This window comes from Neofelis nebulosa, chromosome 6 (assembly GCF_028018385.1).
Source record: "Neofelis nebulosa isolate mNeoNeb1 chromosome 6, mNeoNeb1.pri, whole genome shotgun sequence".
NCBI classification, from domain to species: domain Eukaryota; kingdom Metazoa; phylum Chordata; class Mammalia; order Carnivora; family Felidae; genus Neofelis; species Neofelis nebulosa.
The window spans coordinates 122,842,491-122,914,579 of NC_080787.1; the positions used below are offsets into that span (position 1 = coordinate 122,842,491).

Genomic DNA, 72,089 nt, shown 5'->3' on the forward strand with positions numbered 1-72,089 from the left:
ATATAAAAAGAATTACTCAATATTAGCTCATTTACTTTATCAAGTCTAAAGCCTGTAGAGGTTACAGGCAGTGATAACTAAATAGATACCTGCAGTGGTCCATTAACCGTCTTGTAAACGTGGATGTTCCTGGTCTTCCTGTAGCTGCCTCTGCCACTGTGGGGACTGGATCCTGGAAGAGGGCTCATTTTAAAGTGAGGTCCAGAACCTTCTGCTGGAGCCTTGATCTCCCAGCTATAGGAGCATGGAAAGGCATCATGACCTTGCAATGGGAGCAGTGTCATCACTGACTATGAAAGCTCTGGGCTTGTTTCCATATCCTGAAAAGGGAGTTCCATTTTTGCAATTGGTTTCCTTACAGGTGTTACAGCTCATAGCCTCGTTATGTTTGACTACATGCAGATTATTCTAAAATGTTGATCGCAGTGATCATTAGTACAAGTTCTGGTCTGGCTATCCTCACCCATATGGTGGGTGACCTAACAGATATAGAAATTAGTTAACCTAATATGTTGATGCTAAGATGTGATTGGACTTAGGTGGCCCTTTTCTATTAGTGTTGTGTTTAGAACTGAGACTTAGGTCATGATTCATACATTCAATAGGTTTATCAAAAAGAAAAAAAGAAAAAGAAAAAAACGAAGGGGCTGGGTTTGGGTCTCTGTTATCTACAGAAAAAATGAATTTTTAATATGATCTCTAAATTTTCTCCTGGGCCAAATGAATATTGAAAATATTCCTAATATTTATAATCCAGCAATCTTATTAGATAACAGTATGTTCCTTACTTGAATGAAGGGTAACAGAAGAGTCCCCTTAGTTCCAAATATAATTGCCTGAAAGTTTATTTTTATAAATAATAATGCAGGGCATAATGATGAGGCATGCAAGTCAAACTATCTTTTCTACATTTCTATCTCTAACTATGGTAATCATGAGTATCAGCATAGAATGAAGCCTTTTAAACAATTGACTTTTTGAGTGTGAGTTGACTTAGAGAAATCTGAGAGGATTTCCCCCAAATGTACATAAAAATTAAAAATCACATAAACAAATATGGAATGCTTGACTTCAAAGCTAAATTTTATCCCAATTGCTAAAATGGGTCATTCCCAATCAGAAATGGCTGAATATTAGAAATAGCTGCAGTCCTATTTACATGCTCTTTAAATACCACTGATTAATAATAATAAAAACTATTAGCATGTTCCTGCAAGTTTCCTCAATTAGTTTCTATTATGTTCATTGGCCCAATTAAAAATGAACATTAAAAAAGAGAAAGTGTTCTAGATTCCATTCCATATACAGAACAATTTCTCTAGCTTTAGAGAATTCATCAGTAATAAAGTCATATTAGGTAGGATGTGATAAAATACATTTTAATATTTCTCCTTGTATTTCTTTTTTTTTTAACGTTTATTTATTTTTGAGACAGGGAGAGACAGCATGAATGGGGGAGGGTCAGAGAGAGAGGGAGACACATAACCTGAAGTAGGCTCCAGGCTCTGAGCTGTCAGCACAGAGCCCGACACGGGGCTCCAACTCACGGACCGCGAGATCATGACCTGAGCCAAAGCCGGACGCTTAACCGACTGAGCCACCCAGGCGCCCCTCTCCTTGTATTTCTGCTTTACTTAGGATCAGGTACTGGAACAAGTACACTGACATCAAATAATAGGTATTTATAAGAAATGGATTGTGTTTGAGATTTCATGCTGATGGTAAATTTTCTCAATAGACTCTCAGTAATTCCATTCTGAGTGTGGACTGACAAACAGAAGCTTATATTTCTCCATTGCCAGCAATGGCACCAATTTCCATCTCTACTTTGACACTCACATCCTCGGACATTCTTTTCTTCTCTCATTTTCTTTGTATAGGCATTGGCCTATAATTCTTTCAACTTCAATATTTTTCTGTTCCACTTAAAATTAAGGTGTAAGAACTACCAAATTTTGGCCAAGAGATTCTTTATTTATTCATATAGATTTAAGGCCTCCTTTCGAGGTCTATATGACCTAAAGGGTATGAAAGCTGGATGCTTTTATATGACACCATTCTGCTTATGGCCTCTGTAAAAGTGAAGAAACCATTTCCAAATCATCATCAGCAGCAGCAGCATCATCATTTTTAAATTTTAAAAAAGAGACTTGTGGGGCGCCTGGGTGGCTCAGTCGGTTAAGCCTCCGACTTCAGCTCAGGTCACGATCTCGCGGTCTGTGAGTTTGAGCCCAGTGTCGGGCTCTGGGCTGATGGCTCAGAGCCTGGAGCCTGCTTCCGATTCTGTGTCTCCCTCTCTCTCTGCCCCTCCCCTGTTCATGCTCTGTCTCTCTCTGTCTCAAAAATAAATAAATGTTAAAAAAAAAAAAATTAAAAAAAAAAAAAGAGACTTGTATCCATTATGTCAGTGTTAATCAATTGCCAGTACTAAAATAGCACTTACGGCCATTATTTCAAATTAATACTTTAGGTATAAGTAGACACTTTCATAATAAAAAAATAGATTAATTTATGTTGATTAGCAAAATTGTTTTGGAAATTCCTGAAAAAATTGGAGCTTATGTTTGTCTTTAGTTTTCAGGAAAATCCAAGCCTGTATCCATTTCATTCCATTTCATTTGAGAGATTATCTGATTGGAAATAGTTCCCTATTTGCTAAGGTCGTATCTACCATGAGACCAGTAATTTTACATGTAGAAAAAACACATAGGTTTTAATATTAGCATATTTCCAAAGTCCACAGTTTTGCAGGTGTTTCATCCCTCAAGGAAGCACTCCGGATAAAAATGTATGAACTGTTGCCCCCAAAAAGAATTGTGGAAGACTATAGCAAACTCTGGCCGTCCCAAGGAAGTAAAGACTTCCAAACGGAGGAAAAGGATTTGGACAACGAGGTTGCTGAAGCCCTACCCTCTGTTCTATAAAGCAGGTTCTAACATGTGAGGAGCCATTTTATCTTTGGTTAAATGTAAAACATCAGCTAGTCTCTTGACAATTAAAATAATTTATTGTTGAAGAGCACTTAGAAAAACCTGTTAGGGAGTAAGTTATGTTCACCAATAACATACTCTGAGAGGCTGTGTCTACATGATGATGAAAACAGAAACGTTCCCAAACAGTTAAAATGTGTGCCTTATCCCCTTGGTTTTTATCATCACATTATCAATCATTTAATTTTTTTTATGTGGGAAAATACACATAATTATAAAATTTGCCATTTTAAAGTATATAGTTCAGTAGCATCACACATATTCATATTATTGTGTAGCCATTCCCTTGTTCATCTCCAGGACTTTTTAAACATCTCCTACTGAAACTCTGTACCCATTGAACCATAACTCCCCCTTGCCTCCTACCCAAGCCCCTGGCAACCACTGTTCTAATTTCTGTCTCAGTATTTGACTCTTCTAGGTCCCTCATATAAATGGAATCATATAATAATTGTCCTTTTGTGACTGGCTTATTTCACTTAGCATACTGTCTTCAAGTTTATCCATGTTGTAATAAACATCGAAAGCCATAATAAAATTCTCTGAACTCTGAAAGTAAAAGATCTTCATACTAAGAAAGATCTTATAAAAGAGATGAATGATAATGGTAATGGTTTATGTGTCCTGTTTTTTAAGAAAAGCAAGGACTCTAAAATTGTGTTTCAAGAATGATGTCCCATTCCTCCACTTCAGTAAGAAGAACAAGGAAATTCACAAACTGAAATCTAATGCTATGCAAAATAGTGTGCTGTGTTCTCTATGCTTCCTTGGCTTTTGCTTTATTCAGTAGGCATTGCCAGTATACCATTGTCATAGCAGCTTGTCCTCTTTATTTAAAGCTGCTTTAAAAAATATTTTTATGATTTCATTTAAACCAATATAGGGGCACAGGGGTGGTTCAGTTGTTTGAGGGTCTGACTTCAGCTCAGGTCATGATCTCGTGGTCTGTGGGTTCAAGCCCTGTGTTGGGCTCTGTGCTGACAGCTCAGAACCTGGAGCCTCCTTTGTATTCTGTGTCTCCCTCTATCTTTCTACCCTCCCCTCTCTCATACTCTGTCCCTCTCTCTCTCTCAAGAACAAATAAACATTAAGAGAACAATTTTTAATATGAAATTTATTGTCAAATTGGTTTCCATACAACACCCAGTGCTCATCCCAACAGGTGCCCTCCTCAATGCCCATCACCCACTTTCCCCTCCCTCCCACCCCTTTCAATCCTCAGTTGATTCTGTCTTTAAGAGTCTCCTTATGGTTTGCCTCCCTCCCTCTCTAACTTTTTTTTTTTTTGCCCTTCCCCTCCCCCGTGGTCTTCTGTCAAGTTTCTCAAGATACACATAAGAGTGAAAACATAACACATTAAGAAAATTAAACCAATATATATTTGTTAGTATCAACCAGGAGCTCAAGGCTATGCTACATTGAGGCTATGGTCCTTACTCTTGAAGAGATGAACAATTTTGAGGAGAAACAAAATGCAAGGTCTTTCCTTAGCATTCTGTTTAGTTTTATTCTTTGGTATCAGATTAAGAAGAACCAATTCACATTAGCTGGGTCATTCTCATGGGGATTATGACTGGATTGAGAAATATTTTAGGACACTTCCAGACTGGTTTAGAACTTCGGGAAGTTCAGGTAAGTATCCTAATTTTTAATATTTATTTCAATTGCTTTTCAAGTATGAATCACCTGATGTTTACTCATCTACTCCAAAAAATTAATTTTGTCCTTTTAAGGACATTTCAGGTCTTGGTCTAATATTATTTATCTCTGTAGTATTTTTCAGTTATTTTTAGATATATCTCAATATAATTTACTAACTATTACAATTTTGGACAAGTGCAGTATATAATTATAAATCCTGACTTATAAAATCTTTTAAATGAAATGGAATAGTATTACTTTTAAACTCACAACCATAACAGACAAATAGCAGAACTGTTTGAATGAGGAGAAATCAAAATCCTGTAATTCACATGTTAATTAGTAGGAAATGTACGTTTTAAAAGTACTTCATGGCGACTCAAGATAATCTGTTTTCCTAATCCCACACATTCAGTGAACATTCATCTGGCTCTTGCTATGTCAGGTTCGGGACTAGAATGTTGTCTGTGTTCTCTGTACCATCAAGAGAAGCGAGGACATTTAAGTTGCTTTGATTGGAGCTCTGTGATGTGAGCCAATCTGTAATTTTGCTGAGGTGCAGTATGAATGGGAGGCTAATGTGGGGGGAGCCACTTGGAAACTATTTCAGCCTGTGTTGTAGAATTTTATAGACAGTACATCTTGAAAACTTGGGGTGAAAATTTAAGTGACATTGGGGAAAGGTCATCTGTGATGACCAATAGAAATGGTATTTCAGAGGAAGTCAGAAGCTGTAGAAAATGTGAAGTTGGGGATTTGTGAGTTTTGTTTATGTGGGTTATACTTATATTTATGATATTAGAAATCTTATTTGAAGAATATTTAAATTTGTATGTGTTCATTGTTATATTATTAGTTTTAAATTTAATTGTTTATTGTTTCAGGAACTCATTGCATGTAAACATAACACTTTATGAAAATAACTCTATTCTAAAACAAAATTAGTCAGAAAATTGGCATCATTTCACATTCTAAAAATATCTTTAAAATACTTGGTTTAAAAGCAGACAGCAGAAATTCTTACATCATTTCTGCAAATGCTGTGTGTGTATGTGATACTTCACACCACAGAGGCAGATAAAGTCTTAGTAGTATCAAAATAGTTTTGATCTTGGGGTGCCTGGGTGGCTCGTTTGGTTAAGCATCAGGCTCTTGATTTTGGCTCAGGTCATGATCTCGCAGTTCATGGGATCAAGCCCTACGTCAGGCTCTGTGCTGACAGCATGGAGCTTGGTTAGGATTCTCTCTCTCCCTCTCTATCCCTACCCCACTTGCACACACTCTCTCTCTCCCTTGCTCTCTCTTTCTCTCTCAAACATAAGTAAATAAATATTAAAAAAAAAAAAAGAAAATAGTTTTGATCTCAAAGAACATCTAAAAGGCTGTCAGGGACCCTAGAGGTGCCAGGACCTCACTTAGAGACTGACACCCCTCCTTACACTCAAGGACCCACTGAGAAAGTAGCTGTCATATGAGGCAGGTCATGATAATGGCCTGAAATATATACAGAGAATGAACAGAGGAAAAGAAGAATTAAATGAATATAACCTAAAACAAAACAAAACACAGCCAACTCTTGTGCAGATTGGATCTTAAAAGTAACATTTTCAACTTTTGGGTGCTTTGTTTTTCTCATTTTTGATAGGAGCAATAATGATAAGAGCAACAATACAGGATTGTTGCAAGGCTCACATGGGATAATAGGTGTTAAGCATTTATTTTATTTTAGTTAGAGAGAGATGGAACGAGAGCTAGGGAGAGGGACAGAGGGAGAGAGAATCTTAAGCAGGCTCCATGCTTAGTGCGGAGCCTGATATGGGGCTTGATCCAATGACCCTGGATTGAAATCAAGAGTTAGATTTTCAGCTGACTAGCCACCCAGGCACCCCAGATGTTAAGCATTTAGAACACTGCCTAGCACAAAGTAAGGCTTCAACTAATGATCACCGTTATTTTTGTTAAATTCAGCCATTAGGGGTAACAGGAAGGATGCACCTGGGAGAAGGGTACTATGATCAAAGGCTCAGGGGCAAGACGGATGGGATGCATTCTGGGAATTGTGTATGTTCCACTAGGGTAGGTAGACTGATGTAGGAAAGAAGCAAAAGGTCAGATTGTGGAGGTTCTTTCAGGGTAGATCAGGTAGTTTGGATTTTATTCCCAATGGAATAGGGAAACCATTGACATTTGGGAGGAGGAAATGTCCGGATGAGATCTGTGCTCACAGCAAGCCTGGAATCAAATTCTACTTGTGTCATATTTCCCGAATTCATTTACCCAGCTACTTCTTCCTTTTTAGGTGTGAGTGGAGAGAAACTTCAAGTCGCTGTCTATATTTCCAATCAAGTGTGAGGTTAAAATTAGCACTGTTATTTCTGTTTTGCTACTGGGCAAAGTGAAGGCTGTGAGGGTTCAGTTATTGAAACTCATACCCTTCATACCCTCCGTTGGTGGTACAGCCACATCTGGGACCCCAGATACCCACTTCTGTGTTTAGCTGGTTGATGGATTAAAAGCTCTTGTCCAGTCATCCGGGGACTGGAGGGTGCTTTTAAGGGAAGTGGGGTTTGACAAGGTCAAGGACAAAAAGAGCTCCTGGAAAAAATAAACAAATAATTTGCATTCAGGATATATTTTAAAAATCCCCCCAGCAGTCTGAGAAAATCATGCTAGCATTGCCAGTGTTCTACTGCAGATCTTTTAGCCAGACCCCAAATAGCAATCTGCCTTAACCATAATTCCTGCATTCATTTACTTTTGCATTGCTTTTTATTACTCGTGGTCAGCTTTTAGCCTTTGAAACTGTGGTACATGAATAGCTTCAATACTTCAGGGTTGTTGTTTTTGTTTTTTATAAGTAAGTCATAATTGAACTTCATTTTGAAAGCTGCCCAAAGGCCTAAGGATTTTGCATCTTTATTACCTCAAAGGGATGTTGTGAGATAAAGTGAGATAACATAAGTAAAAGTGTTTTCAATGGGTCTGTATGGGTTTACAGATAGGGAGGTAGTTTAGAGGTGTATGTGGGTGTTTCTTTTGTCTTTAGTAGTTTGGGCTTCAAAGGAAAGCAGGTTCAATGCAGTAAGATTTTTCAGTTAATTTGGAAACCCAGGCTGTATCAAAATTCCATGGAACGAAATCAAGAGGCTTTTTTTTTGACATGCTAATAGGTTATGTTTGAAAGAAGTCTAGCAATGGCTATAGATGGGAATGTTTTAATGTCTTTACAAAAAAACAAAACAACAAAAACAAAAACAAAATCTACAAAAATAAAAGAAACAAATCATTTTCTCTTCATGTATTTTTTTCTTAGTCTCAGCTAGTGGACTTGGAAGTTTTAAAACTGGAGTTTTTTTGTTTGTTTTTGTTTTTAGCAATAGCAGTATGGTGCCCTTGAGGGATGTCTTCAACATTACATGGAAGAATGTGCTAAAGACAACATTTCAGATTCTCACAGAAATGGGGAAAGAATTCTACAACCGTGGCAGCTTTCAAGACATAGCTATAGTTCTCACATTGCTGTATGTGTAGTTAAGGCCATTTAGTGCTAGGTTGAAAATGCAATTAGTTTAGGCAAGAAGGTGTCAATTATTCTTGTGATGTACCAATATATTTTTTATTCTCTTTTAAAAGAGAATATGTATTCTTCCGATTATAAAAATAATACATGTCTTTGTTAGAACTTTATAAACACACACAAGTATAAAGCAAAAATGAAAATTACTTACCACTTTCTTACCAGGTGGGAATAATTACTTTGACCTTTCCATATATTTTCTTCTAACTTTTTCTATCTATATGTATTTGACTGGTTAGCAAAATTGGGATAATGCCACATATAAATTTTTGTGTAATGATTTCCCCCCTAATATAATGTAAGCATATTCCACATTATTAAGTAGTGTTTGAAAACATTTTAATGACCGTCTCAGGTCCCATTTTATGGATAGATATGGGAGGTAATATGTGTAGGAATTAAGACCATGGATTCTAGAATCAGACTGCCTGGGTTTGAATCCCAGCTCTGCTCCTCACCAGCTGGGTGCCTTTGGGCATGTTACTTAACTTCTCAGTATCTCAGTTTCCACACCTCTAAACTGAGATAAAAATAATGGTACAGAGTTTATAGGGCTGTTGTAAGGATTAAATGGGTTAATCTGTATTTATCAAAGGATTTAGAATAATTCCTGGTGCAAAGTAAGCTTATTATCACTATAAAAATAAAATAAGACATTATAAATTATTATTAATAATTTTAATAGTCACTAGTAATTAACCATTATTATTATGTAATAATAAAATAATCCATTGTCTTTTTAAGCATGGTTAATATAATGTTAGGTAGGCTATGTCTCTCTTTTTTTTTTAAGTGTATTCATTTTGAGAGAGAGAGAGTGTGTGTGTGAGCGAGTGGGGGAGGATCAGAGAGAGGGAGAGAGAATCCCAAGCAGGCCCCATATTGACAGCAAAGAGCCCGATGCAGGACTCAAACCCACGAACCAAACCATGAGATCGTGACCTGTGCCGAAACCAAGAGTCGGACACTTAACCAACTGAGCCATCCAGGAGCCCCTAACATTTAACTCTTAAGCCCATTTGGAATGTATATTGATTATGATTTGAGGTAAGAATTAATGGTACATGGGGCACCTGGGTGTCTCAGTCGGTTAAGTGTCCGACTTCGGCTCAGGTCATGATCTCACGGTCCATGAGTTCGAGCCCCGCGTCGGGTTCTGTGCTGACAGCTCAGAGCCTGGAGCCTGCTTCGGATTCTGTGTCTCCCTCTCTCTCTGACCCTCCCCCGTTCATGCTCTGTCTCTCTCTGTCTCAAAAATAAATAAAAAAACATTAAAAAAATTAAAAAAAAAAGAATTAATGGTATGTATTCTCTAAATAGCTAACCATTTTTCATAGAATTATTTACCGAGTAAACCTTCCTTTTTTATAGACTTACAAAGTCAACTCTTTAATATGCTAAGCATATTATACTATGCTGACTGTAATTACTGAGCAAGCCTGTTTCTAGCATGTTTCTTTGCTTCTGTACCATTGAAACTTTATATGGTACACTTTGGTAGCTATTGGTGCAAGTCAGTTACTTCTCCTATGTTGTCACACACTAAGTACCATTCTGTAAAGTCCCCAGACCATTCTAATCTCCTTTTCCTATATCTTCCTCTACATGAATGCTGGGGAAGTCTACATCTCACTCTTCCAGCTTCCCTTGCACATGTATCTGGTCATGTGCCCAAGGTCAAGCCAAAGAGCCAAGAGCAGAAGCCTGTAGGGGATTTTCTACCGGGGGAAAACTAGGGGACATTCTAGTTTTGTTTTGTTATGGTCTTCCAGAGATGGAAGGCTAACAATCCTATTGTCATTCTTTTTCTCCCAATAGAGCTATAACAAGTATGAAACCTTGTTAAGCACCATTTCCTGTGGCAATGTTTCTCCCACATAGTGTTCTTTAGATGTTAATAGATACTTCCTACCAAAAGGAGTCCATGGTCAGTTGGCAGTGGAATCCTATACCCTTGGAAATATATCTTGTATCTTAGCTTATCAAAGCATCTGAATATAAACATTTTAACATTATTAAACCAGGAATTTCAAAACCAGTGTGAGCATGCAGAGTCACTCCCTCCTTTCTTTTTTTTGAGAGAAACACTTTAAAGGGGGGGGGGGTACATTTTAAGGTGTTTGTTGTTTGTAACAGTGTAAATTATTTTATTCACTAGATAAATGACTAAAAATATAGACTGTGCCCACTTGATTCAAATTACATCTATCTTAGTAATTAGAAAAAAAAAAGTCTTCTTGAGTACAGTTGTTTTTTTTTTTTTTAGGTAATCTCTACACCCAACGTAGGGCTCAAACTCATAACCCCAAGATTAAGAGTCACATGCTCTACCAACTGAGCCAGTCAGGCACCCCTCTCTAGTACAGTTTTTATCTAAGAATGAACTAACTGTGTAGTGAGTTCTCTAACAGTTTATCATACCATAGTAGTTATACACATATATCGTGACTACAGACATTATATGAGTAAAGCTATAGGTGGTTTCCTATTTGGGGGAAACTAAAAGAGACACTGCCCAAGTATCCATTTCCTCATGTTTCTGGACATCTTCTCTTTTATTCTGGTTTGCATTCTGTTTCTGTGTTCCTTGCCAGTCCCTATTGGATTAGTCACTATTGCCAAATTATCAGTCTCTGTTGTCACTCTTTGGCAGTCACTGTTGCCAAATTCTCAGTCTGTATGTCTACAGCAGCCAATCTTCAGTTGGATAATTGGTATTTTTTGTGAACCAAATTTTGTGAATAATGTTCTTTGTTCTTAAATTTTCTCTGTTAATTATATAGAGATGGGGGTGGGGTTGGGGAAGAGGAATTTGCCTCATGTGAACCTAGTACTTACGTGCTGTAAAATGCCTGGACATGGTTTACACAAGAACTTTATGACTTTAGTCTCAGTTCGACTAGGTGAGGGTTCCCTGGACACTCTTCCTTTTACTCAGAAAGATCTGCTTCCATAATGTAGCTTTCAGTCTCTCTTGTATACCATTCTTTTGTACTGTAGTAACTAGAGGGACAGCAGTCTACTTACTGTGATGTGGATACTTAAGATGCTAAAATTATAGGTCTTAAGGAATCAGGTTTTATGGTATATATCTTCACAGTTACATAATGAGGAACTTAATCAGTGATTCCTGGTAATGTCAAGATAGGGGCCTGAGAGAAGGCAGATCAAATGGTTGTCCGCTGTGGGAGATAGTCATTGGCAGCCTTGCCATAGGAAGTAACTGTCAAGGTTTGGAACATGGATGCTATTGCCTTCAATTTCAAAGAGTTGAGTGAGGATTATGATTTGTTCAATTTCAGAGGAAGTATCGTTTAATACAGTAGGCCATAAGTGGGAAAAAGCACAAGGATTTATTGTAAGGAACCCACAACAATACATGTGTAGTATTTGTATTGTTTGTAGGCTGAATATAGTAGATGTTTTACAAATTAGATGCTTCAAGAATACAGTGGTTAACAGGGTAGATAGGTGCCCTGCTTATATTTTCGGGTGGGGGGAAGACAGGCAATAAATGAATAAAGAATAGCAATAGTAGTAGATACAGATAATATTGCTCTGCAGAGGATTCCAAGGAGGAAATGTGATAGAGAATGACTGGATGGCTATTTAAATAGGGTGGCCAGAGAAGGACTTTCTGAAGTGTTGTCCTTTAAACTGAGATAAGATAACTAAAGAGGAGGCAGCCATGCGCAGATCTAGAGGAAGCACATGCCGGATGGAAGATTAGCAAGGGCAACCATCCTGTGGAGGCTAGAAGCTTAGTCTGAGGATCAGAAGGAAAACTAGAGGGTTAGGCAGGGGCCAGATCATGAAGGGCATTGTAGGCTTAGGCAAGAAGTTGGTATGTTATTCTTGGCTTGGTAGGAAATCTTACATAAATTTGTGTTTTATGACCTGATCGGATTCAGGTTTAAAGGTGACCACTCCTTATGCTGTGTGCTTTGAAGAGGGACAAAATTGGAAGCAGGGGGATCGTGTAGTAGTCTGCTTGCGAGTTACTATATTTGGAGTAAGAATTGCGTCAACAATACTCATAGCTAATGTTTATTCTGTACTATGATGTACAGGCATCCTGCTAGGCATAACATGCATTATCTAATTTAGTCAAATATGGACTATTTTTCAAAGATATGAGAGGCTCTTGTGATCCCCCAAAATGATTCCCATAAATTAAAAATACTCCTAATGGTACTTTTTATTACCTAATAAAAATATTAAAATCATAATTACACATGGAGAAATCTGTGTAATTTCTTCACCTTAAAGTGGCCCTTATATTTGAAAATACTGGGAATGAATATGTGAGGTGGAAAGAATATCAAGTCCTACTCAGTGACTGTCAGGAATGGCTCCCAAGAGGGTCACACTGCAGTGTGGAAACCAGGAGGATCCTGAAGGGACTAAGCTTAGCAGAAGGAAGTAATGGAGGCAGGGTAAGCTATAGATCCTTCCACCTCAACAAAGGGACTGCAACCCACAAAACCCAAAATTCAGGAAGTGTGGTGAAAATGCCATCCCAACATAGATAGGTATTGACCTCTGTGGGGAAAGGGCCTTATTGGAAGAGAAGAGCTGGAGACAGAGTATGGGGGGCTTTTTGTAATAGCCAAATACTAAGACGTGTAGTTTGAGTTGTTAACTAGGGAAGGTGGTCTGATTTAGGGTTAAGCGAATTGGAGATACATTTTAACTCTAGGAGGCAAGAGTATAGTAGACATGAAGAAAAATAGTAGGCCCCTTGTCAGCCATCTTGGCCAGACACTGTAGAGTGTCAATTAGATGCAGAGTCAGGGCCCAGAAGGAGGTCTACAGTGGGAGAAATAGGAATAGAATAGAATAGAAATAGGAATAGACTAGAATAATAGAATAGTTAACCAGGAAGGTCAACTGGACTCTCCAAAGTACAGACAAGAGTTTACCTACCCAAAGTTAATCTCAGTGCTCCGGCTTCATAATTCCTTGGCTTGTTGGTCACTAGATGTAGATAACGAAGGTGTCCAGAACCAATTACACTCAGGAGGGAAGGATAACCCTTTCTGACACATTTGGTTGGTTTTGGAATGGAGACAGGGTGGCAGAATCTGGTTTATACCTCTGTTCAATGACATCATCCAGTTGGTTTAACTGTACATCAGTCGCTGGCATAATTCACAGGTGACGGGATATGATATATCAACGGTACCTAATTCTGGGAGATATAATTTTAGGTGAAAATTTACCCCAGGGGTTTTGTAACAGCAATCTTAATGATTATTGCAGATTGCTGACATAGCAAGGACTGTGCAGTAGGACTGATAATCCACTCTAGTTTACCTTGAAAATATATCAGAAATCTTTTATATCACCTTCCTTAAAATAAACCCTGGTGAAAATATGCTACAGGGATAAGAATCAGTGATGTAGTCTTAGCTGGAACAACATGGTGTCAACCATAGGGTGCATGTGCAGTCACACAGTATTTTTAGGTGAATAGAAAGTCTGACTTTCTTTTTAAATTCAGAAGTACAGGCTGATGTTATTACATTTCTTACAAACTTTGAAAGCTGGTTTAACAAAAGATCTAAGGAACTATATTACTACACAGTTGAATATTTCCACAATAATTTAAAAGTGATTTGCTGCCTTGCCTTTATCTATTTCAAGCTAAAGTTCAAGGCAAACCAGTTACCTGAACATTAAAGCATTGTAAAGTTCATAGTGACAAGTATAATTTCCCTGGATAGTGTTCCACTTAGAATGTTAGCCTGATATGAAATTAAAATTGAAACATAACTTCAGGAGGTAATGTTGAAATACTCAAGTTCAGGTGTTTGCTATTTTCTCCACCTTTTTTGAAATATCCAAAACAAACTGCTCAATTATAAAACCCTTCCTATGACGGGATTTCCATAGAGCGTGGTCAACTTTCTGGGAAAATTAGATTGAGATCAAGAATTTTGAAATCTGAACATCAAGCCTGCTGGATTTCCTGTTGGTTTCAGATTTTCTTTCAGATGTTTTATTGCACATTGACTCAGCATTCTCAAGAAATCAAAATATAATAATAAGGGTTACAGGTATTCTATGTAAAGTACACCCATCTGGAACTCATTTTTATTCTAAAAGAGCATATCTTCAATGTTAAACCAAATTTTGGAAAATTCTTTTGCTTGAATTATACTTATGAATTATTTGGGTCTTTCCATTTTCTTCTGCAAAATATTTTAAAATTCCTCTTGATAACCAGGACTGTTTCTTTGAAATTTAATAGGAATCAGGTGTCTCCAGCAACTCGTCTTAATACTCAGAAAATTCCTTTCCCCCTTCCTCTCTATACCCTTCCTTGTACTCTTTTTGAATGCATGCTACTGAATGCACACATTCAAAAAGCCAAGGCAAGCTTCTGTTCCACACCCTCCTGCCCTTGATATCGACACCACATCAAGCTTTCCTCCACCCAGATTCCTTTTTAGCCACAGTAACCATGAGCATTTAACATTCGTCTTTACCTTTCTCTCTTTGGTCTTCAAGCCAGGTATGAGCTATAAATTGAGGTAGAATGTACAGCTGAGTCAATAAAGGGTGGGGACAAAAATTAAATAGGTTTCCTATCGTTTTTCACAAAGTTTGAGAAACAAGGTTGGCAAAGAGGAAAAAAATAAAACAGGAAGCAGGATTACACATATAAATTAAATATTTTCACCCCAACCCTTTTTAGATAGCCCAGGGGTATTAGGAGTGTATGTTTTGGATGGGCTCAGCAAGCATTCCAACAGTAAATGGCTTCCTGTTCAGCGTGTTCGAAGTCAGGCTGTCTTTTGGGGTTGGTTAAAAATATGTGTGAACTATGTGCTTTTATTTCAAGCCAAGTCAAATGTTTTCAATCATCCCCCCCTTACTTGCTTCTCCTCTCTTCCTATCCTGTCATTTCTTGCCCCCTTGACAGTAAAATATACCCCAAAATGTGTTTTTTCCCCAAAAGGAAGTTTAGTGATTAATTATGAGTTACATGTAAACATATATTATTGACCTCGAAGGTATTCACCAAGAACCTGGCCACTGTCACTCCTGGCTGGCATTTTTAAGTGTTAGATCCTGGTGAATAGAAGTTAGAGAAGCATGCAAAGAAACCAGGTATTTGGCTCAAGCACAACAGGCAACCAATGGATAATTGAGGGTGAGAAATGGTCTATAACTTTTCACCCCAGTGGTGATGAACCTATAATTCTCAAATTGTTTGTGTAATTTTCTATTTCTACCACATCAGTGGCAAATATTATTTTGTACTGCATGTTCCTTGTGGATTTTTTTTTTTTCATCAGTAAGGTCCAATTAGGATGCCTGAAAGGAAAATAGCATACCTGGGCCCATCATACCTAGTAAGAAATGCCACAGATGTACCCAGGAGGAAAAATATAGACTTCTGGTGGAAGCCACAGAGTCCCTTCTGCAAAATGCTGCTCCAGTGTTGATAGACTTTAAAAATATATGTCATATGATCTAATTAGAGGAAACTCTCAGATATTCAAATTTGACACCAAGCTGTCGAGGAACCTTTTATGTTTGGCATAGGCTACTGAGGCTGCAAATACTCTCTACAAAAGGCTAGTACTGGCTTTGTTTGCCCACTCCTCCATTAGACTGAGCCTATTTAAATTCCAGAGTGTTCTTAGAGAACTATGTTTCCTTATGGTATTAGGTATCAGAGTTCACCCTTTCCGTATTTTAAATTTTATTTAGTGTAAGAGGTGATTTTTTAGAAATCCTATGTGAGTTACATGGCTTGTGTGTGTGGTGGGAGGTGGGGAAGTCAGCCTTTCCAAATGAATCTCTAAGGATAATTTGTTCAAGGAATGTTTCTTGACATGTGATTCCAGGATTTTGGTGTTTGCTGTTTTCAAATTGGTTTAACTTAGCAAACATTTATTAAATTGTTGACTGTGCAGAGCTCAATGATGTTTAAAGAATGTTAGTGACTTGGAAATAATTCAACTTGACAAAGTCTAACACTTTTTAATTATAAGAACTGTCAGAAATCAGTTCCCTTTTAGGGAACTTCTGCTATATGATGAAAGACATTTATAAAAAAACGAACTAATAAACAAAAAACAACCCACAGCTAACGTCATACTCAATGGTGAAAGACTGAAAGCTTCCCTCATAAGGTTAGGAACAGAACAAGGATCTCCACTTTTACCATTGCTATTCAATATAGTTCTGGAAGTACTAGCTAGAGCAATTAGGCAAGAAAAAAAAAATTAAAAGATCCAAATTGGGAAGGAAGAAGTAAAAGTATTTCTGTTCACAGATGACATGATGTTATATATAGAAAATCCTAAAGAATCCACAAGAAAACTACAAGGGGTAATAAACAAATTCAACAAAGTTGCAATTGCCCCATGTTTTAGCACTTAGTGTCCTCACTAAATAAGTCTAATGGCTTATCCTCAGACCAACATTTAATGTTTTAAAAAGTGAATATAGAAAAAAAATTATGAATATGGAAGTTCTCTTATTATATAGTGAAAAGTAATTCTGTTTGCTGCCCTCATATTCAGCTTAGTGTGTAAAATTCTCATGAGATTACTTTGGCAGTAGGTCAGATTTTGGTTAGGTTCAAATACTTATGGAACTAATAGCCCAGAAAGTCTCATTATGCCTTGAAAAAGACTCATTACTGGGTTATTTCCTGAAAGCAGGCAATACTGGGTTAAAAATTGAGGGAGAAGAGTGAAGATTACCTTTGAAGTCAAGTCTGGAGAGAGGGACAGAGACATGAGAGAAACTTTAAAGGAAGGTGAGGAAAGTAGGGACAGAGGAATCAATAAACAAAAGATACCATAGACCTTTGTTGTTCATTATGGTAGCCATGAGCCATATGTGACTACTTAAATTTAAATTAATTAAAATGAAATAAAATGAGAAATTAAGTGCCTTAGTGTCATCATCCACATTTCTAATGTGTGGTTATTATATGTGGCTAGTGACTATCATCTTGGACTGCGTGGATATAGAATATATCACCACGGAAAGTGTCTTGAAGAGTTCTGGTGTGGGGGGTATTTTGTCCTTATTTAACTCAATAATATATAGCAAATATGTTTTTTGTCACAAATATGTTCATTTGTCACAAATGATCTTAAATTCAATTTTTAATGATTGGATAGTATTTGATTATATGAATACATCATGACTTTTAAAAATAAAATCAGCTATTACAAAAGGAGCTTTTGTGTAACTTTCTGTTATAATAAATATGAATATGATTTTTAAGAAAGTTCTGGTAGTAGAATTTTTTCATTCATCTTTATTTATTTAGAATAAATTCATAGACATAAAATGCCTAGATCAAATATCGTGAAGATATTTTTTAAAGCGTTTGACATGTGTGGCCAATTTCCTGTCCAGAAAGTTTGTCTGTTTACATACCTTAAGCATAAGTGACAGGAGACTCATTTAATTCCGAAAGAAAAAGAATTATACCTTAAAAAGCAATAACAAAACAAAACAGACTGGTTGCATAGCTGCCTCTGTGAAGAATAGAATTTCAAATTTGGGTAGGAAAGAACTGTGAAGAGGTAAGCTGTGAAAAACAACAACAACAACATAATAAATAAGTAACCCCTTTTTGCAGTATTCCTACCTGGTGGGCACCATGTAGGCATTTTATATGGCAGTCCAATCCTCAGATAACCTTGTGAGTTAGGCATTACTGTTACTACCTTCATGTAGATAGAACAAACGAAAAATAAGCAAACAAGCAACAAGAGCAACAGCAAACTGAGGCACTGGGAGTTAAGTTACTTGTGTAAGATCACACACGAGGCAGCAAAGCTAGGATATGAATTTACCTGAGTTCATTCAGACTGGTAAGTGTTCAAGAGTCCATGCCTTTAACAACTATGCTCCATTACCATTCAACCATTGTATTCAAATCCCAATGGAATTAAGTATTATGGATTGGATTGTGGGCCCCCCCCCCCCCCCCCCGCCGCAAAAGATATGTTGAAAGTCTTAACGTCTAGTACTTCAGAACGTGACCTGATTTGGGAATAAGGTCACTATAGATGTAATTAGTTCAGAGGAGGTCATAATCAAGTACAGTGGACTCCTAATCCAATATGACCAGTGTCCTTATAAGAAGACAGCCCTGTGACAACACAGGCTTATAAGGAGAACACCGTGTGACGTTGGAGTTATGCAGATGTAATCAAAGAATGCCAAAGATTGCCAGCAATCTGTCAGAAGTTAGGAATAGACAAGGAAAGATTCCCCTACAGGTTTTAGAGGGAACATGGCCTTGCTGAAACCCTAATTTCGGACCTCCAATCTCCAGAAGTCTGAGATGATACATTTCTGTTATTTTAAGACACTAAGTTGTGGTACTTTGTTACGGCAATCATAGGAAACTAATATACCAAGTAACTTAGAAAGACATTCCAGGGTCTGACCAGATGCTTCTTAGCCCATGAACACATCTCACCTACTTTTTGCCCCAGGATCACATTTCTCAGATAACTACTTGGTGTCTGATCACATGGGCTGAAGGCCAAAGACAATATATTTGCAATTGAGACTGCATGTCTTGGAAATATCAAAGAGCACTCTGACTCACAAAGAATATTTTATTGAATTTGCCAACATTTTATTCACTTTCTGGGAAGCTAATAATTGTATATTTTTGTTTGGAAGGACAGTGATTCACTAAGACATATGAACTATGCTGGTACCATATAGTAGTATTTAGATGTATCCACTTTGTAGGAAAAACTGAGGTTTAAATAGCTCTAGATTATACATGGATTTGTCATTTTGTGCTGATTTCCACTGCCAGATTCAGTTATATTGTAGTTTATTCAATTTTGGAAAATCAGTATGCTTCTTGGCTGAAAAAAGTTAACCAATAGTTTATTCTGTACTCTGATAAAAATAAATCTTTACAATGAAAGTAACTGGAAGTTATCTTATACTGAATGAGCATCTGAAATATGATTTTCAAATGTTAAATATATGATTTTCTAATTTCTATTTATAATATCAGAAAGGGAGAAGAGTCCAGAAGTGTCAGGAATCTCACAGGATACCTTGCTCTCAAACATACTTCCCCCCCACCCCCAACCATCAGTTCATACTCCTAATTTATTCTCCTCCTCTGAAGGGATACCCTCTCCAGCCTATGAGGGTGCCTGAAATTCTAAAAGCAATCATTTTTTTTTTAATTAGGCATTACCTTCTCCTGGCAAACCTTATTTAAAAGAAAAATTAATAATAGCTTCTTTACAATGCCTTTACTATGCCAAGCATTGTGCTAAATGTATTTACATAGATCATTACACTTGAACTTCATAAAAACTCCATGAAGAATAATGAGATAGGTATTGATGAGGAATCCAAAGCTCAAATTAAGTTCTGTTACAAGGTCTGGCAAGTGGCCCTTCAGGTTTCAAATCCCAGGATGTTTGAATCACAATGTACTTCCATGCCCTATGCAAGAGTCCGGGCAATAAAACACTGGGACCCTGAAAGAGGAAGCAGGAGAGAAAGTGGAGAAAAGAGAGAAGACGAGCATTAAAGACAAACTTCTGGCATCTTCTAATTTTGCCTGGGACTTCCCTTGAAGTTTTTAGATTTATTCTGTCTAGTATGGCAGCCACTAGATGTATGGGACTACTGAGCACTTGAAATGAGGCTAATACAGATTGAGATGTGCTAGAAGTTTAAAATGCATACTAGATTTTGAAGACTTCAGATAAAAAAAGGATGCAAAATATCTCAATATCTTTATATTGATTACATGGTGAATGATAATATTTAGATATATTGGCTTAAATAAGATATATTATTAAAATATATTTTACCTGTTTCTTTTTACTTTTTTAAAACTGTGGCTCCTGTCGGGGTGCTTGGGTGGCTCAGTTGGTTAAGCATCCGACTCTTGGTTTTGGCTCAGGTCATGATCTCACAGTTTCTTGAGTTCGAGCCCCCTGTTGGGCTCTGTGCTGGCAGAGCAGAGCCTGCTTGGGATTCTCTCTCTCCCTCTCTCTGCCCCTCTCCCCCTCGCCCTGTCTCCATCTCTCTCAAAATAAGTAAATAAACTTTAAAAACATGTGACTTCTATTACAAATGTGAAATTATGTATGTGACTCTCATTATGTAGCTATCCAACAACACCTCTTCGACGTCCAGATAACATGGACACCCTGAATAATGTTCACCTAATTTAAATGAAAAAAAAATAGGTTTTAACGTTTTGAGAAAGGTAAATAGTACTGGAATTCAAAACTAACTTTTAAAGCACACAACATGCTGTTTTTATCTTCAAGGTAATACCGTTGTTCAGTTTTTAAACCTAAAAAGATTATAACAGTGAGATGTGAAGCTTTTAGTCTTTGTGGTAGATTGCTTGCAACCCTGGACTCAGCTCCTCCTTCCTTTGACTTGAGCTAGTTGGCAGGTGCTCTCAGGAGGGGTGGGTCTATTTTCCTACTCTGTAAATCTTCAACCACAAGGGTTGGTCTTGTGAGTTGGTTGGCCAACAGAATATGGCAGAATGATGGTGTGCCAGTTTGAGGCTTAGATGTATCGACAGACTTTGCACTCTGTCCACCCACTGCTTTGGTATCTGGCCCACTTTTTATCTGAGTGGACCCTGAGAGAGCCTGCTGGAGGGTGAGAAACCACGTGGAACAGAGACAGATGCTCCCAGACAAGACCACCTGTATTCGTTTTCTATGGTTCCTACAGCAAATTACCACAAATTTAGTGGCTTAAAACAACACCAGTTTATTGTCTACAGTCCTGTAGGTTAGAAGTAGCATGGGTCTCACTGTATTAAAATCAAGATATCAACAGAAATGTGTTCTTTTCTGGAAGAAGATGAGTCTTCTCATCTCACTTCACTTTGACCTCCTTTGACTCTCTCTTACACCTTTAAGGACGCTTGTTATTTTTTGGGCTGACCCAAATAATCCAGGATAATCTTATTTTCAAATGACCTGATTAACCTTGATTCCATCTGCAATCATAATCTCCCTTTGTCACATATTCAACCTCTCAAGCTGTTTAATAATACTTTTAGCTCTTTTTTAACAAGAAGAAACGTTAAATGTTAATGTTGGATTCAACATGCAGTGACTTACTTTTGGTTTGCACTCTGTGGTATAGATTACACATCAACTTTTGGAAGAATCCGCATTTTGTTTATCATTAGGGGAAAGCCTGGATATGCCTCCCAGTGTAAATTCTCTGCTTCAACTGTGAAACAGAAAAGAAAAATAAGTCAAGGAGTTTTCTGTTAGGCCTGACATTTTAGCCTCCTGAGTACAGCCTCAGAGAAACTGGGGCTAAAAAAAAAAAAGTTTCAAATGGAAAATATGAACCAAGCAGAATAACTTCTAATTGAGCTACATGAAGTTTTTACCGTGTAATGTTTTTACCTTGTAATGTTTGATCTATGATCCCAAGATTTCCATTTCGCGTATTTACTAGCGTAATATGAAGGAGCACTGGGTCCACATCATCAGTTTCGTGGCAGAGTCTTGTAAAATGGTACCCATTTGCCTACTGTAGCCTCATACCGTAAAAGTGCCACTAGATGTGTGTGTCAGTGGTATGGGGTTTTTCGTTACCTGCAAAATTTATTAGTAAAGATCCCGAACCTGGAAAGGAATAAACAAAGTAATTATTTGGCACCTAAACAAAATTCACACATTCAAAACTCTTGGAAATTTAAGACACCTGCCAATGATTCCCAGTATAACAAGTAAATCAAGGAAATGTATTTAAGGATAAATAAATAACTTGCATCATTGAAATTTCTTGGTTTTTTGCTTTTCCTTCTTAAGAGTGTTTTGAACTTTGTCACCAAGAAATCTTCTGAGAGGGATATAAAAGAATTTGCATTGTTTTCTACTTTTTCCCATAGAAGGCAGGATGGATTTGGAGTGGCCTGTGAAATTCTGAGTGTTTTCTACATTGGGCTACATACTGAGATTGATCGGTTTCTTAATATCATTATTATTATGTTTCTATTGGGAGTCATGGAACCAGAGGTTGGCCTCAGGAGGATGTCACAATGTCTTTTGAACTGTGAATTAGATAAAGGCTTCTTTCTTCTATGTGGCTAAACACATTCCTATTTGAAAACAGCTTTGCTGCTCACCAACAATTAAGCACAAAATAGTTCACTTAGCGACTTGGGGTACTGGGGATCTCTAAACAAAACTGTGTTGTAGTGATACTGCATGACTCTGTGTTTGTTTACTAAGTGGGACTGGACAGAGCAACTCGCATGTCAGCACATATGTGTGATGTGTGTACCCATGTGCAAATATGCACTCATGCCTATTGGAAAATGAGGTGAGGAAACATGGGTTTTCCTGCTTCCAGGAAAAGGTCAATGCGCTTAGCAGGGCTTTGAAGGGTTTTTACTTTATGTATTAAAACAGCATTAATTTGGGGCACCTGGGTGGCTCAGTCTGTTCAGCGTCCAACTTCAGCTCAGGTCAAGGTCTCCTGGTTCGTGGGTTCGAGCCCCGCATCGGGCTCTGTACTGAGAGCTCAGAGCCTAGAGCCTGCTTTGGATTCTGGGTCCCCCTCTCTCTCTGCGCCCCTCCACTGCTCGTGCTCTGTCTCTCTCTCAAAAATAAATAAACATAAAAAAATTAATTCAATTTAATTAATCTAATAAGTTCAAATGCTAGGTAAATGAAGATGAAAGGGAGACAGAAGGAGAAAAGACGTTTGTCGAGCACCTATAGTTGGGGCACTGCCATTACCATTGCTATATTAATGTTGGCACCGATAGGTATTACATTTTCGGTGTATGAATAAGGAAACAGTTCAGGGAGATCAAACCACTTTCTATGTCAGAGCTAGGATTCAAACTCAATTGATTACAAATCCTATGTTGTGGTCACTATTCTATGATGCCTCTTCACCTAATAGGAGTTAATAGTTTAGTCTAGTGTAATGTTCATCGACATTTACAGACACTTTCTTGATTATGACGTAGGAAGATTTTACACACACTGTCAGAAATGATGGAAGAAAACAAATGAAGTTATAAAAATACCTTTATGAAATTCATAGTCACCAACATATTAACATAAAAGGAGTCTCCTAATTATGTTTTAAAAGCTCTACACCTACTTTTTTCTTGTGTTTAATGAGAACTGGACTGAATGTAGCAGAGATAAAGATATTACTTAAGTCCTTTAAAGAGATCTTATTAACATTCATATGTATCTGATATTGTTTACCTTTTAAAATATATTTCTTAATGGGGCACCTGGGTGGCTCAGTTGGTTAAGCCTCCAACTTTGGCTCAGGTCATGATCTCACAGTTCGTGGGTTCGAGGCCTGCATTGGGCCCTGTGCTGACAGCTCAGAGCTTGGAGCCTGCTTCGGATTCTGTGTGTTCCTCTCTCTATGCCCCTCCCCCACTTGTGCTCTGTCTCTGTCTCTCTCTCTCTCAAAAATAAACATTTAAAAAAAATTAAATATATTCTAAAAATGTTTTAAAACAGCTTTTAAGGATAAGACCATAATTGTTGTCCTTTCTGAAGTATCTACCCCTTATTTTGAAAATGCAAAATATTTGGCTTACGTATATCTTATGTTTAGTCCTTTTAACTACTCTGAATAGTAGGTATTAATATCCAGTTTTAAAAAAATGAAAGTCTTGGGGTGCTTGGGAGGCTTAATCGGTTAAGCGTCTCTCGATTTCAGTTCATGACCTTGAGATCCAGCCCACCCTTGGGCTCCACGCTGAGCATGGAACCTGCTTAAGATTTTCTCTCTGTGTCCCTCTATCCCTCCCGTACTCATGCTCTCACTCTCTCTCTGTCTAAAAAAAAAAAAAAAAAAAAAAGGGAAGGAAAAAAAATAAATGAGAATCTCAAGGCTGTAGAGATTAAGTAACTTATAAACATTAGCACTAAGTGTAAGCCAGTCTTACAGAAGACCCATACTGTTCCTCACATACCTCACATTGCCTTCTCGTATACAGACTTGAATATCATGAATAAGGTTCAAGATAGCCTTATGACTGAGGCTATAAGAATGATTGCTGCATTGATTTGACCTAGAAAGTTCAGAGAATGGACAACAGAATGAGAAACACAAAAGAATAGTTGGTTTTTTGTTTGTTTTTTTTTTTTTTTTACAAATCATTGGACTAGAATAGCAGAAAAAAGAATTCAGAAGACAAAAAGTGGTAATTAGCTAGCTGTATCAAAAGTAGCTATGGGAATGACATCGCCAGGAAAGAGAAGAGTAAATATTTCACAAGACAATTAATCTAACTCAAGGCTAATAGATCTAAAGCAAAAGGTTTATTGATAACCCTCCATTTTCTCTTCCTGGCGAAAGTGGTGGAGAGAGCTACAAGAACATAAGACTGAATTGTTCTTCAAGGCCAGGTGACAGGCAGCTGGTTCATGGTTAATTGCTGGAGCCCCGTTGGAGTTGTAAATACTGTTAGTCTTTGCAGTTTCATGACAGATACCTGAAGAACACAGATGTTTATGTAGTGAGTCAGAAGTTTATTTCTTGGAACCTTTTTTACGTATTCACTAGATAAACACTGAGCAACAGTGATTTGCATGGAAAATCTGTTTAACAGAGAAATAGACGTGTAGTGGTTCTTGAGCTCTCGATTCTCTGTCACACACACAAAAATTCTATCGCTCTGTCCCACTTACTAGCTGTGTCTGTGTTTTCCTGTCAGTACAAGGCATGTAAGGTTCTTGGGACAAGCTTATTGTATAAGTTCAATAAGTGGATGTTCAGTTGACTCTTGAACAACATGGGTTTGGACTGCATGGGTCTGCTTATACGTGGAATTTTTTTTATAAATATAGTACAATATTATAAATATATATTCTCTTATGGCTTTCTTAATAAACATTTTCCCTCGCTTATGTTCTTAAATTGTAAGAATATAGTATGTAATACCTGTACAAAATATGTGTTAATTGTTTATATTATCAAGGCTTCCCATCAATAGTAGGCTATTAGTAGTTAATTCTGGAGGGAGTCAAAAGCTATACATGGATTTCCAACTGTAGGTGAGGTCAGCACTCCTAATCCCCACGTTGTTCAAAGGTCAACTGTATATAAAACACTTGGCATGGTGCCTAGAACAGAATAAGAAACCAAACAATAGTTGCTATTCATACATATATTATAAGATGTAATGTTTTGCTGACTCTTCTCAAAAGGAAACCAATATCCAAATTTGTCTCGAGTATTGGTCTCTCGATGCCCTCAGGATGATTGATCCCTGAAGGCCACTAAGCAGAGTCCAATGGGAGAAAAACCAGTGTCTGACTTGTAGCCGTGGAAGGCTGGTATTTAGGTGTGAGCTCTTGTCTTTGGTCCCTTTTAATCTGGCCAAACTCGTGCTTCAGCAGCGTAAAACTGTTTCTTCCAAAGGTTTTCATTTGCAGAAACAAGAAGACCCTTGAGGCCAATAACTTGATATTTATTTTTAAATGTTTCAAAATAAAAATAATAGTGTGAGGCTTTGCTTCAGCTTTCTTTCTGAAATGACCCTTGACAGGAACTGGAAATAGTTCTTGTCAATGCAGCCATTATCTCTTGTGACCAAACGGGATGTGGGAGGTAGGGTGGAATTTCTGAGTGCTTTGTACATAGGAATAAAATGTCTGTCACTTAGTTAAAATAAATTATTGATTTTTAAATCAAATCAAAATATTGAGTCAAACAAGCAGGTACTGTACTTGGATTTTCCCTTATTTGTAAGAACTATTTTTCACCATTTTATGAATAGTGGGAAAAAAATAAGGAGTTATAAATAGCAAAAAACATGTTTTGGGCTCCATGAAATCCATACAGGCAAATAATTATAGGGCAGTCTGAAAAAAAAAAAAGTTTAAATTACCATTGTTTCCTAGGAAAATGATTCTCATTCTTGCCTTATCAGGTAAGCAAGCTGACAGAATGTTCAGAGTACTTAGGTCCCATTCCCACTGGATGCTGGTACATGAAGCTTAAACCATTCCTTCCCCACACCAGCCTTCTCCTCTTCTTGGAAACAAGGGTGTTAAGTGTCCTCAGCATCCCTCAGGGCTTGGGCTTGGGCAACTGGAGAGCAAAGCAAATGACTGGGTGAGCTGGAAGGGAAATAGAGGAAGCTGGACATGTATTAAAGTGGAATAATGACAGATGCTTTAACAGGACAATTGTTGATTTCTTCCAGTTATTGAGATGACACAGTCTGGGGTGACCATGTTGTTGCTTCAGGACGTGCCAAATTTAAGTATCCATGGCCTGGGAGTAAAGAAAGTAAAAGATTGAGCAATGAATGATCACATTTGCTTCTTGCTTAAATTTCCTCCAAAGCTCTAATTTTTTTAAGAAATAATTTCCAAACCCTCAGCCTGAGATTCTGGCGTTTTCTTGCTCTCGCTTCTACCCACTTATCCAGTTCCTGTGGTTGTCTTTTTTTCTTTGAACTTCACATGCTCTACTCATAAAAAAAAAAAAAAAGAAAGAAAGAAAGAAAGAAAGCAGTATCACTGGACTATATCAGAAATGTGTTTCTTTGCCTTGAATATCATACTCCTTTTATCCAGAGTGCTCCTACTTCCTTTATTTCCTAGGCTAACTGATAAATCATCATTTAAAACACTCTACTCATACATGAATCTGGGTTGTGTGTACTTTCTATGTTCTTTACTTTTGTCAGTCATTTCATTTGTCATATTATAATCCTGTTTTATTGTCTACATCAATCACCAAGCCAGTGTCTTTGATTTGAGTGGTTTGATTTAATATGTGGGGCCTCATCTGTGGTCTGTTTTAAAAGCTCCCTGGTGATTCTGGGTTACAACAAGGATTAAAACCCACTGAACCAGACTGAGAGCTCCATGAAGACAGGATGGTTGACTGTCTAGTTCAACATCACACCCCATTTTCTAGCTCAGTGCCAGAAACATAGTAAATGCTCAGGAAATATCTATGGATCAAATGTCATTATAGTCCCAATGCTTGATGTGGTATTAAGCATAATTGTTGAATGAATGAATGAATGAATAGCTTAAATTCTACAAGGATTACACAAACTAGTAAATCACAGATCCTATTTTTAAAAAATTACAGTTGGGAGCAAGTGAGGGGAACTGGAGAAGCACACATTCTGATATAATCACTTACACAACCAATGATAGAAATGTTTGCAGTGGTTGTGATGATTTGTTATGGAGAATCTCTCTCACGGTGAGGATTCTTCTTTCTGAATGCAGAAATTTTCCAAGTGGTTTGGCGGATGTCCAGTTAATTGAAGCTTTGAGCAAACTCCCTTTAAGTTTTTTAGAAAACTGCTAAATCTTCTGAGGTCATTCCAGACCATTTGCCTTTCTCTGTTATGCACTAAAGCAGGAAATGTTTTCCTCCGTTTTGAAATGAGCAATTCAAGGGGCCAGTAAAGAATGCATGTGGTGGGGGGCTATCAGCCCCCTCCAGCTGTTTACCAGGGTCCTTTTCATTCTTAACAGGGACATCAAGTTCTTTTGGATACTAGTTAGGTTTTCTACATAAGACAAAATAAACATTTCCTGGAGGGCTTCAGAGGGTAACTACTCTTCCGTCTTATCTTGCATTTGCCTTCAATCAGAAAAGGAAAAAATAAGATTTAATGTGAGAGAGGCCTACCATTTATCAGGTTAGGCTGTAGTCAGTTGATACATTAAAACATTTTCTTGAGCCTGAAAGCAGTAAAACTTCTCCATTTTCTCCATCTTGCTTGCTTAATTTTTTATGCTTGTGAATTGTCCGGGCCCCAGCCCAAGGTCATCTGAGAACAATAGTACCTGAGTCATTAACGTTCTTAAGGTCTTGTTTAGGAGGGGTTGTTTGGGGCTGCTGTAGTCTGACCTGAGTCATCCCACACTGGGCCAGGGAGGCTAAAAAACTGGACTCTTCCCAAAGGAACGGTTGTTATTATAGTGAATCTCCAGAAGGAAACGTCATTAGTGCTAACTGAACATGTATTTTGCCTCAGATTTACTGTTGGGCAGGGACAGATCATGACCTTTTAATCAGAATAGGCTTAGATTGAGTTTTTTTGGTACAAAATAAATTCGCTTCTGGTAGGATTTGCCAGAGACCACCCTGGGGGAAGGTTCGATGGTTCATTTGGAGATCTTGGGATTTGGAGTCAGGTAAGACTGAAGTTTAAATCCTGTCTCTTGCCAATGTACTATGTGAGTTAGGTAAGATACCTGTTTGGGGCTCAGGGTTCTCATGTATAAAAGAAAATAACTAACAAAGAAATGCAATATCACTAATTTGTCAGATGCTCCCTTGCCTAAAAAATATTAGTTAAAACTATGTTATGTGCTTTCCAAAAGTGTCCTCCTCCCACCCAGGTGTTGTAATCTATGTTATTATAGAGAAGCATGTAGAGAATGACAAACACTTGAATAAGGTAGAACAAAAGAATATGATGGAAAAAGCATTGAATTTGGAATTGAAAGACCTCATTCTTAAACTCAACCCTAGCTGTGTGTCTTGAGGCTCGCTTATAAAATAGAAGTAATATCTCCCTTCATATTATTATTTAGAAAGTCAGATGGTATAATGTTTATAGATCTACTTTGAAAGAGTGAAGAGCACAGTGCCCATATTAATTATTATGAAGGTTGTATTTCTTCTCCTACTAACCAAAACCAGGTTTAAGAGTGGGGAACGGTACACAATTGGGAAAGGGGTATTTTTTCAAGCCAGAAAGGAAGGTGGTGATTCAGGATGCGATCTGAAAGCAGTGTTTACATTTTCGCAGCTGCCCCTTGGAGCGGAGCTAAACCTCATGTAGACAGCCCAATGTTGGCTTTAGTGGGGCAGTTAGGGGGGACTGAGATATAGACGTACCTGGAAATAGAGCAAGCCTGCATAAATTTTGTGTGATGTCCTCATGAAAAGGATTGTGTTGTGTAAAAGTATCGAGAGCAAGACTGAGGACTTAAAGAGAACAGAGGTTTGTGGGAAGAGTAATAAAAATAGTGTACATGTGCACTTATTTTAAAGTCACAGTTCATAATAGTTCTTGAAGGCATCCATTACTGAAACAGACAGAATTTATTGGTGCTAAAAAGCTGCTCCAATGGGTAATCATTTTCCTGACTGTCCTCCTGAATCGTTCTGGAAGTCTTCCAAAACAGTCTTCCGTGAGTCATCTCTTACAAACTCATTTTACAGCCTTCAGGTCCCATTGACTTGGCGTTTAGCATTTTTTGCACTTATATTTTCATTTTGTTAATTTCTTCAACTATTAGGAAAATGGGTAGCCTTCCACCTGGGCCTGGTCTTCAGTCCCCATCATACGAAGGTGGAGCCTAAACGGGCCTCTCTTTTCTACTGCATGCCCCTTCTCTTTGGGAGTCCAGAGAAAGAGCAGCAATGAGACTTGGGCGTTTTTGTTTGGAAGAAATCAAGTACACAAAATACAGGTAAAAATAGTGCAGATGTTAAATTGTCATACAAACGCAAAATTGCATATTCTTCCAATTGTCATTTGAAGCCCACATACAATGAGTCACTCATTTGGGTGATATCTCGGGAAATAGCATGGTCTGTTATTGTGAATGGAGAAAACACCATTTATCATTTATAGGCATTCACTCCAAGTAAGTTTATCAGAGAAACTCCGGTATTTTCTGATAAATTTTCCTGTGAATCTAAAACTGCTCTAGAAAAGAAAAAAAAAGATGAAAAAGAAAAAGAAAACAAGCCCCCCCCCCCAAAAAAAAAGGCTCAACAAACTGGGTGAGATGTGAGAACAAAGGACCATGGAAGTTTTGAGATGGGAAAATTACTTCAGACTTGGTTTTGGAAAGTAGGGGACAGAGGTGGAGTAAGAGCTCACTAAGATGTCAAACCTGAGCTTGACCTTGAAGGAGAGGTCTTGGAGTGTGGAAAGGAATGAGCAGCGGCACTGAAGCCACTGAAGAGGGGGAACGTTCGGGTCACAGAAGTGGCGTGGTCGGATTGCAAAGACTCAGGCGACTATTGGTGGCAGCTGCTGTCATGTTAAATATTTCTTCCTGAACTTAGAGGGGAAATTGGACTCAACAGCATATTAATTAGAAGCTCTTTTAAGTGTTATTTATACATATTACTAATATGGGACACAGGAGATCTAGAAAAGAATGATGAAAAAATTAGTAAAATAACACCTTTAATATTCCTATTTAAAATGTTGATTTTTAGGCTTTTTTTTTTTTTTACTTTGTGAAGCGTTATTTTACACATTTAGCTTAGAAGTATTTTATTGGATATTTTCCCATGTCATTAAAATATTAGCCACACTTTTTTTTTAAAGTAAAATCATTAAATAATAATTAAATAATTATTTACCTAGAAACAGCATAATAGTTGAGCAGCTACTAAGGGACCTCTCGTGGTGAACAGATACCCCTCGGAAGCCTCTGATGCCTCATAGAGAAGGTCAAGAGAAAACAACAGCTCAGTGGGGTGAATTGTTGAAATCTGGAGGTGTAACTGGATTCATATTTTCTGATTCCTTTCTGTAAATCAGTTAAATATTCTTTTCCAATTTATTAATGTGACACTAAACAAAGAGAAGTTTAAAAAATTCACAGTCATCATTCAGACACTACGTTCTTTTGATTTTATGATTTTGCTGTAAAAATAAACAACATCATTGAGATAAAGGAGACACGAGGTGAGCCCTACTGTTTCCCCGTTGTTTTTTTTGTTTTGTTTTGTTTTGTTTTGTTTTTTTGTTTGTTTGTTTGTTTGTTTTTGCCTGGGACTGCTTCTTGCCATGGCACAGGGTGGGGAGCCCAAGCAGATTTACAGTCATGCTGAGTTTTGGGGTCTAAGATTGGAATTTGTGGCTGCCTGAAGCATCTGGAATTTGCAAGCCAGTGGTATTCAGAGAAGAGGAAGCTGCACAGAGGGTGGGCACCAAAATTCTGTGTGAGGATTCACCTGGGATCTCTGCTGGGGGTTAACCAGGCTTGTGTAAGGCAAGATTCCATGAAATCTACCAAGGATCTGCTGCAGGGGTGAACGGTGATTTCTGAGGTTGTGCAAGGTTGTGTGTTGCTGAGAGAGGTTGGAGAGCTGGCCCGATCAGCAAATAGAAGATACGTACACAGAATTTTCAGTGTATGCTACATCCATGTGCCTCTCTCTCTTCTTCTCTCTCTCTAATTTGTCCATATGAAAGTGTGTGTCCTCTTCCAGGTCCTGCTGAAGTAATTCCTAGGAACAGAATTACCCATTATTTACCCAGTCTTACTATTATGAAATTAACATTTATTTGTAAAACAACGGGTAAGAAACACCACCTGATTTCTAGATACAATCTTAATCTAGTACTGAATCAAAGCAGAGGGAGTTTGAATGCACACTATTCAAATTATTTTGAGAGTGATCTGGGTTTGACAGTTCTCAAAACTAATTTTTTGATAAACTTTCAGCTTTATTTTTTAAGAATTAGGATTTCAAGGGAAATTAGCTTTCTACTTTTGCTTTAAATACCAACTTTTTTCCTTCTGTACAAATCCTTTTGCATAGAGTTAAAAAAACATTGAAAAGACTTTTAAAAATTGATGGGGTGCCTGAATGGCTCCGTTGGTTCCGTGTCTGACTTCGGCTTAGGTCATGATCTTTCCTTCATGAGTTTGAGCCCCACATCAGGATCTCTGCTGTCAGCTCAGATCCTGCTTTGGATCCTCTGTCCTCCTCTGTCTCTGCCCCTCTCCCAGGTGTGCTGTCTCACTCTCTGTCTCAAAAATAAATAAAAACACTAAAAAAAAAGTAAAGACTTAAAAATCGAGAACAAAAGGATATTAAAGTGTTCAGGAATTATTTTGAGTTTAAGTAGAAGCCTATAATATTCTTGAGTTGAAAACTTTACACCTAAAATATTTTCAAACCTGGAAAATAAAAACTAGTCATTGTTTTATTTAGAATGATGTTACTTTTAGGGAGCCTCGGTTGAGCATCCGATTCGGATCTCACAGCTTGTAAATTCAAGCCCCGTGTTGGGCTCTGTGCTGATGGCTCAGAGCCTGGAGCCTGCTTCAGATTCTGTCTCTGTCTCTGTCTCTCTGTCTCTGTCTCTCTCTCTCTCTCTCTCTCTCTGCCTCTCTCCTGCTTGTGCTCTTTCTGTCTTTCAAAAATAAACATTAAAAAATTAGAATAATGTTACTTTCAACATAGTTAAATAATAGTAACATAGTTTGATACTAAGATAATGCAAATTATTGGTGTAAGGCAAGCAGTCTTGAATTATTAGCAGTGGAACAAAAATAAGAAAGATCTCATGGTATAAAATAGCCTTGACCCAGTGGCTAAATGTACTTTTACAGCTGTTTGGACTTTTCAAGAGTCTTGCTATCTTTATAATGCACACTTTTAGTTTTCTGTATTGCACTGTGTGTATTTATGATCATTCATGCTGAACAGAGAACAGTTTATGTATGTTTACTCCTAGCATCCAAGCAACTTGGCTGGTACTTTTTTTTTTTTTTTTTTTTGGTCATTTTCTGTTAGCTCAGATGTTTGCAAGCCTATTTGCATAGAAAGGGGGGAAAACCTGGGTAGAGTGGCTTTCTGTGTTGCTTAGGGATAACAGAAATCCATTCACGATTGCTTATTAAGTTTAAAAGTCCTTATAAGGAGTATATTCTATAAAGATGTGTATGAGAACAAAGAATATATGGTTTTACCTTTTATTGGATAATCACCATCCTAATAAACTTGCCTTTTCATTTGGCCAGATATTGGTCTTCCCAGCCTCTAACATATCGAGGTTTTCCCAGTTCCATATACCTAGTAAACAGGATAGGTACTCTTAGAGTTTTTTAGCCGTGAGATGTATCAGTCACCTATGAATTGGACTCATTGTTTTCATCCTTTAGCTCTAAAAAGAAACCATTTTTACACATATTATTAAAAACATAGCATACAACTGTTGCCCCCTACATTAACTGAAGATTTATATATCAATATGTGTAATTTACCTATATGTTTTAGACAAATTTTCTTTTTTTTCCCTTCCCCCTACCCCCCCCCCCCCCCACAGGTTCATTTGTACACACAGCACAGGAGGACACCAGCCCCATGCGAAGCCCAGGGGTCATACTCGTTCTTCTGTAGAAGGTTATCTGCATAATTTTGTGACACCTGAACTGTGTGTATTCCTTCAGGTAGGATATTGTTTCCTTTAGCCAAGCATCCTGGGACATGATTTACCTAGTAATGCTTTAATTATTTTGAGTTTCCTCAGATCCCACAGGTAACCAGTTTGAACCCGATAAGCCTGTAGTTTTGGGGGTGCCTGAGTGACTCAGTCAGTTAAGTGTCCATTTCTTGGTTTTGGTTCAGATCATGATCTCATGGTTCCTGGGTTCAAGCCCTGCATCAGGCTCTCAGCACAGAGCCCACCTTGGATCCTCTGTCTCCCTCTCTATCTACTCATCCCCTGCTTGTGTGCTCTTTCTCTGTCTCTCTCTCAAAACTAAATGAATATGAAAAACCAACAACTGTAGTTTTGAATATTTTCCCCTCAAGCCCACACAAAGATAAAGAAGTTTTCTTGACACTTCTCATCAGGAGATAAATATTTTCTAGGCACTCTCTCCTGCCCCCGGTCTGGAAAGGTCCATCCTTATGGCCAGAATCTTAATTTTTTTTTAACATTTATTCATTTTTGAGAAACAGAGCACAAGCAGGGGAGGGGGCAGAGAGAGAGGGAGATACAGAATCTGAAACAGGCTCCAGGCTCTGAGCTGTTACATTTTAACTCACCATCTTGCAAGTATCTAAAAGTAAAAAGTCACTGCACTCTAAGTTCCTGGGATGAGCAAATGCCCTCAGGGCACTATTTCATTTCAACCTTCATTTATCCTTCCATTGACTGCTTCCTCTTCTTGGTTGGACCCTGGTGTTTTTTCTTTCTTTCTTGTTCAGCAGTGCTTTTTCATTTGGAAAATGTTTACTTAAGTGTAATACCCATACAGAAAAATTACAAGCACAAGTTATAAGTAATACAGTGTGAGGAGTTGTTACAAACTAAACATGTTCATGTAACTATCATCTAAATCAAGACAAAGACTATTACCAGAGCCCCAGGAACCTTCTGACCCTTTGTAAAGGCATCAGCCACTTAACTATAATAGCCTCTATCTTTTTATTTTTATAAATTAGCTTTGTCTGTTTTTGAATTTTAGGTAAATGGAATCATATAGTATATATTCTTTTGTCTATGAATTTATTTGCATGACATCATATTTGTGAACCTTACACATATTTTCATGTGTAGCATTAAAAATTTTTTTTAACATTTATTTATTTTTGAGAGAGAGAGAGAGACAGAGTGTGAGCAAGAGAGGGGCAGAGAGGAGACCCAGAATCTGAAGCAGGCTCCAGGCTCCAAGCTGTCAGCACAGAGCCCGATGTGGGGCTTGAACTCAGTGACCGGGAGATCATGACCTGAGCCCAAGTCGGATGCTTGACCGACTGAGCCACCCAGGTGCCCCAGTAGCTTTAAAAAAAAAATTTTTTTTAATTTTATGACTGTACTACAACTTATCCAGTCTATTTATTGATGGACAATTGAGTTGTTGAAAATTTGGGGTCATCACAAATAATGCTGCTGTGAGCATTCTTATAGAAGTCTCTTAGTGAACATATACATTCATTTCCATTTGGTATATAGCTATGAGTGGAATTGCTCGGGTGTACATATGTTCTTTAGCACTTTTCCAAAGTGGTTGCTCGTGGTTATGTTCAGTGAGCAGCGTGGGAAAGCCGCAGTAATTCTGCGTCCTCCCTGACACTTGGTACCACTGGGCGTGTTTGTTTGTTTAAATATTAGCCATTCTGATGAGGGAGAGGAAACTCACCACTTTAACTGACATCTCTCTGTAGATTAATTGTTGTGAATACCTTACCTAATGCTTATTAGACAGCCATTCGCTTTTTTTTTTTTTACTTTCTTAGTTCTGTTCTGCGCATGAGGTCTTCATAATATATATATATATATATATATATATATATATATATATATATATAGCAAGTATCTTCTCCCACTCTGTGACTTCACTGTCTTACTGTTGTTTAGATGAGTAAAATTGCTTAATTTTAATGAAATCCAGTTTTTCAGTTTTCCTTTCTGGTGAATGTGTTCTTTGGCGCTGTTTAAGAAGTCTGTTCCTCCTTAATTCTTGAGGATAATCTTTACCTGCTTAAATCTTTATGGCTTTGCCTTTCATATTTACACATCACAATTCGCATGGAATTGGTTTTTGGTTGTCATAAATTGAGAGACCATATATTTGACTGACTGTTTCTAGATTCTGTCTTCTTTTCCACTGGTCTGTTTGCTCATGTGCAAATACCACCCTCTTATTTACCATAACCTCACAGTAAATCTTGAAATCTGGTAGTGTGAGTTCCCCAACTTTATTTTTCTTCAAGAATTGTTTAACTGTGCTTGACCCTTGCTGTATTCATACAAATTTTAGCACCAGATTTTCAGTTTCTGTTGAAATACCTATTAAGATTTTAGTTGGATGTTATCAAATTTGTAAATTAATTTAAGGATATTCAAAGTTTTACAGTATTGATTCAACTAATTCATGAATATTTATTAAAATCTTTTAAATTTCAGTAATATTTTATAGTCTTACACAGAAGTCTTACACATCTTTTGTTAAATTTATTCCTACATATTCAATACTTTATGGTCTTGTGTTATCATTTTTTTTAAAACTGCATTTTCCAACTGTTTTTGCTAGCATATGCAAATACAAATGATTTTTATACCCAGAAACCTTGTTAGATTCACTTACTAATTCTGTCAATGCCTTATCAATAAAAATTTAGATTTTTTTACATTCACAATCATGTATTCTGATTCTTATATGTTTCATTCTTTTTTCTTTCATTTTTTAACTGGATAGTGAATAGATGTGGTTTTATCGAACACACTTGTTCTATCTCTAAACTCTGAGGTAAGCTTTCCATTGTCCACCAGTAAGTATTACGTTTACTGAAGGTTTTTGTGGAGATCTATTATCAGGCTAGGGAAATCCCTGTCTATTGCTGTTTGCTAATAGCTTTTATAATGAATTTCTGTTACATTTTATCAAAATTGCTGTGCAATTGTTTTTTCTATTGTATTTTTATGATTCATTTTCTATATAAGGTAAAAGTTTAGTTCTCTGCTTGAGTAAAACAGGCAGTCATCTATCTGGTCAGGATGTGGGTAGTTTTATACATTTCCCTTTTTTTTATGTTTATTTATTTTTGAGAGAGAGAGAAGGTAAAACTTTAGTTCTTTGCTTGAGTAAAACAGGCAGTCATCTATCTGGTCAGGATGTGGGTAGTTTTATACATTTTTTTTAATGTTTATTTATTTCTTTTCGAGAGAGCGAGCGAGTGAGGGAGGGGCAGAGAGAGAGGGAGACACAGATCTGAAGGAGGCTCCAGGCTCTGAGCTGTCAGCACAGAGCCAGACTCGGGAACCGTGAGATCATGACCTGAGCCGAAGTCAGAAGCTTAACCCACTGAGCCACCCAGGCGCCCCAGGATGTGGATAGTTTTCAATGTCTGTTTCTTTTCAGGGCACCTGGGTGGCTCAGTCAGTTGAGTGCCCAAATTCTGCTCAGGTCATGATCTCAGGATTCATGGGTTTGTGCCCTGGATCGAACTCACTGCTGTCAGTGCAGAGCCGGCTCTGAATCCTTTGTTCCCCTCTCTCTCTGCCCCTCTCCTGCTCACTCTCTCAAAATTAAATAAACATAAGATAAATTAATAAGTGCCTGTTTCTTTTAAAGACTTCAATCTACTCCTCCTGTTTTGAGTTCCCCCACTGTCCACTCCCATGCATTTTTATACCCCCCACTTTGGGAGCACTTAATGCCTTTAATTCCTTATAGTTTCCAGGATTGCGTGTGCCACAGGTTATCTCTCTTTCGTGGCTTCCTCATTCCTGTCCTCTTTTCCTCCAGCCCTGTTGATGTTTAGCACTTAATTTTCTGTAAGTTGCTAAGTTATCTACCATTATCCCCTCAGCTTTTCAGCCTCCAAAATTCTTATTCATTCATTTGACAACTGTCTTGCAGTTAGGATGACCAGATTTGGCGAATAAAATCCCAGGATACCCAGTTAGATTTGAATTCTACACAAACAGCAGATGGGATCTCTCTGTACTCAGACATTATCTGCTGTTTATCTGAGGTTAGTTGGTCATCCTGCCTTTTACCTGGCATTCTTATTGTGAGTACCAATTGGTTTAGGTATTGTAGGTGTAGGTGATACATGAGAGATTAAAAATGTTCAAAAATCCCTGCTCTCAGGAGGTTACATTCTGCCGGTAAGACAGATATTGTACATGCGTAAATTATGTAGCATGTTAGTGATACGTGCTATGGAAAAGAAATGAAGTGGGCTAATGGATGTCAGATATATAAAGATTGAGATTGCACTTAAGGTGCGTCGGAAAAAATATCAAGGAGAGAGTGAAGCTACAGTAATTTTAGGGAGAAGTGTACCCCAGGCAGAAGGGGCAGCACATGAAGCCCGAGGCAGGAGTGTAGCTAGTATGTTTGAGGCAGGAGGCCATTATGGTCCAAGTGGGTTAGCAAGATAAGGTCAGGAGCAGGACAGGAACGGGAGTCCAGACCAGGTAAGGCATTGTGGGCCATTGTGAAAACAAGGCTTCTCCTCTCAGTCAGGAAGGAAGACAGTGGAGTGTTTAAACACGAGTGATGTTGTTGAAAGAAGCAATCTGGCTTCTTTCTGGCTTCTATGCGGAGAATGCGTAGCCGTGGCTCAGGGGAGGCTAAGGAAGAAGAAATTACTGCAGTAACCTAGGCAAGAGATGATGGTAGCCTTGACTAGTGTGGAGCGGTGGAAATGGTGAAAAATGTCAAAATTCTCGATCTATTTTGATGGTAGATCTAACAGGATTTCCCGATGGGTAGGATATAAGTATTAGCAAAACTGTGGAATCATGGATAATGCTATTTTTGATCTGAGCACTTGCAAGCAGGGTTCAGTTCTACGCCATCTCTCATCTATTTTAATCTTCTCTTATTTTTATCTTCATTGCTTTATGTTTGTTTATATCCCTTAATGATAGTTTAGGGAGGCTTTGGGTTGAAGCAATGATAAACCTGTGTGTTGAAATCAACATGTATATCCAGAAATCCATATAGTTATTTTGATAAATTAATTTTATTTAGTTTTGATTTGTGGGGAATAAGCACCTTTGGAATTTAACTGTAATGCGATACCTTATTTTGATAAAGGTGATGGAAAATAAATGTGACCAAAACAATGTGGCTCATATCCATGTAATGTAAGACATGTGATTCAATTAGAATTTCCTTGTTGCATTTGGTTTCTGTAGAGAGAGATTATTTTTTACCTTTGTGCCACTGCCAAAATGATACCCATGAATTAACTTCTCTGCCATGAAACTAGTCCATTTTTGTATTTTGAAATGACTGATGGAAATGATCCAAAACATTTTATGTGCCCAAAGAGACATCATATACCCTGCATAATTCCACAAGGAATTGGAAAAGGTCCAGCTAATCAGATCAGATTTTTTTTTTAATTTTTAAAAAATGTTTATTCTTGAGAGAGAGAGAGAGAAAGTGAGCATGAGCAGAGGACAGAAAGAGAGGGGGACAGAGGATCTGAAGGGGGCTCTGCGCTGACAGCAGAAAGCCCAATGTGGGGCTCACGTACCATGAGATCATGACCTGAGCTGAAGTCAGAAACTTAACACTAAGAGCAGATATTTTTAACGCTTCTTATTGAGAAATATGAGCATGAACTTCTGGATAAATATATAGATTGTTATAATCAGTCCTTTTTTTTTTTTTTTTTTTTTTTTGATCAGTACTTTGTTAATTAGCTTTGTTTCCTGTCTGAGCACAGCAAGGCAGTTTTATGCTATTAATGCCTACTCGCTGCTTTTTCTTCTTACTTTGTAAAGAATGTCAAAACTTAACTAGATTTGCTTATATCTTTTAGGTATTTCCCATATTTCCCTGTCTTTTCCATGGCCTAACCTGATCCACTAAAAAAAAAAAAAGAAAGAAAAAACAAATGACCATGTATTTTAAAACTACATACTGTAAAATGTTCTTTATACAAAAACCTGAAAACTTTGATGAGAGTGATTTGGGCAGCCTGAGGCATTAATTGAAGACCTATATGATAACTTTCAGTTATGTTGAGAATCAGATATACCTTCTGAATAAATTAACAAATAAAATTCTCCGAATTAAAAGTACACTTAATCACATTTTAATTCTTTTCAAATTGTTGATACACATGAAAATTATCAGAGAACCAGAATATTCAAGATTTATCCGCACTGTGCCTCCTAGTTCATAACTCTGTGTTAAATAATTTGTGTAATCTTTTTCAGTGACAGTATGCTAATTGGACTTCTGTTTATATTTCCTGTTGTCATGCTTATCAAATTGGAATAACTGAACCTGTGGGAACCCATGCCAGGTCACTGGCAATTGATACCCCGGGATGAACAAAGTAAATCTTCCTAGGGCATCTGTTTTTTGTTTTGTTTTTGTGTGTGTGTGTGTGTGAAAACTTTCTGTACTTAAGCAGATATATATTGGTGTGTAACACAAAGTGTAAAGGAGACATAAAAGAAATTTTTACTTGCTACAAGTAGACTTTGGACTTTACCTCAGCCTACCATCGATCTCCTGTACTGCTTTGACATAAATGTTTGAGCGGCTCAATTTGGAAGTCTTCAGGAAAGATCCTGTGATTCTAGCATGTTGTTCAGATATTTCCAGGGTTAGATACTGATATCATATTTTATAGCTCTTGTAAAAGTGCAAAATATTCTAGAATAGCTTGCAGAGTACAATGTAAATGTCTAGTTATCTTACTAAGTTAGCCAGTCTTCCTTTTTTACTGGAACATGCCTAATTTTGCATCAAGTAAGTCAATTCCCTTACCTTGGATGACATTTTCAATGTTCTATGGAAAATAACTATAAGAGATATGAATTGAGAGCTTTATTTACATTAAGAGCCCCTCTGTATTCTCTCTTTTAACCATGATAGCAATCCTCTGAGTTAGATACTAGTTTGATTTGTTTCTACAGATGAGAACTTGGACACAGAGTGGTCAGGTTACATTCTCCAGGTCATACAGCCTTGGAAGAAAAGGATCCGGGATTTGAACCCAAGTTGTCCTCTTTGGAGGCCCTACCTACCTTTAAACATTATTCTTTGTGCATAAATAATCTTGAGTTAACACACTCTTTTGTTTAAAAAAAAAACAAAGGAAATCTTTTTAATTATGGATAGCAGGGCTGACTTCTGCAACGTGATGTGATCCTTAACTGGTGGGATGAGCTGCACACAGTACCCAGTGTACATGAACGGCATAGACTTAACACACATTCAGAGGTACACGGTGAATCTCAAAGCAGACTATGAAGTTGATGAAATTCATGTTCCATTTCCACAGGCCTCAACTTCCACATTCTTGACTTCTCTCAGCACTTTCTCTCCAACTGCTTTCTAACCTTCCCCTCTTGTGTAAACCGAACAGAATGTGATACCAGCCTTTATAATGTGGTTGATGGATTCCACTTTACATGGGTGTGAATAAATTCCAGTAATGTGCATTATCTCCACTAGGCATCTTCATTCAAACCTTTGGCTTTATCTCTAATAGAAGGATTTGAGTCCATTAAAATGCCAGCCCCAGTAACCATGTGGTAAGATAACTTGAGAGTGGTAGACCCTTGATCTAACTCTATACCTTCCTAAGCTGCTTTATGGAATGAGACTGACCAAGGGTATACATGGCCTAAAGGAAGACCACCACACAGCTTCTTTGCTTATTTAAAACTATCATCCTTCGGTGAAACTAACAGTGACCTATCAGTTGCAGCGCTAAGCATTTTCCAGGAGTTTCTGGAGAGCAGAAGAGCACCTATCTCATTGTTACCATTGTCTGCCAAGACTGGAACAGTTGGCTACGGCACATGTGTTCCTTCTAGGTGCTGTGCCCACCATCACTGCCTATACAGAGGCTTCAAGATTAAACACCTCTGGCCTCCTGTTCATTCTGATGTTGTGACATTTTGGTAACAAGCACTGAGTAGTAGCTTTTATAGAAACCCTGCTCTTTGGATACCCGGAAATGCCTCTATCTTTCGTATTACTTTGATCTCTGATAAGAAGTTGCTAAAAATTAAATACCTTCCTTATTAAAAGAGGTGTTGCAGTGGAATTTTCTTCTTTCACACAGTTTTTTTTTTGTTTCCTCTGTTTATATGTTTATCTTTCCCACTTGACTCGGTCCCACTGGACTGTTTTTCTTCTCTCTTTGCATCCCAACTGCCTAGTACAGCACTTGACAGAGTAATGGAAATGTGGAATGAAGGAATTCATGGATGAGGGAGTGAATAAATAATTTTTTTGAGTCTGTGTATAACTTTAGCCTCTGTAGAGGCTATGTATGTGTAGAATAATGCTTCAACCACAAAATATCCAATGGTATTAGGTAGCATAATTGATGCTATTGGAATAAGATATTGGCTTAGGCAAAATTCGTTTCATTTATTAACAAAAATTTAGAACTCAGGTTTTAAGTAAGTACTGATTTTAGACTATTTTCCAGGCAGGCTCCAATTTGTGGAACATTTTTAGGAGTTCCACAAAAAGTTTCAAACTGGCTTTTCTTATTTATGGCTGAAGTTGTATTAAAGAAAGCACAGTAGCCCTTCATTACTTATCACAGGTTTTAGTCCTCTCTGGACTATATCTAGCTCAACTCTTCCCTTCCAATCTGATATCCTTCCACTTTCCACATGCAGCATTTCTCTGTGCAAACCAGTATCCTCCGTAATCTCCCGTTACCCCAACACCTTGGACTCTTTATCGCCTTTATTCATCCAGCCCTTACCCTCTCATCAACCCTTTCCCAATCCTTCCTCAGTCCTACTCCATCAGTTTTTACCCATCTTCCTCCACCATGAATCCTTCCCTGACAACTCTTACCAAATGGTTTTTTGTGCTCTTTTTCTGAGTTCTTAGTACACATATGGCTAGTGCCACAGTTACAACCTGACTTTATTTCTGTTTGCTCTGTCAGTTTTCTCCCCAGATGTAAACTCTTTGAACGCAACGATTCTGTCAGTGCCTCTAAGTCTCCCATAATACCAAATAAAATATTAAACATACAAAAAGCGTGCTCAGAGCCAAGGTGACAAAAGCACAAAAATTAACAAGTGAGACTTCATCAAAGGAAAAAGTCTCACAGCAAAGGAAACCGTCAACAAAATGGAAAGACAACCTATGGAACAGGAGAAAGTATTTGGAAATCACATATCTGATGAAGAGTTAATATTTAAAATATAGAAAGAACTCATACAACTCAATAGCAAACAAATCTGATTAAAAATGGGCAGAGAATCTGAAGACATTTTTCCACAGAAGACATACAAATGGTTAACATGTACAAAAAGAGGTGCTCAGCATCACTAATCACAAGTGAAATGCAAATCAAAACCACAACGAGATATTAGTTATACCAGTGAGAAGGGCCATCATCAAAAAGACAACAGGTGAGTTGTGAGCATGTGGAGAAAAGGGAAGCCTTGTGTATTTTTGATGGCATTGTAAATTGGTGCAACCACTATGGAGAACAGTATGACGTTTTCCTCAAAAAATTAAAAACCCAGCCAACCCACTTTTGGCAACATATCTAAAGGAAATGAAAATAGGTTATTTAAGAGATCTCTGCACTTCCATGTTTATTGCAACATTATTCACAATAGCCAGGATATGGAAACAACCTGTCAGTAGCTGGGTGAATGGATAAAGCAGCCATGACATGTGTATACAATGTAATGTTCAGCCATAAGACAGAAAGTAGGAAATCCTGCTATTTGTCCTAGCACGGATGGAACTTGAAGGCCTTATATGCTAAGTGAAATAAGCCAGACAGAGAAAGACAAATACTGGATGGTATCACATATAAATAAGTGGAATTTTTTTTAGTCAAATTCATAAAACTGGTAGAAAAGTTGTTGTCAGGGATGGGGGGAGCGGAACATGGAAAGGTTGGTAGAAGGGTGCAAGCAAGATTTCAGCTACAAGATAAATAAGGTTTGAGTATCTAATGTACAACATGGTGACCGTAGTTGATAATACTATATTGTATAATTGAAATGTGCTGAGAGTGAAACTTGAATGTTTTCACCAAAAGAAAAGAGAACAAAAAAGGAAAGAAAGGAAAGGAAAAGAAACAAGAGAAAAAGGAGAAAAGAACAAAAAAGAAAAGACAAGGAAAAAGAAAAGGAAAATGGAAATGTGAGGTGATGGATGTATTAGTTAACTAGGTGGGGGTATCATTTCACAACGTACGTACGTTAAATCAGCATGATGTACACTTTAAATATCTTACTATTTTGTCAGTTATACCTCAGTAAAGCTGAAATTAAAAAAAATATATACTTGGCAGTGTTGTTTATTGGCAAGAGGAGGGTTTTTTTTATGTTTCACTGACCCCTTTATTGATACTTTTCATATCCATTTCCTATTTGATCTTTAAAAATTAAAATCACTTGTCAAAATCATTTTTATAATCTGTCACATCTCAGTGCTATGTCTTAATCAGATGATATTCAAACCTGTCTGAAAGGAAAGTTTGCCTTCCTATTTGGAAACTTATACAACATTCTGCCCACCAGATGTCAATGCTTCTTTTGGAAACACTTCTTGTATGGTTCTCTTATCATGCAAAGGGCACAGTCTGTAGTTTAAAGATCCTGACAATTTTAACATCTGGGAGTGACTTAAATCCAGGAAACTATATGGCCATAATGATAAGAATAAACAAAGAATATACTAAAGATAGTCTTACTAGAGAGAATATTTCCCCCCACTTTTCACTTAAAGCTAGGAAGTGAAATGAATAGGGAATTGAAGGGTAACCTATAAGTCTGAAACAGCACTTTTCCAGGTGCAGGAGAGGATATGAAATTGCTGACATTGGTTTTAAAAAGTTCAAAGTGTAAAGAAAAGGGAAATAGTACCTGGAATGGTGGTTTTTCACTGAAGCTAAGATCAAAGCTTACCATTTCTAAGTACAAAGTAAATGGAGTCTTTGGGAATTGCTCTAATTTTAATATAAGACAATTTTCTAATTTTTGTTCACTTTCTACTGGCTCATGCCTGTGTTTGCAGTAACACTGATTTGAAATGTCTATATTTGTGAGAAAAAAAATTTAACCACTTGTTTTTTAACTTGGTAGTATACAGTGAGGTCCATCTGTTTAACATCTGGACTACTGTAATACTAATTAGAAAGGACAGTATATTTTTCAGTTCTCCACATACCTTTGTACAGCAAACCTTCTAATATGTCTCATTGTACTTGTCACAGTGCAAGGTGTGACATTATCGGTAGCTATGATGGAAAGACTTCATTTCTTGATTTAAAGCTTAGAAGAGTAACTGTCTAGATCTTAAATGAGCTCTGCCTATTTTGACAAGGGGAAATGAAGTAAATGAAGATTTCACTCTTTCTATTTTACTTAGTATGAGGAAATTATAGAGGGAGACTGAGCTTCAAGTCTGGTTCTGGGCCACTGCAAAACCCTGCCTTCACATTTTGTATTTTCTACTCTTCTGCTCTTTGAAATGCCTTGGCACCTTTAAAAATTTTTTTTAAATATTTACTTAGAGAGAGAGGGAGACAGAGAAACAGAGTGTGAGTGGCAGAGGGGCAGAGAGAGAGGGAGACACAGAATTCAAAGCAGGCTCCAGGCTCTGAGCTGTCAGCACAGAGCCTGATGTGGGGCTTGAACTCACAGACTAGGAGATCATGACCTGAGCCAAAGTCGGTTGCTTAACGGACTGAGCCACTCAGGCACCCCATTTTTGGCACTTTATAAAAACAAGTAGGTCAAGATTTTTTTTTAAAGTTCTGCTCTTCAGACTTAAGACTTTATAAGTACATGAGTTAACATCATGAATACCATGACTGATTATGCTCTGTGCAATTGATCAAATTTCCATTTTATCTATGGATTTTGGTGTCAGATAACACAGCTTTGATGAGTGATTAATTGGCCAGGAGGAAGGTGGGCTCTTAGGGCTAGATTGATAGGGTCGTGGGAAATACCACAAATGCAGAGAAACTGAAATGAGTACCCCCCATAAAAACTCTTTGAAGACTACATTTAAATTAGAAAATATAGTCAATTATGTGCATATGCTTCTTACAGGGGGCAGAGTCCATTTACATAAGCATTTTATTTGCTTATTTTTTTAATGTTTATTTTTGAGAGAGAGAGAGAGAGAGAGACCTAGTGAGAGCGGGGTAGGGGCAGAGAGAGAGGGAGACCCAGAATCCAAAGCAGGCACCAGGCTCTGAGCTGTCAGCACAGAGCCCCGACGCAAGGCTCAAACCCACAAACCAAGAGATCATGACCTGAGCGGAAGCCGGGCGCTTAACTTACTAAGCCACCCAGGTGCCCCTACATAAGCATTTTAATAGCTCCTTTGGATATCTGCTAAACTTTCAGAAGAAAAAGAATTAATGTGGATACTCTCATGTTGAAAGGAGTAAAAGAAGGATTTTTTTTGAAGCAAAAGCAATGTAGAAAATTCAATTAAAAACAGCTTTATTTAGGCACTGTGAACTTTGTGTGAAAGTTTCAAATGCCTGAAATAAAGCCTTTGTGTATGCAAGTCATTGGGCTTTGATTGGCATGGACTTTGAGCTAGCAAAAAAAAAAGTAACAAACTGTTTTGGAGTGTCTAAGGAGTTCAACACTACAATTACTACACTTCTGTTTCCTTGATTTGGGGTAGGTTTATATTTCCTAGAACAAAAGTTAAAAAAAAAAAACAAAAACAAAACTCCTAGGACAATTGTTTCAGTCACTTTCCTATTTCTGATTTCAGGAAAAACTTTATTATTTACACATGGTTTAAAGGTAAACTGAGGCACATTACAATTTTTCAAGTGTATTTGAGCGTTAATTCAAATTGGGGAATGCCAAACCAAAGATGGTTAGAAGAGCTCCACCCATAGGAGCTAGGGGCAAGGTTTTTGTAGAAAAAAACACTGAACCAAAGCAAAGAAATAATTTGATTGGCTATAGCTTAAGTGGTTGCCTTATTTGGGAAAGCTTCCTGTACTGTTTGTGATTAGTTGTTCTTAAGTTTCCTTATTTTGGATTGGAGGGCATTGACTCTGGCTTAGATTTTGTTCACTTCTGTATGTTGCTGCTGCATTAGAAACATCTCTGTGCGACGGCCTCCTTGTTTAAATACTTTAGTACTTACAGCCATTAGTTATTTTTTTCTGATTTGCCCTTTAAATATGGATCAGGCTAAAATTCAAAATTCTGTACCATACTAGTCAACATTAAATATCACATAACATCATTGTTGTGTATCCAGTTATTTCTATGCATCATGTGCTCTGAACAGATTTATTTATTCTAAGACTCTTCAATTTAAGTCATTAAAACTGTATTCAGAAAAACATATAGCATCTAACTTCTCAACTGCAGACCTAGGGATTCAGGTCAAGAAAAGAATTATAGCCACATTGAACTAGAGGGACAGTCATGTGCATCTGAGTTCGAGATGTAGTAATCTTGGCAAAGGCAAGTTATCTAGGTTTAAAAGACATGGTAATCCTTTAGAATTGTATTTTGCTACCACAATCAAGAGGTGTAAATTTTCTTCTTCTGAGTAGCCTATTTATAGGTTTTTGCTGCTGTTATAGCCTTTATCCTCATATGTGTTGGAAATATTTCCTCCCAATCTATTACCCTTTTCATTTATGGTATCTTTTGATCCATAGAACTCTTTTTGATCTGGAAGTTTATTATGTACACCAGTCTAGTTTGCTTTTTAAGAAAGTATCCACATATCATTAATTATGTTCTGTGACATTAAACATTCCCTTAAATGTTAAAAAAAGAGACGGAGACGGAAGTTTTCATGATGTGTTTTCTCCTGAATATGTAACACGAATGAGAAACATTTTTAAGTTCAGAGATTGATACCTCAAAATCCCCTTTGCAAATATGGTAATAGTTTACTGATAACTAAACAAGAAAATTTTGCAGTTGTACCTGTCTTCATGTATTTGTTTCTTATATGCAAAATTTATTCGTTTCTATTCCAAGAAAAAATACCTAAGTAACAATATGGAATATGTCTTACGTCCACTTCTTGGCATAGGAGAAAAAGAACAAGTCAATTTTCTTTGTTCCCAAGATTTAAAAAAAAGATGATTCTGTGGATTCAACTTGGTGTTGTCTGTGTGTCCTTCTAATAGCTGCCTTTCTTATTGGCTTTCTAGATGTCCTTCTGAACAGACCTTTAGATGAACCATGTTTGTTCCTGGAGAATGCAACGTGACCACACAGATTTCGTCAAAATAATGAGCGTTCCTTTAAAGGCCAGCCCAGAGAGAGAAGGGTTTTGCTCAGCACATTTTTACTACTGATGCAACTCCCTCTCTCTCTCTCTCTCTCTCTCTCTCTCTCTCTCTCTCTCTCTCCCTCTCTCTCTCTCTCTCTCTCTCTCTCTCTCTCTTTTGCTCATACGAAACATCACATCATTCCTAAGGATGAGAAACTCACAGGCTAAAAATGTAAGGCTTTCTCTGTGTCTGGAGGGAAATTTTGTCATTTAAAAGAAAATAGCTCTGACTAGGCAGGATAGTCTTCCTGAGTATTTCATTCCTAGGACTGTTTGCATTCTTTCCCAGTGAGCTGGAGTGATAGGCACTGGATCCTATTTATAACAGGCAAGATGAGCTCTTAAGCTATTTGGTGCTGGGTTAAGAATAAAAGCTTCAAGGGATTGGTTGGAATTTCTGTGCGCCTCTTCTCAGCAAGCGTCCTTTGCCCTTTTGGGGGAGATGTGGCTGTATGTTAGGTTTGTGAGAACCCAACTCAGGAATAGCATGTGATGTGAAAATGGAAAACAGTTGGATTGAAACCATACATGGTGAAGTCAAAAAGATGCTCTTTCTTGAGCTGTTGCTGAAATATGCTGGGGTTATTTCAGTGCTTGAAGAATAAATAGAACTTGAGGCACCCTGGAGGATAATGGAAAAAGTATGTGAGAGGACTCTGTGAATTTTCCCAGCTGCATCTCAGCCAGTTATCATTCAGCTTTCACTCTGACTTTAGAAAACATTATTTCCGAGCAGCAGAGTCTGCGCCCTTTGTGAAACTACCCTGCGTGTTGGAAGACGTGTGAGGGGCACCTGGGTGGCTCAGTCGGTTAAGTGCCTGACTCTAGATCTCAGCTGAGGTCATGATCTCACTGTTGGTGGGTTCAAGCCCCACATCGGGCTCTGCGCTGACAGTGCGGAGGCTGCTTGGGATTCTCTCTCTCCCTCTGCCCCTCCCCCACTCATTCACATACACACACACACACTCTCTCTCTCTCTCTAAATAAATAAATAAAAAACTTAAAAAAGAGCCGTGAAGGAAGTTTCTACCTAACCCTGTATTCCTCACGATTGCTGTGAATCAAAGCACTGAAGCAAAACCAAAGAAACAAAACAACAACAACCCCCCCCAATAAGCACAAGAAGACATTGCAAATGACGTGATAACTAATCATAAACTACACAGAGTTATAAGATGTTCGGCACCTAAAGGTCTTAGTCCAAGCTCTTCTTCAGATGAAGGAAGCAAGACAATAATTAAAATAATCTAATAACTTAGCCAGTGATGACAGAATGGAATCACTTCTCATGGCTTCCTGTCTCCCTGTCAAAGGGTACCCTTCATTGGGAAATGCTCAATAGCAAAACTTACAAATGGAAAGCATGTCTGTAAGGTGTTTGGACAATGCAGTCCATTGGCAGTCTCTAGATTTACTGGGTCTGTGGCCCCATAGCTGTGTAACAGCCCTAAAGAAACTACAGCATCTTGGTGTTACAAGTACTTAGACTCATCCGGTTTGGTTATCCCCAGGGAGAATAAAGGAGCTGGATATTTTTAGGAACGTTTAGCCATTCAAATTAATGGGAGGGTGGTCCTGGTGCTGGGAAAAATGACGGAGATACAGGTCTAGGTGGTTCAGAATGACGGTGGATCAGAGGAGACATTCTTCTCTGCATTGTTTTTAACTTTATGTATGAAGCATCGAGATGTTCTTGCTGAATTAGTTAGGATTTAGTACAATGAGAATCGGCCTGTTGAATACAGCCCATTCTTTTAAGCCTGCCTCCAGCACTAAGCTTAATCTCCTAGCTGAAACTGTATATGAGAAATATACTTGTTCCTCTCTATGAATGTTTATTTAAATTGATATCTTGAGCTCTCCTGTGTGTCGGTGAGGATCTCAGCATCCCAGAAGCACATCACTAGAGGATGGTACTTGTTAATCGAGAGGCAAGGGCACGGCAACAGAGAGAAACTTTTTTTTCTGATTCAACACTGCTAAGCCGTCAGACCTGCACTAGAAAACAATTTTTGAATATAGATCAGTTTGTGTTAGGAATCTGAGACTTCAGGCTGAGAGTCTTTCCTAAGCTGTCCATGTGTCTACCTTAATATCGCAAAACATCTTCAGAATGAAGGAGAAGGAAACTCCCGATCAGCCTTTAGGTTATTCAGAGTTTTATCTTAGCAGATTTTTGAGTAGATCGAATGGTACCGTATACATACAAATGACAGCTTATTGTGGTGGCTTTAACCATTAACTTGAGGAAGTTGATTTTAGTAGATAGTGTCAAAATATAGAAAGGGATAAATATATGTCAGGAAATTATAATAATGGTACATGTATTACCTTAGCCATAGACCTGAGTATGTAAATTGAGGTCTCATATGAGACCCTGTAACAGTAACTATTATTATTATTTCCATTCTTTATTTGTGAAAATTGAGGCTTTAGAAGGTCATACAACTAATAAGTGGCAATGCCACTGATCTTTATGGTTTTCGAATATATACTTTTGACCACCAGGTTCTATTACTTGAAATACAAGTTACGCTTCCCATTGTGTCATAAAAACACGTAGTAAATAACTTTGTAACTCTGCTGGTTGCGTGCTAAGCCTCTCAGGTTTTGATTGGTTTTGTTGGTTAGGTCTTTTTGTTTTGTTTTGTTTTGTTTTGATGAAAAGTCTTGAAAGATTTAAACTATCCTATGCTCTTTATGAAGAGAGATCAGAACAAAGTAGACTGTCAGCAACTGGCAAGCATCAGTGATTCATGTGAAAGACTATTGTCTCTGGTGATACAATGAGCGCTGGGCTAAGAGCCCAGCGACAGGAATCTGCCATATCCTGGCTTTGAGATTTATGTAAACAATATAACTGGGATACATTATCTATAGTTTTTTTGTTTTTTTGTTTTTTTTTAAATCTCTGGGTTGCCATGATTCTCATATAAAACTCTACATTTGAAGGTCTGGCATTGTTTATTTAAAAGGCATATGTAGTTTTTTTCATGTTTATTTATTTATTTTGAGAGAGAGAGACAGAGCACAAGCAGGGGAGGGGCAGAGAGAGAGAGATAATACCAAGCAGGCTGTGTGCTGTCAGCACAGAGCCTGACGTGCGACTCAATCCCACAAACCGCAAGATCATGACCTGAACTGAAATCAAGAGCTGGTCATTTAACCGACAGAGCCACCCAAGTGCCCCTAAAAGGCATATGTAGTTTAATTCACAGGAAGAAAATAATGGTATTAATATAGAATTAAATTCACACTTCCAGAGTACCATATTCCATGGCAACATTATTTCTCAGAAAAGTAGGGCCAGCGCATTGGTTGTAAATGCCTGAAGTAAAAATGTAGTAATGGGTAGTATGAGACACTCTGATAACTGTTGCTGGTATAAGAAGAGACTTACCTCAAGAAGAAAGAGTAGTGTATCATTTTGGAGCAGAGCTTGTGAGCATCATTCCTCCCAAGTCCTCTCCTAATATGGCAGCCTTAGCGCAGGGCTGAAGCCGTGGGAAGTGTTCAATACATATTTACCCTGAAGGTGTTCTGCCTGGAGAGAGAGAGATGTCATTTTGAACTTCAACCCAATTTTTCCAACTTCACATTCTGCAACCTTTTTTCACTTTTCGATCATTTTCCTTGTCATCTTGTGCATATAAGAACTGAGCAGAAGGACATACGTTACTTTTCCCCGGTCACCCAGTCACTGGCAGAACTGAAACCAGAGTCTAGATGCATACATTGCTACTAAGTGGCACAATGATAAAAAGACATGCTTGACTTTGAAATATTTTAATTTAACACTATAATGACTTGTATAGATGCAGCACTTGAAACTTACCCTGCATTTCTGGGTTCAGTTACTGCAGGGGACAATTGCGGATGTTTTTGTTTATGGGCATTGGGTTTGCCTGCTTTTATTTCTCCCCCCTCCACTTTTCACAAGACAATTAATTTGAGATTATAAATAGATCGCCATTGCTAGAAAATAAGACAGTAGGGTCAATTTATAAATGAACAATGCCATATTTTATTCTTCCGTATACACACAGACACACATGTACAAATTTTCTCCAGACATCAAGATCTTTCCTACACCTTTAGACCTCAGCCTGCTAAGAATGTCTTAGGATATCTCCTGCTAACATTAAAAACAAAACAAAACAAAACAAAAAACTAGGAAATTCCTGATTCTTTAGCAAGATGAGAATTTGTAATTGACCTAAGTAGGTGGTTTTTCTAGTATCGATGCTATGCAATTCTGACATCAGAAGTCACATTACTTCTCAAGAGATACTCCCATTCACCCAGCAACAATGTCTTAATGAAGGAGGCTTGTTCACACACACACACACACACACACACACACACACACACACACAAAACCTCAGAGTATGTTTGCAAATAATGATAATACTAGGTGTATGTTGGAGTGGATATTACTCCCCAAGAATTCTGCATGCATTTCATTTTTAGGATGGGAAATTTCTATTTAGTCTGTGGCTTGGTGTGAGAATGTGAGCCAGTTTCTTATTCAGAAGCTGATGATGGCATATTTTTTCTATATTGATTATTTTCTTGGGATTTCTGGACATCCTGTTTAGGCGCCTGCCGCTGGCAGGTGAGTCTCGTCGACATCCAAACGATGCAGGGATTGAGATGCTCTGTAAATGCCTGCCCGGGGAGGTTAGAGTAACTTTCCTCTTTGGCAAATATCCACAGGGCACAAGACCACAAAAACATATGCCTAGCCTTTGGTAACATCTTTGTAGAATATTTTTTTCCCCTAAGAGATTCCTGCCCCATTTCCCTCAAGCCTTTTTAAAAATATGGATTTCTTTTCACACCTAGATTGATTTTACCCATTGTAGATGAATATTATTCAAGGAAGAATTATTTTGTATAGAAAATACTGAAACTGGACAAAAGCAAACACAGACACCTTTATCACAGGTGAGACTTTCAGATAGCCCTTTTCCTCTCTTATGTGCTGTATCATATTAAGAAAACTTTCATTTATAATTTGCAAATGTGAAGACTTATTGCCATGATCTGAAATGTGTGCCCCCCCAACCCCGCAATCCACATGTTGGAACCCTAACCCCCAATGTGATGGTGCTTGGAGAAGGAGTCTTTGTGAGATAATTAGGTTTAGATGAGGTGATGAGAATGGTCTTTCCTAGTGAGATTAGTGCCCTTATAAGAAGAGACACCAGAGAACTTGTGCTCTCTTTCCCTTTCCCTGCTGTGTGAGGACACAGGGAGAAGGGATCCATCTCTAAGCCCGTAAAGAGAGCTCCCACTGGAAAGTAAACCCTGTTAGACCTTGATCCTGGACTTTGCAATCGCCAGAACTACGAGAGAATTTATTTCTCTTGTCTGAGCACCTGGTCTATGGGATTTTTTTAGGGCAGCATGGACTGATAGAGACACTCGTCATATAGCATATATCAATGTGTAAATACAGTCGGTTAGTTTGATTTGCAAAGTGGCCAAGTTTCATTATCCATTTAAAAATTCATTTGCAGTTAACTACACAAAACACCAAGAGGTTCTATCTATAGGAAAAGTTGCCACAGTTTGTCTCAGAAAACTCTCAACCTCTCTCACAGCCTTAGAGACTCTTTTTCAAGTCTAATAACCTGTAGATAGTCTTGAATTTTTTATATAGACAACCATGCCATTTACAAATAAAGTTTGTTTTGTTTTTCTTTATGGTCTAAGCCATTTTATTTAATTGCCTTGTGTTATTATATTGGCTAGCATGCCTAATATATTATTGAATAAAAGAGACAGTGAAAGTTTCCTTGTATGGTATTTGCTGGAGAGTCTTGATAGGAATCCTTTATCTCTTTAAGCATGTTTCTCTTCTATTCCTATTTGCTAAATTTTTGTTTTTCTACATGAGTGAGTATTGAATTAATGTCATCACTTATTGGGAATATTATATGTTAATTATTCTTTAAGGGGTGTGTTACATTGCATTGCATTCTGAAATAAATCATCACTTTATTTTTAGGATTAAAATTTAATATTTTAATTTTTTTCTCTTTATTTTGTAATTATTTTTTGTTTAATTTTATTTCCAAATTAGTTAGCATATAGTGCAACAATGATTTCAGAAGTAGATTCCTTAATGCCCCTTACTCATTTAGCCCATCCCTCCTCCCACAACCCCTCCAGGAACCCTCTGTTTATTCTCCATATTTAAGAGAGTCTCTTATGTTTTGTCCCCTCCCTGTTTTTATATTATTTTTGCTTCCCTTTCCTTGTGTTCATCTGTTCTGTGTCTTAAAGTCCTCATATGAGTGAAAACATATGATATCTGTCTTTCTCTGACTGACTAATTTCGCTTAGCATAATACCCTCTAGTTCCATCCACGTAGTTGCAAATGGCAAGATTTCATTCTTTTTGATTGACGAGTAATACTCCATTGTATATATATATATATATCACATCTTCTTTATCCATTCATCCATCAATGGACATTTGGGCTCTTTCCATACTTTGGCTATTGCTGATGGTGCTGCTATAAACATTGGAGTGCATGTGCCCCTTTGAAACAGCATACCTGCATCCCTTGGATAAATACCTAGTAGTGTAATTGCTGGGTTATAGGGTAGTTCTATTTTTAACTTTTTCAGGAACCTCCATACTGTTTTCCAGAGTGGCTGCACCAGCTTGCATTCCCATCAGCAATGCAAAAGAGATCCTCTTTCTCTGCATCCTCACCAACATCTGTTGTTGCCTGAGTTGTTCATGTTAGCCTTTCTGACAGGTGTGAGGTGATATCTCCTTGTGGTCTTGATTTGTATTTCCCTGATGATGAGTGATGTGGAGCATTTCTTCATGTGTCGGTTGGCCATCTGGATGTCTTCTTTGGAGAAGTGTCTATTCATGTCTTTTGCCCATTTCTTCCGGGGATTATTTGCTTTTTGGGTGTTGAGTTTGAGAAGTTCTTTATAGATTTTGGATACTAACCTTTTATTTCATATATTGTTTGCAAGTATCTTCTCCCATTCTGTCAGTTGCCTTTTAGTTTTGCTGCTTGTTTCCTTCGCTGTGCAGAAGCTTTTTATTTTAATGAGGTCTCAATAGTTTATTTTTGCTTTTGTTTCCCTTGCCTCTGGAGACATGTTGAGTAAGAAGTTGCTGAGGCCAAGATCAAAGAGTTTTTTGCCTGCTTTCTCCTCGAGGATTTTGATGGCTTCCTGTCTTATATTTAGGTCTTTCATCCATTTTAAGTTTATTTCTGTATATAGTGTAAGAGAGTGGTCCAGGTTCATTCTTCTGCATGTCGCTGTCCAGTTTTCCCAGTACCACTTGCTAAAGAGACTGTCTTTATTCCATTGGATATTCTTTCCTGTTTTGTCAAAGGTTAGTTGGCCATATGACTGTGTGTCCACTTTTGGGTTCTCTATTCTGTTCCATTGATCTGAGTATCTTTTTTGTGCCGTTTAATATTTTAATATTAAATTTTAATATTTATGTAAGAAATATAAGGGGAATGTTTATTTCTTTCTTGTGTGAGTCCAAGTAGGTGGTCTGGTCAGAGGTAGCCTTTTAAACTCTAGCTTTTTCATATGCATTCCAGCCAGTTGGAGGGAATATGGGAAGGAGGAAGAGAGGCCTACATTTTATAAGGACATACCTGTCTTTTTATAATACTCCAGTGACCATAATTTGCTCACATGGTCAGTCTTAGTTATAAGAGAAGCCACATTTCACCATTTTCTATTTAATATTTCCTGGACCCTATTTTATTTTGGTATTTTCTATTATCTATTGCTTAGCATTCTGGGTCAAAAACAATTTTTTTTTTTTTTGAGAGAGAGAGAGAGAGAGAGAGAGAACGAGAGAACGAGAGAGAGAGAGAGAGAGAGAGAGAGAGAGAGAGAGAGAGAGAATGAGCCTGGGGCGGGGGGAGGCAGAAGGAGTGGGAGAGAGAGAGAATCTTAAGCAGACTGCACATCCAGCTCAAGCCTGACATGGGGCTTGATCTCACGATCTTGAGATCATGACCTGAGAGCAAATCAAGAGTCAGATGCTTAACACACTGAGCCACCCAGGCATCCCTAATGGGTAAAATTTTTAGCTCATTTATGCTTTTTCTTTTTTTTTTTTTTTTTACTTTGTTAATAAAATTACAGAGGACTAAAAATAAATGTTCCTTGAAAATCACTTAGGTACATCTCACAAGTTTGAGATATAATACACCAACTGTTGCTCAGTTCTATACATTTTATAATATTCACTTGTGAATTCCATTTCAAACCATTGATTAGAGAGTGTGTGCTTTTTTATTTCTGTATCGTTTAAGAATATATTTTAATGTTTATTTCTTATATAATTGCCCAAAGAACATGAAATATACACTGGTGATTCTTTAATGCTTATTGAGGTTGCTTTATCATTTAATATGTGGTCACATCTTTCAGCTGTCCCTTTTGTACTTGAAAGAAATGTGTTTTCTCTATTTCCTGGATCCAGGAGTTCTATTGATCAAGATTATTAATTATGCCACTTGAGTTCTTCCATATAGGTGTTAATTTTTATCTGCTTCTGCTTTATTTCTGCAGATTTCTAATAGAAGTATGTTAAAATTTTTTATTGATTGTGGGTTTGTCCATTTTTCCTGAAGTTTTTTTTCTTAAATTTGTCTTTATTCACATTTCATTACTGATAATATCATCTATGTGAATTTTTCTATTAATTTTTACTTTAACTTCTAATGTATCTCTCATTAATATTGTTAAATTAGCTTTGCATCTTCATTTGCCTCTAATATATTTTTGTATCCCTTTATTGTCAAGTTTTGTGTTATTTGTTTTAGGTATGTTTCTTAAAATAGAGTTAGCTGGACTTCTATAAAATCGCTTTAATAATTCCTTGTTTTAATATATTAGTTTAATATATTTGCATTTATTATGTTTACGGATTATAACATCTTACTTTGATTTTTCCTTCCATACATTTGCCTTATTTTTCCTCTTTTCTGCATTTTGTTTCATTAAAAAATCTTAGAAAATTTACCTTTATTTCCTTTCCTTTGCTGATTTGGAACCTATAGATTATATTTATTTTCGTTTAGTGGACACCTATGAAGTTTACACTCATTATTTAAGCATACATTCTTTTAACAAAGTTCAAAGTTATTCAAAATGTCTACACTTATTTCATGCATGATATGGATCTCAGTATGCTTTAATCACACAATACCCAATCCCATATCGTTCTTATTAACTATTATATTGAATTTATCTATCATTTGAGAGTAGCAAATACTCTTAAACTTTTTTCTGGTCTAAATTTTTATAAAATTTTCCCTTATTCTCGAATGTTGAATTAAGTATAGATTTCTAATTGCAAGTTATTTAATCTCAGGACCTGGAAGATACTACTCCACTATGTTACAAAATCCATTGTTTTGGATAAGATTTGTTTTGTCTTTCTGAATGTTGTTCCTTCATAGCTAATCTCTTTTTTATTTCTTTTTTTTAAAGTGATTTTTACATTTATCCTTGATGTATGTAGTCTCCTTATAATATATCTAGATGTGAATTAACACTGTTGTTCCTGCATTTTACTTGATGTACCCTTTCAATCTCATTACCCATATCTTTTTTTCTAGTAAGTATTGTATCAATAATCCTTTAATCAGTAATCTTTGTTCTCATATTGACAACCCATTGATTAGTGTATGGTTCTTTCCAGGTATGCAACTGTGCTAAGATTAATAATAGAAGTCATTATTCTTTAGGGTTCTGTGTCAGTGTGAGTATAAAATGTGCTCTCATTCTACCACCATTTGCGATGTGGTGGTTAGAAAAATGGCCCCAATGAATGATGCCTCAGTAGTCATGCTCTACCTAGTGCCTTCCACTTTGACTCCGGGCTTAAACATGTGCTTGCTTTATCTAGTTAGACATCCACAAATGTAACATAGTAGAAGCTTAATCCACGCTTGTGCATTAGGGCTGGCCCTATCAGAACCCTGAGATCACCATGTTATCAGGACTCATAGTATAGCTTCTCTAGTTGCGCCCCATCTGTCCTTCCAGTGGAATGCAGCCATAGGTGAACCACCAAGCCAACACTCAGAATTATGAAATATAATCTTAAATTATGAATTATAAATATAACAAATCCTTGTTGTTTTAAGCTATTGAGGTTTGGAGTGTTATCTTACGCAGCAATAGTTAACTAGTACAATGTCTGATTTTTAACCCCTCCCCCTTCAAGAATATGTTCCAAATGACACACACATTTTTATACCTAGTTGTGATGATGCCATACAAAAACCAAACTTTTCAGTCCTTTGTTCCTTATGTTTAGTTATCCCCAGAATGAAGTCATAAGACCCTGGGGTACAAGTAGTCATATTTACCGAACTTATGTAGGACATCCAGCTTCCCAATGGGGATAACAAATCAGAACAGGTCAAATATATAAATAAAGTAGTTTTTTGGGAGGTGGGGGGGAGAAATTCAGATAGTGTTATTATAAGTGGAGCAGTGTCCATTTGAAAATGCTGGACCTCTGAAAAAGCAATAAGAGGATGTTGGTAACTGAAGTACAAGCTGTGAATCATGATCACTGTCATGATTTTCCTTCCCAGTGGAATGAAGTCCAGTTTTACATGGAAAAGACACACGGTTGCCTCTTGTGTTTACACCACGAGCTTTCAAACCATACTTCCTTGGAAGCCATGTGACTAACTCAAAGATCAAACTTCAAGTTAGTCATTTGCTGGCCTTACGTAAAGCAGGGTAGCTTTCACAGTCTACATATGAGCAGTTTTCCGCGATGTCTTAGGGACATAGAAAGCACCTTAAAGGCAGATTACCATGTAATTTTTTTATTAAAAGTGTGTCTACCTCTTTTTGGCTCAGGATTGTTCCAATTTTAGACTAAAGAATGTGTTAAGGGAACTGAGTAAACTTTAAAAAAAATCTATATACCACTTGTGTATACACATACTGTATATAATAAACATGTGTGTGCATGTGTGTGTATAAACTTAATCAGGACCGATACAGACAGAAACCGTCTTTTAGTGAATAACCTGATAATTTCCTAAAAATTTATTTAAGAGATAAAGTAACTAAGCTAACAGGTATGGCCACTCAGTCACAGGCTCTTTATTTTTAAGAAATATTTTTATATGACCAACTTAAACAAAGATAAAATAAATATCTTCCTCACAAATTCACTGAAAATAGTCAAAGCAAAATCAAAGATTTGAGGCACTGAACACACATTTCGCATCCTTATAATCAGAGGCCAAATATTCCTACCCTCTTATACTCAGAGGGTCCATTTGACCATAATTCTCTTTATCCCCAACAAAGTTAACTGGAACGTGAAAAGCTTACCAGGACCTACAATGAGGGAAGCCACTGTAGCCCTGAAGTGAGTGTTAGCTTTCACTGTGATGGACTAAGCTTTTGTGTGGTTTAAATATAATAGCTATGCTAGAGTGAATATTTCTTCTACCCCAACCACTTTATCACTTGCCACAACTTTCTTTCCTAGGCTTCATGGTTTGTGATACAGACTCCTCTCACATTAGGACCTACACATTTTTTATCAAAATAATACTGTATCAGATCCCCTTTAACACTCAAGAAAAAGAACAGACTTTACATGACCCTAACCCTGGCTATTTCATCATGTTGGTAGGATGAGGTTTTCTTCCTAAAACTATTATCTGAACAACAGTACAAAATACAGGAAGTGAGTGTCCACATATCTGCTCTTTCATGGTGCTTTCTTCCCTTATAATAATGCTTCATAGTTAGCTGATTTTTCAAATGCATTGTTTATTCGTATGAAATTAGAGTAGCAAAAATATAATAAAATTTGAAAGAGGAAAGACACAAAAAGAATGGAACAGGAGGTGAGGAATTAATAAAAGCAAACTTCGAGTTATGCCTGATCTTTACAAAGAAGGGTCTGAATTATTTTCCACTGTGCCTTATTAGGTAAAACTTTGAAGAACTATCAAGCATGAAGATACAGGCCAACATCTAGGATTCAGTTTAAGAAAAACTGTTCAAATATTAAATAAATGTGAGCCTACTCAGGGAAGCTTTCTCTGCTTTTCAAATGGGATCAGTTGATGGTATTAATATACAAGACCATAGCTGCCTTCTCTTTTTGCTGCACTTATAATGTTAATATATGATACGAAAATTTAAAAAGAGTTGGTAGGTAAACATTTTCCTTCTGCATCAAATTAAAACTCCATGACAGCAAAGAGCAGATCTGTCTTATTTAATGCTGTTAAATAACAAAAATTTAGTCAAGTAAATTTTTAAGCTTTAATTGGCTTTATTGATTCATAAATCAGACAGCATCCCATCTTGGAAGTAAAGGGGAGCTCCAAAAGGCTCCAAAAAGGGAAGATTTTTAAAGGAAGGACAAGGAAGTCATAAACAGGAAAAAAAAAAAAAAGGATTCTTTCAGGTGAGTATACCTTCCTTCAGGGGATGGAGGGGCCCATGTGACAGTTAGCTCATTGGTGCTGACCAGAAAATTCCTGACTGACTGGTTAAGACTACATTTCTGGGGGAGGCTGAAAGTACAGTTAAATTAGGTATTAAGCCCTGTTTTGGTGATGTGGCCAAGCATAAGTGACTCCATTTTGGGTTGTGGTTTTCTTTTCTTTCCTTTTTTTTCTTTTTTTTTTCTTTTTTGTAAGTTTGTTTATTTATTTTGAGAGAGTACGAGCATGAGCTGGAGAAGGGCAGGAAGAGAGAGGGAGAGAATCAGAAGCAGGCCCCACTCTGTGAGCACAGAGCCCTGTGTGGGACTCGAACTCACAAACTGTGAGATCGTGACGAGCCAAAGTCAAGAGTTGGACGTTTAACTGACTGACCCACCCAGATGCCCCTGAGTGTATGGTTTTCTTTTTTTTTTTTTAATTTTTTTTTTTTTTTTTTTTCAACTTTTATTTATTTTTGGGACAGAGAGAGACAGAGCATGAACGGGGGAGGGACAGAGAGAGAGGGAGACACAGAACGGAAACAGGCTCCAGGCTCTGAGCCATCAGCCCAGAGCCTGACGCGGGGCTCGAACTCACGGACCGTGAGATCGTGACCTGGCTGAAGTCGGACGCTTAACCGACTGCGCCACCCAGGCGCCCTATGGTTTTCTTTTTAACCACCTCCCCCAACTTGGATCAGGCTCATCTTAATTGAGAGATGTGATAAAAAGAAAAAAGAATTAAGGCATTGTTCCACTCTCAGCGACTGCTCTGAAGTTCTTGCAGCTTTAGTTGTTCCTTTTGTGTGGTGTCTGTAGTCATGATGTTTTTGCTTAACCTGTGATGTTCACAGGTCATGGCTTCAGATTTACATTTTTTAATTTGGTCATTCTCTTTGTTCCTTTTCTGATGTTCCAGTCTTAGGGAGATCATTTACCTGGTGGTTGCTACCATGTACTTGAAGATTTGAGACAATACAGCACCTCAGGGAAATTATCATGATTACGATAAGCAGAACAAATCCCAATGTTTGTAATACACTTTGGAAGCCATGGGCCCCAAGATCCAGACCAATCAAAATCAAATAAGTCAAAGAAAGATCTTGTTCAAGAAGTCACCTTTTTTAAGCCAAGTAGCTTAGTCAATGATCTTATGTCATTGAGTTTTAACTTCCCCAGAAGTATTAATCCAGGTATAGCTAGATGGTTTCAGCTGCAGCATAGACACCTTCCTTGCTCAGCCAAAAGGTAATCAAGGGCTATTATGAAGACCAACTTTGACCAGAAAGTCTAAGGATCTTTGCTGGGGAGCTATCGCTTTAGCAGTGGATTTTTCGATACTTTCAAGATTTAAGGAGAAATTCCTGATCATAGCCTCATTTACATTTATCACTAACCAGGTGAAAGATGTGAATCAGAATCATGAAAGCCTCCTTGTAGGTCCTTTCTAATTTGATGATATAAATTCAGAGGATTCAGCCAATGAGATCTTTTATTTTGCTTGTGAAAAGTGAGGGGCTCAATTAGATTTTCTCCTAGCCTGAAATAAAAGTTCTTCTAAATTCTAGAGGTTATCTCCCTTACCAGTGGCCTAGGAGACACAGATGAGGGTCTGATCTTTGTAGGCCAATGCCAGAGTGAAGGAAGGGAAAAGGAGAAAGGGTTTCATGTTCTGTTTAAGCAGGAAGTCTTGATCTGTTGTCTTGGAAGCAGTCTACCTCAATGTCAACTACTTCTCTTGCCCATTACTTTGATTCAGAGGTCTCCAGTGTCTAAACAGGATCAGGTGTCAGGTGGAGTCTTTTTTAGCTGTGTGATGTGTACCCAAGGCTCAATACTTTCTGGGTTTACAATAGCGTCAGTGGAAAGGAACACTTGGTAAGGTCCCTTCAAATGGGACTTGAGGGCTGTCTTCTGCTGATGGTATTTCCAGAATACCAAGCTCTAAACTATGGCCAGCTCTAAACTATGCCCAGTCACCAAACTCTAAACTATGGCCAGAAAGATCTTTTGAATTGGGATCTGGAAATTCTTCCTTAACCTGTTGGTGATAGGTTTGAGCATCATATTGTTTGCCCAGTGAAGTGAGTTCCTTGATCACTGGAAATGGTAGAAGGTATATCCCAAGTGGGAAACACATTTTCTTTGCCACTGTGAGGGCATCAGGCTTGGGGCAGGGGAAACCTTCAACCCATCTAGAAACCATATGTATAATTACAAGAGCATATTGATAACCCATATTAGGTCCAGCTGCAGGGTTTTTTGTCTTGTTTTGTTTTTTGGTTTTTGTTTTTGTTTTTGTTTTTGTTTTTTTTGATTCAGCTTCTAAAGGATGCAACAGCATCAGGCAGGAGTTTTTTCCCCCTCATATATGCCTGCGTTTATTTTTTTAATATAATTTATTGTCAAATTGGCTAATATACAGTGTGTAAAGTGTGCTCTTGGTTTTTGGGGTAGATTCCCATGGTTCATCGCTTATATACAACACCCAGTGCTCATCCCAACAAGTGCCCTCCTCAATGCCCATCACCCATTTTCCTCTCTCCCCAACCCCCAACCATCAACCCTCAGATTGTTCTGTGTATTGAAGAGTCTCTTATGGTTTGCCTCCCTCCCTCTCTGTTTGTAACTATTTGTTTCCCCTTCCCTTCCCCATGGTCTTCTGTTAAGTTTCTCAAGATCCACATATGAGTGAAAACATATGATATCTGTCTTTCTCTGACTGACTTATTTCACTTAGCATAATACCTTCCAGTTCCATCCACATTGCTGCAAATGGCAGGATTTCATTCTTTCTCATTACCAAGTAGTATTCCATTGTATATATAAACCACAGGTTTTATTTTTATTTTTCTTATTATTTTTTAAATTTATTGTCAAATTGGTTTCCATACAACACCCAGTGCTCATCCCAAAAGGTGCCCTCCTCAATACCCATCACCCACCCTCCCCTCCCTCCCACCTCCCCTCAACCCTCAGTTTATTCTCAGTTTTTAAGAGTCTCTTATGCTTTGGCTCTCTCCCACTCTAACCTCTTCTTTTTTTTTTTTTCCTTCCCCTCCCCCATGGGTTTCTGTTAAGTTTCTCAGGATCCACATAAGAGTGAAACCATATGGTATCTGTCTTTCTCTGTATGGCTTATTTCACTTAGCATCACACTCTCCAGTTCCATCCACGTTGCTACAAAGGGCCATATTTCATTCTTTCTCATTGCCACGTAGTACTCCATTGTGTATATAAACCACAATTTCTTTATCCATACATCAGTTGATGGACATTTAGGCTCTTTCCATAATTTGGCTATTGTGGAGAGTGCTGCTATAAACATTGGGGTACAAGTGCCCCTATGCATCAGTACTCCTGTATCCCTTGGGTAAATTCCTAGCAGTGCTATTGCTGGGTCATAGGGTAGGTCTATTTTTAATTTTCTGAGGAACTTCCACACTGTTTTCCAGAGCGGCTGCACCAATTTGCATTCCCACCAGTGCAAGAGGGTTCCCGTTTCTCCACATCCTCTCCAGCATCTATAGTCTCCTGATTTGTTCATTTTAGCCACTCTGACTGGCGTGAGGTGATATCTGAGTGTGGTTTTGATTTGTATTTCCCTGATGAGGAGCGACGTTGAGCATCTTTTCATGTGCCTGTTGGCCATTCAGATGTCTTCTTTAGAGAAGTGTCTATTCATGTTTTCTGCCCATTTCTTCACTGGATTATTTGTTTTTTCGGTGTGGAGTTTGGTGAGCTCTTTATAGATTTTGGATACTAGCCCTTTGTCCGATATGTCATTTGCAAAGATCTTTTCCCATTCCGTTGGTTGCCTTTTAGTTTTGTTGATTGTTTCCTTTGCTGTGCAGAAGCTTTTTATCTTCATGAGGTCCCAGTAGTTCATTTTTGCTTTTTAATTCCTTTGCCTTTGGGGATGTGTCAAGTAAGAAATTGCTACGACTGAGGTCAGAGAGGTCTTTTCCTGCTTTCTCTAGGGTTTTGATGGTTTCCTGTCTCACATTCAGGTCCTTTCTCCATTTTGAGTTTATTTTTGTGAATGGTGTGAGAAAGTGGTCTACTTTTAATCTTCTGCATGTTGCTGTCCAGTTCTCCCAGCACCATTTGTTAAAGAGACTGTCTTTTTTCCATTGGATGCTCTTTCCTGCTTTGTCAAAGATGAGTTGGCCGTATGTTTGTGGGTCTAGTTCTGGTGTTTTTATTCTATTCCATTGGTCTATGTGTCTGTTTTTGTGCCAATACCATGCTGTCTTGATGATTACAGCTTTGTAGTAGAGGCTAAAGTCTGGGATTGTAATGCCTCCTGCTTTGGTCTTCTTCTTCAAAATTAGTTTGGCTATTCGGGGCCTTTTGTGGTTCCATATGAATTTTAGGATTGCTTATTCTAGCTTCGAGGAGAATGCTGGTGCAATTTTGATTGGGATTGCATTGAATGTGTAGATAGCTTTGGGTAGTATTGACATTTTAACAATATTTATTCTTCCAATCCATGAGCATGTAATGTTTTTCCATTTTTTATATCTTCTTCAATTTCCTTCATAAGCTTTCTATAGTTTTCAGCATACAGATCTTTCACATCTTTGGTTAGATTTATCCCTAGGTATTTTATGCTTCTTGGTGCAATTGTGAACGGGATCAGTTTCTTCATTTGTCTTTCTGTTGCTTCATTATTAGTGTATAAGAATGCAACTGATTTCTGTACATTGATTTTGCATCCTGCAACTTTGCTAAATTCATGTATCAGTTCTAGCAGACTTTTGGTGGAGTCTATCGGATTTTCCATGTGTAATGTCATGTCATCTGCAAAAAGTGAAAGCTTAACTTTATCTTTGCCAATTTTGATGCCTTTGATTTCCTTTTGTTGTCTGATTGCTGATGCTAGAACTTCCAACACTATGTTAAACAACAGCGGTGAGAGTGGACATCCCTTTCGTGTTCCTGATCTCAGGGAAAAAACTCTCAGTTTTTCCCCATTGAGGATGATGTTAGCTGTGGGCTTTTTATAAATGGCTTTTATGATGTTTAAGTATGTTCCTTCTATCCCGACTTTCTTGAGGGTTTTTATTAAGAAAGGTTGCTGAAATTTTGTCAAATGCCTTTTCTGCATCGATTGACAGGATCATATGGTTCTTATCTTTTCTTTTATTAATGTGATGTATCACATTGATTGATTTGCGAATGTTGAACCAGCCCTGCATCCCAGGAATGAATCCCACTTGATCATGGTGAATAATTCTTTTTATATGCTGTTACATTCGATTTGCTAGTATCTTATTGAGAATTTTTGCATCCATATTCATCAGGGATATTGGCCTGTAGTTCTCTTTTTTTACTGGGTCTCTGTCTGGTTTAGGAATCAAAGTAATACTGGCTTCATAGAATGAGTCTGGAAGTTTTCCTTCCCTTTCTATTTTTTGGAATAATTTGAGAAGGATAGGTATTATCTCTGCTTTAAATGTCTTGTAGAACTCCCCTGGGAAGCCATCTGGTCCTGGACTCTTATTCGTTGGGAGATTTTTGATAACTGATTCAATTTCTTCGCTGGTTATGGGTCTGTTCAAGCTTTCTATTTCCTCCTGATTGAGTTTTGGAAGTGTGTGGGTGTTTGGGAATTTGTCCATTTCTTCCAGGTTGTCCAGTTTGTTGGCATATAATTTTTCATAGTATTCCCTTATAATTGCTTGTATCTCTGAGGGATTGGCTGTAATAATTCCATTTTCATTCATGATTTTATCTATTTGGGTCATCTCCCTTTTCTTTTTGAGAAGCCTGGCTACAGGTTTATCAATTTTGTTTATTTTTTCAAAAAACCAACTCTTGGTTTCGTTGATCTGCTCTACTGTTTTTTTAGATTCTATATTGTTTATTTCTGCTATGATCTTTATTATTTCTCTTCTTCTGCTGGTTTTAGGCTGTCTGTGCTGTTCTGCTTCTATTTCCTTTAGGTGTGCTATTAGATTTTGTGTTTGGGATTTTTCTTGTTTCTTGAGATAGGCCTGGATTGCAATGTCTTTTCCTTTCAGGACTGCCTTCGCTGCATCCCAAAGCGTTTGGATTGTTGTATTTTCATTTTCGTTTGTTTCCATATATTTTTAAATTTCTTCTCTAATTGCCTGGTTGATCCATTCATTATTTAACCTCCATGCTTTTGGAGGTTTCCCAGACTTTTTCCTGTGGTTGATTTCAAGCTTCATAGCATTGTGGTCTGAAAGTATGCATGGTATGATCTCAATTCTTGTATACTTATGAAGGGCTGTTTTGTGACCCAGTATGTGATCTATCTTGGAGAATGTTCCATGTGCACTCGAGAAGAAAGTATATTCTGTTGCTTTGGGATGCAGAGTTCTAAATATATCTGTCAAGTCCATCTGATCCAATGTATCATTCAGGGCTCTTGTTTCTTTATTGACCGTGTGTCTAGATGATCTATCCATTTCTGTAAGTGGAGTGTTAAAATCCCCTGCAATTACCACATTCTTATCAATAAGGTTGCTTATGTTTGTGAGTAATTGTTTTATACATTGGGGGCTCTTGTATTCAGTGCATAGACATTTATAATTGTTAGTTCTTCTTGATGGAGAGACTCTATAATTATTATATAATGCCCTTCTTCATCTCTTGTTACAGGCTTTAATTTAAAGTCTAGTTTGTGTGTTATAAGTATGGCTACTCCAGCTTTCTTTTGACTTTCAGTAGCATAATAAATAGTTCTCTATCCCCTCACTTTCCATCTGAAGTTGTCCTCAGGTCTAAAATGAGTCTCTTGTAGACAGCAAATAGATGGGTCTTGTTTTTTTATCCATTCTGATACCCTATGTCTTTTGGTGACACATTTAGTCCATTTACATTCAGTGTTATTATAGAAAGATATGGGTTTAGAGTCATTGTGATGTCTGTAAGTTTCATGCTTGTAGCGATGTCTCTGGTACTTTGTCTCACAGGATCCCCCTTAGGATCTCCTGTAGGGGTGGTTTAGTGGTGACGAATTCCTTCAGTTTTTGTTTGTTTGGGAAGATGTTTATCTCTCCTTCTATTCTAAATGACAGACTTGCTGGATAAAGGATTCTCAGCTGCATATTTTTTCTGTTCATCACATTGAAGATTTCCTGCCATTCCTTTCTGGCCTGCCAAGTTTCAGTAGACAGATTGGTCACGAGTCTCATAGGTCTCCTTTTATACGTTAGAGCACATTTATCCCTAGCTGCTTTCAGAATTTTCTCTTTATCCTTGTGTTTTGCCAGTTTCACTATGATATGTCGTGCAGAAGGTCGATTCAAGTTACTTCTGAAGGGAATTCTCTGTGCCTCTTGGATTTCAATGCCTTTTTCCTTCCCCAGATCAGGGAAGTTCTCAGCTATTATTTCTTCAAGTACACCTTCAGCACCTTTCCCTCTCTCTTCCTCCTCTGGAATACCAATTATGTGTAGATTATTTCTCTTTAGTGCATCACTTAGTTCTCTAATTTTCCCCTCATACTCCTGGATTTTTTTTATCTCTCTTTTTCTCAGCTTCCTCTTTTTCCATGATTTTATCTTCTAGTTCACCTATTCTCTTCTCTGCCTCTTCAATCCAAGCAGTGGTCGTCTCCATTTTATTTTGCAGTTCATTTATAGCATTTTTTAGCTCCTCCTGACTGTTCCTTAGTCCCTGGATCTCTGTAGCAATAGATTCTCTGCTGTCCTCTATACTGTTTTCAAGCCCAGAGATTAATTTTATGACTATTATTCTAAATTCACTTTCTGTTATATTGTTTAAATCCTTTTTGATCAGTTCGTTAGCTGTTGTTATTTCCTGGAGATTCTTTTGAGGGGAATTCTTCTGTTTTGTCATTTTGGCTAGTCCCTGGAGTGGTGCAGGACTTCGGGGCACTTCCCCTGTGCTGCTTGAATAACTTGCGTTGGTGGGCGGAGCCACAGTCAGACCTGACATCTGCCCCCAGCCCACCGCCGGGGCCACAGTCAGACTGGTGTGTGCCTTCTCTTCCCCTCTCCTAGGGGCGGGATTCACTGTGGGGTGGTGTGGCCCGTCTGGGCTACTTGCACACTGCCAGGCTTATGGTGCTGGGGATCTGGCGTATTAGCTGGGGTGGATCGGCAAGGTGCACGGGGTGGGAGGGGTAGGCTCAGCTCGCTTTTCCTTCGGAGATCAGCTTTGGGAGCGGCCCTGCGGCACCGGGAGGGAGTCAGACCAGCCGGAGGGATGGATCCATAGAAGCACAGCGTTGGGTGTGTTTTCTCCGTGCAAGCAAGTTCCCTGGCAGGAACCGGTTCCCTTTGGAATTTTGGCTGGGGGATGGTTGAGGGAGATGGCGCTGGCAGTTTGTTTCCCGGCAAACTGAGCTCTGTCGTCCCGGGGCTCAGCAACTCTCCCTCCCGTTGTCCTCCAGCCCTCCCGTTCTCCGAGCAGAGCTGTTAGCTTATAACCTTCCAGATGTGAAGTCCCGCTTGCTGTCGGAACACACTCCGTCCGGCCCCTCCGCTTTTGCCAGCCAGACTCGGGGGCTCTGCTTGGCCGGCAGGCTGCCCCTCCACCCCGGCTCCCTCCCGTCAGTCCGTGTAGGGCGCACCACCTCGCCGCCCTTCCTACTCTCTTCGTGGGCCTCTTGTCTGCGCTTGGCTTGCTAGTCTTCTGGCGGTTTTCTGGGTTCTTTAGGCAGGTGTAGGTTGAATCTAAGTGATCAGCAGGACGCGGTGAGCCCAGAGTCCTCCTATGCCACCATCTTCCTCCCCTCAAACCACAGGTTTTAAAGGGTCCAGAGGGAGGAGGTCTGAGGCCTATGGGGATTAAAATAGTTGTTCCAGGAATATGGACCTGACAGGTCAGGCATTGCTGGTCGAGTGTTTTTGCAGTTTTATGAAAGTTTCCCCACCAATGTCTATTCATAATTTGAGTCATCTTAAATGTACTGTGGTGGGCAAAGGAATGCAAACACTGAAAAGTGGGATTTTCCAGGGATCCGGAAGAACCAAGTGGCTATGTGGGGTTTCCCATAGCCCCAATTGTTTAATTTACAGCTATTGCTTACCCAGATTACTTTGTCTGATTCAAAAGCATACTATTGCCGTGTTGCAATGACATTAAGATGGCAAAATCTGGCATCAGGAAGTCTTTTTGTAAAGAAGCAGAATGGACCTCATCCGCGTGAGTCACAATTCTTATAGATTCTATTGCCACTGTTTTGGCACGTAGGGCCAGCTTGATTACATATTAAAAGTGCTTTCTGAAGATTCGTTTTCCACAAACATTAGTGGTTTTAATTACATATATTTAAATTATTTTTTAGCCTTTAGAAAACTTAATTTCTAGTGAAAGCTAAGTATAAGCAAGCAGGAACTGTTATACTAGCATTCTTTAGCTTTGCAAATTTATGAATACATTTTATAATTTCTGGAAGCATATGCCTTTTCCAGCTTTCCAGTTTGACTATGATAAGAAGCCAAAGTAGATAAAGCCATGTTCAGTAATTAGGTTTAGTATTTTGTCTTATTTGGAGGTGATCTGGATATTAAATGACTATCCATCATCTAATTTCATTTAGCAAAACTCCAAGGTTTTAACTTACCAGTCAGATCTGGGGAAACTAAGTAGGCATAAATTTTGTTGAAAAGTTTATTTATAAACTTTTATCTTCTATCTATTTAATTCCTTTGTTTAAATTATTTAGATTAGTGATTAAAATGTCACAGGACATTAAACATCTAAGCACCATTTTTAAGTTACCTTTCTTGCTGACAAATTCTGTGATAGAGAGAACATGAACTTACTTGACTTATCATGAACCTAGTTGGACCAAAAGTGTTATGTTTAAGGTTGAAAACTCTAAAAATATGCCTGTTTTAGTTAAACCAACAAATTTAAATTAGCTTTTATTTATTAAATATTAATCCTAGATCACATGAACTTGAAAAACATTTGGGCTAAGTTTCTATTATGTTTTTGAGAATATAATTTGTATAAACAATGAGAATGAAATTTTAAAGCCAATTAAACAGATCTTTTTTTACAAATGAATTTTGGTAATACCATCCGGAGGTAGAAAATACAACGCATTTATAACACATATATATAGACACACATGAACAAAGAGATGAAAAGACCTTATTGTTTTAAAATTTTTATTCATGAGAAGTATAATAATATAAAACTCACTAGTTCATAGCAGAACAGTGGAATCCAAACTGTTTTTCTGGCAGATGGAGTAAGTTAAGCCTACCAACTCAGGTGGCTAAAGCTTTTTCTACTAATATCAGTAGAAAAGACACTTAAGAATTATATTTGTCCTTGACAAGTAATCTTAGAGAAGCTGTGGGCTAGATTTTGGGCAAGCATACTTCTATGGCTATTTGTATTTATTTCTTTATTTTTTAAAGTTATTTTAAAGTTTACTTATTTGAGAGACCGAGAGAGAGAGAGAGAGAGAGAGAGAGAGAGAGAGAGGGAGAGAGCAAGTCAGCACATGAGCTGGGGAGGAGGGGAGCAGAGAGAGAGGGAGAGAGAGAGAATCCCAACCAGGATCCATGCTGTCAGAGTGCAGAGGTGGACTTGTGGCTCAATCTCACAAACTGTGAGATCCTGACCTAACCTGAAATCAAGAGTCATACACATAACTGACTGAGACACTCAGGTGCCCCGTCATTTGTATGTTTTAAAAAGGCCTCTATTTCCTTGTTTTCTTTCTTCAGTGTTAGGAATTGGGGATGATCTAGGTAAGTTTCTGGAGAGGTTACAAACCTTTTGAGGTAAAGAAGGAAGGTTTCGGGGTTGGTGACATGGAATGGGTAGAATTTGAACTTCCTCTAGAGCTACATTTTTACTTTTGAAAAAGATTTTTAAGATAAGGACAGTTGTTCTCAATTCTTCAAAGAATTGGATTGTAATCTAAATGACCTCATGGGTTGATCCACCAATCCAACAACCTTATCCTAGTTTGCTTCTTTCTCTTTGGTACTTAGCTCTAATTTTAACTCAGGGGAGAAGGCCTTTTTAAAATTTTTCCATCAGACTCTGAATATCAGCTTCCAATATGACCACCTTTTTGACTACAGAACTAGTTTTCAAAAAATTTGCCTATATATCTTTGTTGGTCTTCAGCCGGCACAAACAGCAATTATTTCTGGAAGTCTTGACTAAGCCCCTTTGGGTGTAAGAGGGGTCCTCAAAGAAGGTGCAAAAGATATTGCCTTCCCAAGATCCAGTGTCACTCCCCAAAGACAGCCAAAGAAAGAACTAACAATCTCTTTGTCTTGGCAGGCAGAGAGCCAATCCCAGTTCTTAGGATGCAAAATGAGACAAAAAGGAAATCAGTAGCTGTCTCTGGGAGAAAAAAGATCAGTAACCAATGGGTCTGTATTTAGAAAAGAAGGGACAGTGTGAAATCTTATTTTCCTTACTCAACTGGACACTACAGACAGATTTGGAAGAACTGATTCTGGAAAGAATTTTTACCTTTCTCTGGCTTCTCCCAGTTTTTCCAGGATCCCCTCTGCAGCCTGATGATATCCACCAGAGTTTTCCATTGGCTATTTAAGAGAATAATGTAGCATTTTAGCAGAAAATTCCTCACTTTCATCAACTCTGCCAAGGTGCCATACAAGGGCCCTTCTTTGAAGGTAGATATGGGGTGTCTGAAAAACCATTAACTTAATGGACTTTTGTTTACGGTCTTATAGCTTTTATTTTTCACAGTGGAAAAACAATGAAGAAAGAGGATTACTAGAAAGAGTACTCAAAGGAGAGTAGAGAGAACAAACAGGAGTCATGTCAGTCTTAGTGTCTTTTGTTTTAGGGCTCTTACATCTTTAATTTTTCATTAGCCTTTTGGAACAAATCTTTCAATGAAAACTATTTTGAAACCTTTGATGATTTCTGCATGTTGATTAAAACAGGTATCTAATTCTGTT

At 37.8% G+C, this 72,089-nt stretch overlaps 2 long non-coding RNA genes across 2 annotated transcripts; both read right to left on the reverse strand.

Moving 5' to 3' along the window:
• Positions 1-24,509: 24,509 nt before the first annotated feature.
• On the reverse strand, positions 24,510-30,848 carry LOC131514851 (uncharacterized). Its single transcript, XR_009263300.1, has 3 exons — positions 30,571-30,848; positions 26,096-26,484; positions 24,510-24,697 (listed from the first exon to the last, which is right to left on the reverse strand). It is a non-coding gene; the product is annotated as an uncharacterized LOC131514851 (long non-coding RNA).
• A 210-nt stretch (positions 30,849-31,058) lies between these two features.
• Positions 31,059-51,462, reverse strand: LOC131514852 (uncharacterized). Its single transcript, XR_009263301.1, has 3 exons — positions 51,106-51,462; positions 32,916-33,018; positions 31,059-31,443 (listed from the first exon to the last, which is right to left on the reverse strand). It is a non-coding gene; the product is annotated as an uncharacterized LOC131514852 (long non-coding RNA).
• Positions 51,463-72,089: the final 20,627 nt, after the last annotated feature.